General features: G+C 41.2%; 2 protein-coding genes across 2 annotated transcripts; both read right to left on the reverse strand.

Annotated features, from left to right (window-relative positions):
* Positions 1 to 569: 569 nt before the first annotated feature.
* LOC128473636 (ligand-dependent nuclear receptor-interacting factor 1-like) lies at positions 570 to 12,475 on the reverse strand. The gene is made up of 3 exons (XM_053455887.1): positions 12,377 to 12,475; positions 4,854 to 5,274; positions 570 to 797 (listed from the first exon to the last, which is right to left on the reverse strand). Exons 2-3 carry the CDS (start codon positions 5,256 to 5,258, stop codon positions 570 to 572), a joined length of 633 nt encoding a protein of 210 aa, XP_053311862.1. The 5' UTR covers positions 5,259 to 5,274; positions 12,377 to 12,475.
* Positions 12,476 to 25,346: 12,871 nt separating this feature from the next.
* LOC128475057 (cryptochrome-1-like) lies at positions 25,347 to 38,084 on the reverse strand. Its single transcript, XM_053457521.1, has 11 exons — positions 37,968 to 38,084; positions 34,531 to 34,963; positions 34,056 to 34,172; positions 33,214 to 33,364; positions 30,011 to 30,151; positions 29,406 to 29,576; positions 29,014 to 29,154; positions 28,444 to 28,595; positions 27,795 to 27,892; positions 25,985 to 26,095; positions 25,347 to 25,609 (listed from the first exon to the last, which is right to left on the reverse strand). Exons 2-11 carry the CDS (start codon positions 34,941 to 34,943, stop codon positions 25,440 to 25,442), a joined length of 1,665 nt encoding a protein of 554 aa, XP_053313496.1. The 5' UTR covers positions 34,944 to 34,963; positions 37,968 to 38,084; the 3' UTR covers positions 25,347 to 25,439.
* Between the last annotated feature and the right edge of the window lie 34,005 nt (positions 38,085 to 72,089).

A 72,089-nucleotide genomic window follows, 5' to 3' on the forward strand; every position in this document is an offset into this window, starting at 1 on the left:
TATTACATTTAATTTGATTTAGCCAGCAAAGGTCATTTGAGCTTAATGTTTGTCCTGAAGAACAGAACCCAGCTACATAAAGTGTCATTTTGTTAAAAAAAAAAACCTTATGGCTATGTAATTTTCAGTTGCACATCAAAGACATGGGAGGTGGTAACGACACCTACATTTTTGTTATGCACAATAAAGTTAACAGCACTTTAACATAAAATACTTAAAAAATCATCAGAGATCTATAGTACACATTGTGCACATAGACAATTAAATAACCAACCAAGGAAAAGAAAAAAAAACATAACCATAACCATAGATCAAAGTTACAAACTTCCTGCAAGTTCTCACGTTACCCAGTGTAGTCGCTCCCCTTCATAGTCTCAAGAAGTGTACGATGTAATATGCATATTCTCAGAGAATAATAATGCTTCAAATGTAACGGAGACACATTATATCACATATTGAACTTGTGTAAACATTTTGAAAGAACACATATATATATATATGCATTTTACTTTGTAATACAGTATGAACTGTCATTAAAAATCAACATCAAACATGAAATGTATCTACTTTCAAAACTTCCTTCTAATATTTTCAACAGACTCTTCGTGTTCTTTCAGAAGTTGTTTAAGTCTTAATATTTTCTCTTCCCGGATAGTTTCATCTATATCCATCGGATTGATGATAGTTGCAGTACCCCGAATCCAATAGTGAGATTCAACTGAATTTTTCATTCGGATGCAATCTTGTTCAAAAACAATGTTTTCAGGGGTTTCATTCCTTGGATTACCTAAATTGATCTTACCAAAACAAAATTAAGAAACAAGTATTCAACAACACATAATACAATTTATTGTTCAATTTATTGTGCATTAAGGATTAAGCATATTTAATAGATTTCAAAATGAGTTCAGAAAGTGGCTCCATTAAACATTTAACGTTTAAAACGGTTAAAAGAGAACTAGTATCTTCAGCATAACTAAATTAATATATTAAAACTACAGTGCTGTGAAAAAAAGTATTTGCCCCTTCAAGATTTCTTCTAGTTTTTGCTTGTCACATTTAAATATTTCAGATCAACTAATTTAATATAAAACAAAGACATCCCGAAAATGCAGCTTTTAAAATGATCATTTCATTTATTGAAGGAAGAGAGTTGATCAACCCATGTGAAAATTTAATTGCCCGCCTAAATGTAATAACTGGTTGTGCCAGTAGCGTACCTAGCGGGGGGCGGTCCGCACCGGGTGCCGCTCATCAGTGGGGTGCCAACTTGCCGGCACTTGGCACCCCTCCAGAGACGGACAGAGATCGGAGGTCTTCAGCAGACCTCCGGCTCCCTTGAGTGATTTTAAGCCGGTTCAAGGATCTCCCTTGAACCCGGCTTAAAATCACTCAAGGGAGCCGGAGGTCTGTTAAAGACCTCCGATAGCGCTCCCTTGGGATCCGCGCGGCAACAGCTGCTGTGCGCCGGGGTTTGTTGTCAGATCCCGGCGCACAACACTGAAGCCGCGCCCACCGCTGTCCGTGCCCTCTGAGGAGGAAAAGGAGCTGTAAGGAGAAAAGAGGAAAGGTAGGAAAGCATTCCGTGAGAGTGACAGTGGATTGGTATATGTGTGGATTGGTATGTGTGTGAGAGTGATGGGTGTTATGCTGTACCATTTCCAATGTCTTTTTCATGATATAATTATGCTCTAAAAGTACATCATAACTCCCATCACTCTATACTGTTACATACAGTGGCAAAGCTGGGAGACAGAGGCCTTGCACCCCCACCGCAGGACTCCTGAAAGGTAAGTGAACTTCAAAGAGGGAGAGGGTAGATAGTTAGGAGGGGGTAGATAGGGAGAAGGGAGTGAGAAAGGGTAGATAGGGCAGAAGGGAGTGAGAAGGGGTAGATAGGACAATCATACTCCTATCATGCCAAGTCTGCAAGTACATCCTGGAATCTGGGTATGCCTGGGCATGATAGGAATGTGATTGCTGTTATCAATCATATATATATATATATATATATATATATATGTGTGTTATTTAATTGTTTTGTCCTATTTTGGTGTGTTACTTACGTTAAATAAAAGTGTTAGATTTTTTTTATGGTGTGGGGGGGGTCATGTTCGGTTTCGGCCAGGTAAATGCTGCATTTTCGGTTTCAGTCCAGAATTCGTTTCGGTGCATCCCTACTACTAATGAAGTGGTAGGCCTACACCACATCAATGTTTGGCTTAGTATATAGTGATTGGGGTTATGCTGCACTATTGTCAATGTCTGGCTCAATGTATAGTGATAGGGATTACGCTGTACCACCATCAATGTGTGCCTCAGTATATAGTGATGGGTGTTATGCTGTACCACCGTCAATTTCTGCCTCAGTATATAGTGATAAGTGTTATGCTGTACCACCGTCAATGTCTGCCTCAGTATATAATGATAACAGTAATGCTGTACCACCTTCAGTGTCTGCGCCGGTATATAACGGTAGAAGCTATGCAGTTTGTGTGTGGGGAGTGCCACATACAGGATCCGCCCCAGGTGCCAAATACTCTAGGTACGCCCCTGGGTTGTGCATCCATGGCAGCAACAACGACAAACACTGTGGAGGAATTTTAGCCCACTCTTCCTGGCAGAATTTGAAGGTTTTTGATCATGAACAGCCTTTTTAAGGTCACGACACAGCATCTCTGATTCAAGACAGGACTTTGACTAGGCCACTCCAAAACCTTGATTGCGTTAGCCATTCAGAAGTAGACATACTTTGTTTCGGATCTTTGTGCTGCCGCATAACTCAACTCTTTTTTTCAAAGCACAGTGATTTTTTTCTGTTTTCCAATCAACTGACTTGTTTTGGATTTATTTGGTTTATTTTCACCTTGAGGAAAAAACTTGAATAATGGCCTCAAATCTTAAAAGCAGGATATATACACGTAAGATATGTTTTGACTACATATGTACTGCCAATTTTAACCTCTAAATACGGTTACAAAATCTAAACAAACAACCCATTCTCACTAGCCATTGACCAATTTTAAAGGGGCAGGGAGATATACTACATTGTCACCAACCACATAACATAATTAAGATGTCATTTTCTATCCACTATGTATATTCCTAGGAATGCTCTATGTTAAATCAGGTTTTGATTTGTGGTCATAATTTTGTCAAACATTGATATAGTATGGCCAGATTTCTCTATTAACAGGAAATGCTTATAGAAAAACATAGTCAACAAGGCTACACGATTGAAAATTATTTCTAAATTGCATGGTGCATTTTTAATAAATGGCCCTGGTTAAAGTAACCATCTGGTCACCTCAGTGAGAAATGTAAATCCAGCTATGTGCTTAAAAACCTAGTAAATTGTGTCAGTAGAAGAGGAGATATACAAGTAAAAAAAAAAGAAAAGACTGAAATTACTTGGAAGGACAACTGTTGGCCTAAAATGATGCATAACAAAATATTTTCCAACAGTACCCTTCAAGGTTTTTCTGTTCTTTTTTGTGTTTTCAGAAAAAAAAATATAGTTTGCATTGTGGTTTAATAAATGGGTTAATTAACCTCAATTTTTTTTTTAAATGGAACATTTAACCTGTAGGGATTAAAGGAACCTCTATTAGAGGTACTCCGTGAAGTAAAAGTGTGAAAAAATAAATAAATTTAAAAAGATGTCTTGTAAAATCACTGAAGACAAATATGATCTAGTAGGTGGTCAAGGAAATTTTGACAAGGACCTCTACAGGATTTTGTTGGATTATAAAAAAGATGCATGATAGTCAAATATTATAATCCAATATGATAATTTAATATTTTAAAATATTAAATATAATGCATAATACATTGTCTTATGTTGTGCTAATATTTTTAGAGCAATTTAGCTGCTTTAAAAATGTCACATTAACATACCTACATTTCAATTGCTTTTCTTGTGCTCTTACCAGAATTCACTGGACTTCCTCTTCCTGACACTTTTTAAATCCTTAGAATTTGTTTTCTGTAGAAATCATGAAATAGTAGCTGGGTTAGAAGTGCGCCCCAAATGCCAGTAGCACAAAAGCCGGAGCATGGAATTTATCACTATCAACAATTTGTAACTACTAAACTGCTTAAAAATGTTAACACAACATATTTTTAATGCTTCGTTGGTGACATGTTATTGTACCAGGAACCCCCAAAATCCCCAATGAGCATCTTAACCTTTGCCTATACGTTCAGTGTACAACCATACTATGGAAGTAGTGTGAACACACATTTTTAATACAGAAACTGCAAACCATTATGAATAGAAAAATGGACACACTAATTGTGATGTAAATATACATAAGCACAGCTGCAAAGTACAATTAATGGTAAACTACAAAAAAGCCCAATTAATAGAAGTACTCATAGATCCATGAATTATTCATAGATCCATGCTTAGATAATGCAATCCCCATTGAAACAAAAAGCTAAAAACTAGTGTGAGGCGCTATATCCATCTCACTGCAAAAATGCTGATTGCTAACTTCAGTACCTATGGATTACCCCTGTGCTAGACTAAGATGCCCATGTTTTTTCTTGCTGTACTAGTTTCATCAGACAGTTCCTACTACTCTGCTGCTAAAGTCATGAAGAAGGAATACCCCATACAATAAATTACCTGTGCATCATCTCAGAGTCTATCCAAGTCACCTTGATAAAGATATTGGTTTTACTTTAACACGCGGACTGGTTCCTCTATTTATGTTTTTGGGAACTCAAATATTGGAATCGTCACCTTTCTATATATAGCTGTCTATGTAGAGGTCTTGAAATTTTCAATTCAATCCATCTCTTTAAGGCATAACATCAATTAGTATTTATAATTCTTACGATGTAATTACCTTTTTACTCTCTGTATGTTGGCTGTCGCCAGATGGCATATTAATGTCTGTTATTTGTTGACCATTCTTGGAAACATTACCATTTGTTTGAGAATCTGCTAAATAATTCCTGTTATTAAGTTTAATTAGGACCACCTTGATATCTTTACAGATTCCATTTCTCTTTCTTAAAAAAGAATCTTTCTCAACTTCAGCCATGTTTGCACATTTTACATTTACATCCATACTTCCCGCTTCCTGTGTAATTCTCGTTTCTGTTGTCAAGTTTTCCCTTGCAGAGTCTAGTGATCTCTTTTTTGCATCTAGTTTCCAAAGAATTATTTTTGGCTCTTTGTAAATTCCAAATGTCTTCTTCAAATGGATATACCTTGTGCTATCATAGTATTGTTTTCTTTGGAATGCCATGACATTAAGTAACAACCTGTAGAGACAAAAGAAAGTTCTTGGCAAAGGACACAGACTATGCTCACAATAAAACATATCCATTTACACTCACTGGACCCTTATTAAGTACACATTGCTAGTATCGGGATGGACCCCTTTTGCCTTCAGAACTGCCTTTATTCTTTGTGGCATACTTTCTACAAGGTGCTGGAAACATTCCTCAAAGATTTTGTGGCATCACACAGTTGCTGCAGATTTGCCGGCTGCACATCCATGATGCGAATCTCCCGTTTCACCACATCCCAAATGTGCTCTATTGGATTGAGATCTGGTGACTGTGCAGACCATTAGAGTACAGTGAACTCATTGTCATGTTCAAGAAACCAGTTTGAGATGATGTGAGGTTTGTGACATGGTGCATTATCCTGTCATGACTGTGATGGGTACACTGTAGTCATAAAGGGATGGACATGATCAGCAACAATACTCAGGCAGACTGTCGCGTTTAAATGATGCTCAATTTGTACTAAGGGGCCTAACGTGTGCCAAGAAAATGTTCCCTGCACCATTATACCACAACCAGTCCGAACCTTTGCTACAAGGCAGGATGGATCCATGATTTCATGTTGTTTATGCCAAATTGTGACCCTGCCATCTGAATGTCGCAGCTGGAATTGAGACTCATCAGAGCAGGCATCGTTCCAGTCTTCCATTGTCCAATTTTGGTGAGCCTGTGCATATTGTAGCCTCAGTTTCCTGTTCCTAGCTGACAGGAGTGGCACCCGATGTGGTCATCTGCTGTTATAGCCCATCTGCTTCAAGATGGTATTCTGCATATCTTGTGCGTGATGGACGCAGACAACCCCCGCTGCTAACCGCACCTCCTTCCGGTTAGCAGCGGGGGTTGTGTGCGTCCATCGCGCAGACCTTCCCCAGCTGTCAGAGATCAGAGTTCCCCTCACCGGTGAATTCTCTCTGACAGGCGGGGGCGGTCTGTGCGATGGATGCAGACAGCCCCCGCTGATAACCGCACCTCCTTCTGGCTGCAGCGGAAGTTGCCTATGCGAATCGCATAGACGTCTACACACTGCCCGGACAACACACCAGGAATCAGAAGCACCAGTAAGTTTTTTTGGGGGGGGGTGTTAAATGGGGGGCATAAGGCATTTCTGTAGGCAGAGTGCTCTATGATATGCCTTTTAACCCACTTAATGCCACTCTGCCTCCAGAAATGCCTTTTAACCCTCTATACGCCACTCTGCCTCCAGAAATGCCTTATACCTCCCTATATGCCACTCTGCCCCATAATATGCCTTTTAACCCCCTAAATGCCAGAGTGGCATATAGGGGTATAAGGCATTTCTGGAGGCAGAGTGGCACACAGGGGGTCAAAAGGCATATCATGGGGCACAGTGGCATATAGAGGGTTAAAAGGCATATCATGGGGCACAGTGGCATTTAGAGGGTTAAAAGGCATATCATGGGGCACAGTGGCATATAGGGGTGTAACGGGTTCACCAAGAGAGCTGTAGTAACTCCCAGAGATCACCCACATGTATCCTCCTGTTGTCCCTGGAATCACTTCCAGCACCAGCCAGCATGTACACCTTGGAACCCTATGTGTACCCATAAGTAGACACAAATACCTTGAATTGAGTACAGCAGGAATGAACAGTTTATTATTGTAAAACATAGACTTATATATCCACAGAACTGCATTAACATAAATTAACAGATACATGTATTCAACCCAACCTCTAATCCCCTGGCAGCAATCCTATTGATGGGATTAATTAAACAATGGAGTTCCTGCCTGTGCTATGTTTGTTTGACAGCAATGAGCTGTCAAACAACCTGGAGCCATCTCTGAGTACCTTGGGGCCCTGTATGACAGGTCATTCTGTCACATATCTCCCCTTTTAAAAAGAAGACTGAACTGGGGCCAGACCCCAACCGGGTCTGTATCCAGTTCAGTCGGAGAGCACAGCTCCATCGCTCCTAGAGTTGTGGATGCAGGGGGCTGGCAAGAGGCACCTGTCCCACTAACCAGTACTGGGGTGCACTTAGAGACTGAGGAGTTCAGGTCCCAGACGAGGACAACAGTCTCACTCGCCAGAGCAGGGAGACAGGGTCCATAATCTCTGGGTAGTAGGCTTGCTTTCAGTCCTCTCCAGGGGCCCCAATGATGGACAGTTCCGTCACACACTCCATTACATATCTCCTTTTTCTGGGGGAGACTGAGGTCTGATAAGACCCCACATGGTTTGACTCCGAAGTCAGTCTGTATATCTGGACCACCACTGCCAGCCACAAATTGGTGCTCCCCAAAACAATTTAACAAAAGAGCAGTACTCACCCGCCTGACCTCTGCCTCTCCCAAAAAAATATAACTGCCGCTGGAGAGAACTGACAATTGCACCTTCTCTCTGGAGTCTTCTCAGCCGTTGGGGAGATGACAGGGTGGCGGGGGCCCCTTCAATCCAGGGTTGGGGATCCGAGCCAGCTGCCCAGCAATGCGGGAGCATCATGGTCAGACAAGGGGGAGGGGTGGGCAGAGAACAGCAGCACTCTGCCATGTTGCTAGCGCTTCTGCTGGGGAGTGTGGATCTGGGCCAACTGCCCAGCATTCCGGGGACCCAGGTGTGGAGACCGCAGTCCCATCAACTACCACAGTCTCTGGGGCTGCCTGACTGGACCCTACAAGGTTGCTGTGGTCAGGCTCGGGAAACAGGGAAAGGAGCAGGCAGAGGCCAGCGGCACTCTGCCCCGATGACAGCTCTTCTGCTGGGTGGGTGCTTGTGGAGACCGTAGTGCCATCTACTACACCCAGAAAACTTTCTTCCTTTCTCTGGGAAGCGAACTCAATTGCAAGCCCTCCTGGATCAACATCCTCAGATGTAAAATCAAGTAAATCCACAATCTCTAGATCTGGTTGTGGTGTACAGTCACATAATTCCGCTATCGGATCTGGGTTAGCTGTCCAGTATCCCTGTGACTCAAGGGCAGAGACCGCAGTTCTATCCACCCCTCCTGGGTCAACATCCTCAGGTGACCAGTCAGTAAAATCCATGAAATCCATGGTCACTGGGGCATACTGTTGCACATGGTTGAACAACTCTTGATATGCCTGTTCCAGTTCCCATTCTTGTGTGCCCACAGCACAGGCACGTATGGGATATCCTCCACCCCTCGCTCCTGGATGTCTTCCCCCCAACACTCTGATGCACTACCGAAGTCGGGATCCTATTCTATAATTTCCAATAATATTCCCGGGCCGCCGAAGCCATAGCCCTCTGCGGGACCTTTATCCTCAGCCCCAGACACAGCTGTGCTGCGTACCACCGCAGAGCCCGATATCCATCGTCCAACCTCAGCTCTGTCTGCACCAGCACCTGCAGCTCAGCCACCCATTCCTCTTTGTATGGAACAGCAGAAGAACGGTATCCGCAACTTCTGCTGGAGCTAGAACCTTTCCTCAAAGGTTGGGAGACTTTTCCCCTTGTACTTAATTTCCAAGTGGAGAACCTCCCTCCAGAGCTTCAGACAGGTACAATTCCTCTGGATCAGCTCTGCGTAGCTGACTTCCATTCTCTTTCCTGGAGATAGATCCCGGTAGAAAAGAAGTGTCCCTCAGACCAGGAAGCAATACCGCTGCTTGCCACCAATGTAACGGGTTCACCAAGAGCGCTGTAGTAACTCCCAGAGATCACCCACATGTATCCTCCTGTTGTCCCCGGAATCACTTCCAGCACCAGCCAGCATGTACACCTTGGAACCCTGCTATGTGTATCCATAAGCAGACACAACTACCTTGAATTGAGTACAGCATAAATTAACAGTTTATTATTGTAAAACATAAACAGAACTGCATTAACATAAATTAACATGTATTCAACTCAACCTCTAATGCCCTGGCAGCAATCCTATTGATGGGATTAAATAAACAATGGAGTTGTTATGCCTGTGCTATCTTTGTTTGACAGCCAGGCTGGAGCCATCTCTAAGTACCTTGGGCCCCTGTATGACAGGTCATTCTGTCACAAGGGGGTTTAAGGCATTTCTGGGGCAGAGTGACAAGCCTTGGGATAGATGTGCATAACTGGGGGGCAGGTTGGAAAATAAAAGGAATTAAAAACAAAATAGTTTTCTCAATCATATTTTACGGTAGATCCCAAATTAGCACTTCAGCACTTTACAAGGGGTCCTATTGCCCCTGGTATTTTGAATTAGTTCTTTATAGCTCCAGCACCAATCTAAATTGTTTGATGATATAAAATATAGGGACTACCATTGAAGCGGTAGTTGTATGGGCTGGATGTTGCTATTATAATCTGTCGTCTGCCCGGTTTACATATTTGGCCATTGCTGCAGCCCTTTCGTGACATGGCTGCAACTCTCCTGCAGTAAGCTCTAAAAAAACTGGCAGAGTTTCATCTATTTATAAAGTCATTGAACAATTGTGGCCTTTGGAGCCAAGTCACCTTTCTTCTACCCTGAAAGCGTCCCAAAAGACGTTCTGTTTTGTGGAATTCCAGAGCTCTGTCAATATATAGCTTTACACAACATTTTAACTCCAAGAAATCAAGAAATAATCCTAAACAATACATTTTTCAAGTGGGTGTGAGCGGAGATTTTTTCAGTTGATGACCTATCTGTCTTTTATTATTACCTATGCAAACAACACAATGGCTTGGGTCAAATGGTCTATCAAGTCTTGGGACAATGTCCAGAAACAGTATTGTTCAGAGGTATTCTGTAAAGGGCACCAAAGGTAAACAACCTTGGGGCTGTTGCCAGGCCAAAGAGTAAGGTCAATATGGAAAAGTGGCCAGTTGATTTTCACAAGTGTAGGGCAAATTATTGATACCTCCGATGTCTGGGGTGCATGAGGACTTGGATATGTGATCATTTCAGGTTCATGAACACCACAGAAGAGAAAACTGATTCTTTCTTGAAACTTTTATTAAGGTATGCCATGTTATTTTGGAACCAGGAAAAGCCTTCCCTTATTTGGTCTAGGGGTATATACATTTCAGTACCACTATCTGTACGTGAAAATTGCTTTTGTTTTATGGAATGTCTGTATTCTCTGTTAGAAATAGTCAGTATAAATAATATTTTCTGTAAAGAAAATATGGCATCAGAGCATTCTTCTAGATCAGGATGCCTTCCCCATACCCATGGGGTCTCTGGGACTTTGACAAAGAAGGGAAGTCTTTACTATACCAGATTCCAATCATTGTTCAAAAAAAGTATTGCCTCTAGAGGTGCCTCAGAGTTGATTCAGGTTTTTTTCTGATGGACAAAATGTTACATCAGCTTTCCATGCTTTAAGCAAGGAAGCTCTCCTTGTCACTGTTGACAATTCCAAAGATCTGGAATTTAATTGTAAGCTTCTCATGTCACAGCAGTCACAAATTCACTTGCAAACTTTGGGGTGATTCATTTTTTCTAATTCTGATTGTAGTTGAAACATAGTCTGAAAATATTTGGAATGATCAGGCTTCTTTTCAGAAAACCTCTATTTGTATTCTCTCAAGCTTTGAAATACTGGATGAACCAGAAAACGCATCATCTTTTTTCAAGTCTACTTGTCTGCCACTTGTTTAACTACTTTAATCAGCTTATAAATGTTTACCAACATCACTACAGTCTGAAGTGGGGTAATGTCTATCACATAAGCCTGAAGGTCATTCAGATGACCCAGATCCAAAAGTAAAGATAGGGTTCCTTGGTAAACTTCCAGCTTTGCCAGAAGGTGATATATGTGGTTTCCTCCTCCATTATGGGAAATGTTTTCCCAACTACCCTTGACTCTTATAAGCCCTCCTGGTTCTGCTGGGAAGAAGGGTGGACGACTCCTTGTAGGTAGAGGGCACATCCATATCTTGACGGCTCCTGTCCTACATAAAAAGTAAGGCTGGGACTACCCATGGCAGGCTCCCACATCGATTAAAGGGAAATTTATAATAGTTCACTGTTGCCAATAATTTTAATTCTGTGTACACAGGAATCTTGACACATGGCATATATAAACTACCGGTAACTTGTTCTCATTTCACCATTCACTTTATACAGTTTCTACAATTCATCTTGATAATGGTCGTAACAGTTGGCAAAAAATTTCCCTGATTACCACTGAGGTAACACACTGTAAGAGCGCTAAGCTTTTAATACCTTACCTCTGTTCTCATAATACATGTATTTAAATCTTTATGGTATTACAAAAGTCAAGTACAGAAATTTAACATCTAGTTACTGTAAAAGTCATTGAACGGAAATGTTAGTGTGTTATTAATAAACTTGTGGTTTTGTATTCATCAATCTTGATGCATAACATATACAAATAACTTGTTTTTTTACTTGGGGTTAATCAAGTTGCTGCTCTGAATTGATATTCTTGGGCTACTTATGTGTGTTTTACTTGCAATTCCACATATAGCCACCAGGTGTCTACACTAACAAGGGCTTTAGACAGCATATGTACACTGACTGGATCCTAATGGGTTTTCTATTGGCTTCAATGATTTTATTTTGCACAGGGCAGCATAGAGAATGTGTTGTCTACCAAATGTATTTTCAACTGATCAGTATGGCTAAGAAGAAGTACATCATATATCAAGATGCGTTTTAATACATATATATTATAATTCAATGAATTAATTTAATGCTTAAGTTCCACTTCTGTGTTGCAATAGTGAGTGGCCAGTTAAAAACACGTAAAAACCATCAGATATTTTGAGGATTTGGGTAAACAAAAACAAAAAAAATCCCACGAAACCCAGCGTATCCCATCAGGGCCAGGATCCCAGCACACGTAATTTTTAGGAGGCAAGCTTACCTTACTTATGAAGTGTATCTGAGGTAATTTTCAAGTCATCTACCATGAGATTAGGTTGCAAATACAATATAGGCGCAAATACCAAGGAAAAAAAAATATCTAGCACACGGAACAGGTTTTTCGTTACTTTTTTTTAAACCGATTTATAGCGACGCTGCATTCAGATCGTCGATTTGACCGTTGATCGCCTGACCCCTAATGGCCGCTAAAACAACTGCACTTTAGTTGCGACCAGCGCGAGCCAGGGAATAAGAATTGATCGCCGTTTACTCGTTTATTCGGCTCGTGCCGTTCTCACCTGTTCCCTGCGCGGTCCCGAATACCGTCTCCGCGCGTCCTATCCCCAGGTTCATAGAGAGTACATTGGGCGGAGGCGAGGGCTTCGATGTACCGCCTCCCTCCATTACGCGTGCGCAAACCAGTGTTTGCAGTGCTGAGGCGTGTGCTCTCAATGTACTCTTCACCCTTCTGGCAAGATGGCTGCTACCCTCTACTTGATATAAGTCAGAGATCATTTTAGTCTTTGAGGGCACAGATGTAGACTTTTTGTAGAGGAAATCGTCCTTAATCCTTCCTTGGCTAAGGGTTAACAAAAAGATCTGAAATGGCACCCTCCATAGGTTTATGTATAAAATGTGACTCTGGTGCAAAGTTTGAAAAGCAGTAGAGAATGTGAGTGGAACGGCAGTTGCTGATTGGAGCAGTTTAATGGTTGCTATAGTGATTAGACCACTGTGTACCAGAATCATTTTTTTTGTTCAAACATCTCAAAGGCCATATAGAATGTAAAAACTGCGCTTGGATGTAATCGACAGTTATTCGTATAAAATGGATTATGGCTCAATGTTTGGAAATAGTCCTTTTTTACCATGCCGGCCGATGAAATATTGCTTTTGATTGGACAGTTCATCTGGTAGCTTTGCATCAAAATCACTTTTTTTAATGCTTAACTCCAATTCTTAAATTATACAGATTTATATCTCTTTCTTCCCTCAGGGGGTAGCCCAAATAAGCTAATATACTCTGTTCAGCAAGCAGGAAAAATAATTTGTTTTAAAATTATCATCAAAAAATATAATAGACGGACTTAGCATGGCGTGTTGAGGCTAAAGTTACTACAATTTCCACAACCATTAATAGTGAAGAACACGCTTAGGCTAACCAACCCGATGCGTATTTCATCATATTAAACAGATTCAAGAAGAGACGTTAGACATAGAAGTCTTTTGGATCCTAGTTTGGCAGAGTTAGACTTATCTCAGATCATAATAAAGGTAGGGCTGCGACAACTAATCGATAATAACCGATAATGAAAATTGTTGCCAACGAATTTCATTATCGATTAGTTGAATCGGTTCTATCGATTATAAGATGAGGGTTTTTTCAGAGCAAATGCTCTGAAAAATACCCCTAGTTTTATAATCCGACCTCAAATAGAGGTTGGATAATAACACTAAGATCCAGATCCCACACAGCGCTGCAGGGGACCCAGATCCTCCTCTCTGACAGCCGATGAGGCTGCAATACGTGCAGACAACCTCCGCTGATGTCCTCCACTTCCCCCGGGGCTTCTATGATGGAGCACCAGCGTGGCGTGACCTTCCGGTGCTCCACCATAGAAGCCCCGGCGGAAGGATCAGCCAGCACAGCGGAAGTGGTCTGCGCACATTGCGCAACGTTCTGGCAGCTGGTGGGCATCTGAGCGATGTGCGCAGACAACCTCTGCTACTGCCGGCACTTTTGCTGGGGCTTCTATGATGGAGCACTGGCGTCACATGACCTTCCGGTGCTCAGTCATAGAAGCTCCTTCAAAAGTGCCGGCCAGAAGCACGTCTACGCACATCGTGCAGATGCTCACCGGCTGCCCCTACTAGACACCAAGGAGTTTGGAGCACAGGGGTAAGTCTGGGAGGGCATATCAAGGGAACAGTGGTATATAGGGGTTATAAGGCATATTTGGGGGTACAGTGGCATATAGGGGGTATAAGGCATATCAGTGGGGCAGAGTGACATATCAGAGGGTTACAGTGGCAAATTTGGGGGGCAGAGGGGCATATCGGGGTATAAGGCATATCTGGGGGCAGAGTGGCATATAGGGGGTTATAATGCATATCAGGGGGGGCACAGTGGCATATAAGGGGTATAAGGCGTATTCAGGGGCAGAGTGGCATATCTGGGGTATAAGGTATATGGGGGTATAAGGCATATCTGGGGGGGCACAGTGGCATATAAGGGGGTATAAGGCATTTGGCGATATAAGGCATATCTGGGGAGGACGGAGTGGCATATCTGGGGGTATAAGGCATACTGGGGTATAAGGCATATGTGGGGAGGGCGGAGTGGTATATGTGGGGGTATAAGGCATATGTGGTAATTGTAACCTCTTACGAACACCCTAGTTGCAGGATCTGACCTTTACTACTACCCTTACTACTACTTTATTACTCTAAATCTTATTGCGAGACCTGAATTATGTTATGGATTTGTGAAACATGATGGTGGATGTTGGTTTTGAGAGTGTTCAATTCAAAACAATGTATTCCTTTCAAATTTAGTTTGATGGACAAAGTGCCTAATAGTAATACATACCGTATTTGCTCGATTATAAGACGAGGTTTTTTCCAGAGCAAATGCTCTGAAAAATACCCCTCGTCTTATAATCAGGGTCGTCTTATAATCAGACCTCAAATAGGTCTGATTATGAGACTAAGATCCAGATCCCCCGCATCCTCCTGCATCCTCCTGTGTTATGCCCCCTCCAACTTACCGGTGCTTCTGAGTCCCCGGTGCTTAGTCCGGGCAGCGTGTAGAGCTCTACGCGATTCGCGTGGAGCTCTACATGCTGCCCGGACTAAGCACCTGGGGCTCAGATGCAGGGGTCCTGTGTTATGCGCCCCCTCCAACTCAGAAGCACCGGTAAGTTTGGAGGAGGGAGGGGGAGTGTTAAATGGGGGGTGTAAGGCGTTTCTGGAGGCAGAGTGCTCTGTGAAATGCCTTTTAACCCCTTTAATGCCACTCTGCCTCCTGAAATGCCTTAAACCTCCCTATATGCCACTCTTCCCCATAATATGCCTTTTAACCCTCTAAGTGCCAGAGTGGCATATAGGGTTAAAAGGCATATCATGGGGCACAGTGGCATATAGGGTTAAAAGGCATATCATGGGGCACTGTGGCATTTAGAGGGTTAAAAGGCATATCATGGGGCACAGTGGCATATAGGGGGTATAAGGCACTTCTGGGGCAGATGTGCATAACTGGGGGGCAGGTTGGAAAATAGAAGGAAATAAAACCAAAATATTTTTCTCAAGCATACCTTTTATTAAAAAAAGTGTTTAAATGAATTAACATTTACTGGTAAAACTTTTTTCCTACAGGGTCGTCTTATATTCAGGCTTTTTCTTTTTTTCCTAAATTAATATTAAGATTTGGGGGGGTCGTCTTATAATCAGGGTCGTCTTATAATCGAGCAAATACGGTATTTGACAGACCAGTTGAGAACTGGCCGTGGTAACCTTAGTCATGGTCTAAAAATGTATTGATCTTTTTAGTAATACAGTAACAAATATAGTGAAAAAATATGTTTATCAAATATCAAATTATTATTTATTTATTCTATTAAATGTAGGGTGTTAACAAGTCAAAAAACACACATAAAGTTAATTCCAGTGGCGTCGGCAGAGGGGGCCATGGCCCCCCTACATCATGCTGTGCCACCATATGCCCCCCAATTGAAACGCCGTAATTATTTTTTTTTGCAGCCGTGAGGGAGGAGAGAGAGGGGCGCCAAGCGGTCGCTCAGGAATAAGTTTTCAGCAATCGCTTGGCGCCCCTCACTCTCCTCCGCGAGTCCTCTGCTTTAGTCGCAGTGCCGGCATTTCATGCTGACCGCTGGAATATGACGTCATATCCGGTGCTCAGCAGTGCGCAGAGCGCCAGAGGCCTCGCGCCACAGGACTTCTGTAAGGTAAGTGAACTACAAAGGGTAGATAGTGAGAAAAGAGGGGAGAGGGGGTAGATAATGAGAATAGAGGTAGATAGTGAGAAAAGGGGGTAGTAAGAATATTTAAATAAATAAAGAGTGAGAATGAGTATGGATTAATGTGTGTATGAATTGTGTGAATGAGGGAGAGTATAAATTAATGTGTGTATGAATTGTCTGAATGAGTCAGAGTATAAATTAATATGTGGATGATTTGTCTGAATGAGTCAGAGTATACATTAATGTGTGGATGAATTGTCTGAATGAGTGAGAGTATAAATTAATGTGTGAATGAATTGTCTGAATGAGTGAGGGTATAAATTAATATGTGGATGAATTGTCTGAATGAGTGAGCGTATGAATGAATGTGTGGATGAATTGTATGAATGGGTGAGATAATCAATGAATTTGTGAGAATGCATTAATGAATATGTGTAAATGATTTGTGTGAAAGAGTGAGAGTAATAATAAATTATTGTGTGAATTAATTATGTGAATGAAAGTGTGAATTAGTAAGTGACTGAAAAAGTGGCACAAGCAGGGTGTTTAAGCCTTGGGGACCAAGATGGCACAGGCAGGGTGTTTATGGGACAAAGATGGCACAGGTAGCGTGTTTATGAGACAAAGATGTCGTACGCTGGGCTGCTTGGGGACAAAGTTGACTCATGCTGGGCTGTTTGGAGACAAAGATGGCACATTCTTTGCACTTCTTGGTTTTTATTATTATTATTATTATTATTTGTTTCTAAAGCGCCGACAGATTCCGCAGCGCTGTGTACAAGGTAAAAAGGTTACAGATAATGACAGGTACAATACAACAATTGACATACAGATACAAGACGAATGAGGGGCCCTGTTCCCTCAGGAACTTACAATCTAGGTGGATAAGGGGTAAGAAACAGGAGGTGAGGACTGCATGGCAGTGAATTACGTTAATGTGGGGCGAGATAAGGGTTGTAAGTGGGTGAGAGGGAAGTTTTGATGATTACCTCAGTGGTAGGCTTCCCTGAAGAGAAAAGCTTTTAGTGAGCGTTTGAAGGAGGGTAGAGTTGGTGACAGTCGGACAGCACTGGGTTTGTGTGTTCTGTGCTGTGTTTCCCCTATGGACGTACCGGTACATCCATAAAACACATCTAAAGAAACCCTTATGGACGTACAGGTAGGTCCTGACCTTCTTGCAGCGGCAGGGAGATCAAACAACAAAAAATGAAATACATCCCCTTGCCCTAGCACAACATCTAAAAGGTATAACCCCCCCCGCCCCAGTTTACAACCCCCAAACCCGTTAATTTATATTAACGGGTTAATTAATATTTATATGTAAGGGATGGATATTGTTATGCTGGCACAGGCAACGCAGGTTTGGACCCACTAAGCAGGAATGGTGACGTACTGGCAAGGTAGTTTTGCAGCAGGTAGGCAGATCGGGGCCAGAGGCAGAGAAGCGTAAACGGAGATAAGTCGAGGTCGGGGTAGGCAGCGCAGGTGTAGAGTCAGGATACAAAGCCGAGGTCAGGTCAGGCAGCACAGGATCAAGGTCAGTAAGCAAGCCGAGGTCTGGTACACGTAAATCAAGCAAAACTGGAGACAGGGACACTGTAGGAACACTCAGAGTACTACTATAGTGACTCGTAGAACGGGACAGGGAAGTTTAAATAGCAATCAAAGGCGGGAGACCAGGGAACGGACCAATGACAGGTCACGCAAAATAGTGTCGCCGCAATGGCGGCCATAACACTAACGAACTCTGTCTGTGTTACCTCCGCGAGAAACGCGGAGGGACCACACAGGCAGAGGAGGTAGCGTTCGGGCGCCGCAAGTGTGTCGTGGCGGCAGGGTCAGTGTTGCCCAATTGCTGCTGACACGCCACGGCAGCTCGAACAGAGCTGTCACTGTGCGGTAGGTGTGCCCCTCCAGTGCGCACGCCGCTCAGTGCACGTCAGTACATGGAGAGGACGTGCGAGGGGACTGCCCACCAGCGGCAGGACGATGCAGGACTCCGGCGGACACGGTAGGCATGACAGATATGGCCCACTAGAGAAAAGAAAACTAAGGATGTAGGGTATCTCCGTAATCAGGAGATGGAGCTAAACAATTTTGGCTGGGTTTCTCTGCCGTAACACACGCCCTGTGCAATAAAATCTAAGCAACACAGAAGTGTTGGTGAAAAAAAGCACAGGAAATGGGGCCACCTTTGACAGTGATTGGTGGCCAAAAGCTGCATGATGAGTGCCCCTGAGAGGATAGTCTGGGTTGTCTGCTTTACAGAAATATATACTTTTGTGGGTATTTTTGGTTTATTTGTTTAAAATTAGAGTTGCAATCCCATCATTGTAAGGGGCTTGCATTCTCTAAGTGACTTGCTTTCTGTAAGTGACCAGTTTGTGCACCACAGCAGTTGGTGCAACACAAGAGTGTAAGAGAAATGAGGGTAAGGGCCATAAAGTAATTGTTTAAATTCTGTGCTCACGTCCCTTCATAAAGTATAAGCAAGCTTGGAGATCTCACTCAGTGCACATCATGCCAGATGTATGCATGCTTGGAACAGCAGTTCCTGGGTCCATATTGCTGTGGCAAGTGTGAACAATTGGTCTCTCTGGAAGCTGAGGTTGGTGCTCTGAAGAGGCACATTGAAACACTGAGAGAGATTGACAATCTTGAGAGGAGTCTCTTGCTCACTGAGCAGAGTTTAGCAATGAGGGATGAGATCAGTCAGAAGGGAGTCAGGCACATAGCTGGGTAACAGTAAGATGTGGTTGCAGTGGGGGAGGGAAGAGGAAGAGGGAAGCCAGCCCAGAGTTTCTCCATCCCAACAAATTTGCCCATTCAACTGAGCATGTTGGGGAGGCAGACTCAGAGGTAGGCTTTCCGGAAAAAGCTGTTCTCTCTAACAGCCAGGAGAGCAGCTCATCTAGTGTGCAGGGGATCCGAAAGGAAGGAAAGCCCAGACAGGTTGTGGTGGTAGGGGATTCAATAATTAGGAAAACAGACAGGGTAATCTGTAGCTCTGATCACAGCAACCAAAAGGTTTGCCCTCTCCCGGGTGCCCGGGTTCGGCATGTTGCGGACAGAGTGGATAGATTATTGGGAGGGGCTGGTGAGGATCCAGCTGTCTTGGTGCACATTGGCACCAATGACATAGTAAGAGGAAGATGGAATGTCCTAAAAGGTAATTTTAGGGATTTAGGGAGTAAGATTAAAAAAAAGCACCTCCAAAGTAGTATTCTCAGAGATACTACCTGTGCCATGTGCTACACCAGAAAGGCAGCGGGAGATTAGGCAGCTAAATGCATGGCTGAAGTCTTGGTGTAAGAAGGAGGCCTTTGGGTTTTTAGAGCACTGGGCTGATTTTGCTTTGGTATACAATCTCTATAGTCATGATGGATTGCATCTAAATGCAAGAGGGTCCAATGTGCTTGGGGAGAGAATGGCTAGACGGTTGGAGATTTTAAACTAGGAATGGGGGGGGGATAAATACCGGGCTAGACAGTATAGAAAGGGAAGGCGATTTACTTAGTAACCAGGTGGGTGGATCTGGGGGCTTGGTCTATACAGATAATAGGGAGAAGCATATATTTTGCCCCCAAAACAAAGACAGAAAGCGATTGCAGCATCAGTGTTAAATGACAAGCTAAAGGTCATGTCTACAAATGCTCGCAGTTTAGGGAATAAGATCCATGAACTTGTAACAGTTGTGGCAACTGAGAATGTTGATATAGTGGCTGTTACTGAGACATGGTATAATGAGAAAAATGACTGGGACATATCAATACTGGGGTACTCTTTATGTACAAAAGACAGAAAGGGGGAGGGGTGGCCCTATATGTGAAAAATAACATAAAACCTAACTTAATAAAAGTTGGTAAGGAGAACATAGAGTCGGTCTGGGTTACAGTACAATTTGGCAAAAGTAAAGTAACTCGGGTAGGTGTGATTTATAGACCCCCAGGACAAATAATCTACTAGCGGAGGAAATAGCTAAAATTACAGTGAAGGGGGATGTTATAATCATGGGTGACTTTAATCTCCCTGATGTGAACTGGAAAATGAAAGTAGCAGGTTGTACCCGGAGTGCGGATATTCTAAACTCCCTACTGGGATTATCTTTAAAACAACTAGTTGAGGAACCAACTCGTAAGGATGCCATATTGGATTTAGTGTTCACAAATGGAGATTTGTTAACAGATATTTCTGTAGGTGAAAGTTCGGGATCTAGTGATCATCAGTCTGTGTGGTTTAATATACGAAAAGTGACTCAGTCACACCACACAAAAACAAAAGTTTTAGATTTTAGAAAAGCTGACTTTTCTAAAATGAGAATATGTGTAGAGGAGTCATTATCAGACTGGGACAATTTAAATGGAGTCCATGAGAAATGGGATTATGTAAAAGCTGTATTATTAAAGATAACAGAAAATTGTATTAGGCTGGTCAGTAAGAGTAAAAAATTAAAGAAACGACTGTGGTACTCTGCAGAAGCCAAAATCGTAAAAGACAAGAAGTTAGCCTTTCATAGATACAAAAATTGAGGAAGATAGACAGATCTATAAAATTAGGCAGAAAGAGGCAAAAGAAAGTTTTAAGATCTGCTAAATCACATGCAGAAGAGTGAATTCTCCTGTCAGTAAAAAATGGAGATAAAACATTTTTTAGATATATAAATGATAAAAGGAAAGTAAAACAAGGATCAGTTAGATTAAAAACAAAAGGAATGTATGTAGAAGAGGATAAAGGTTTAGCTGACTGCCTCAATTAATATTTCTGTTCAGTTTTTACAAATGAAAATGAGGGAATGGGACCTCAGTTGGGAAAAAAGACTGAATCATTTGAAAAACGTGAGTTTATCGGGGCGGAGGTTCTACTTCAGTTGTCTAAGGTAAATGGGTCAATGGGGCCTGATGAGATCCACCCTGATGAGATCCACCCAAAGCTATTAAAAGAGCTTGGGGGTGTACTAGCAAAACCGTTAACTAATATATTTAACGAATCTTTGGTAACGGGAGTTATTGGATATTGGAAAGTAACGAATGTTGTGCCCATTCACAAAAAAGGCAGCAGGGAGGAGTTGGGCAACTACAGGCCAGTTAGTCTTACATCTGTAGTGGGGAAATTAATGGAAACTATGTTAAAGGAAAGGATTGTTGAACATCTGAAGTCACATGGGTTTCAAGATCAAAAACAACATGGGTTTTCCTCAGGAAGATCATGCCAAACGAATCTTATTGATTTTTTTGATTGGGTGACTAAAGTAATCGATCAAGGTGGTGCAGTAGACATTGAGTATCTGGATTTCAGTAAGGCCTTTGACACTGTGCCACATAGAAGACTTATAAATAAACTGCAATCTCTGGGTTTAGATCCCAATGTTGTTGAATGGCTGAGTGGCAGACAACCGAGGGTTGTAGTCTTTGGCGTATATTCAGAACAAGGTCTTGTTACCAGTGGGATACCTCAGGGATCTGTACTTGGACCCATTCTCTTTAATATTTTTATTAGTGATATTGCATGGAAAGGTATGCCTATTTGCTGATGAAACAACAATTTGCAACAGGGTTGATGTTCCTGGAGGAAGAAGCCAAATGGCAAATGATTTAGGTAAACTGGAAAAATGGTCAGAGCTGTGGCAACTGGCATTTAATGTGGATAAATGCAAAGTAATGCACCTGGGGCATAAAAACCCAAGGGCAGAGTATAGAATATTTGATACTGTCCTAACCTCAACGTGTGAGGTAAAAGGTAGGCAGACAATGCAGTAGAGCAGCAGGTAATGCTAGCAGAATGCTTGGTTGTATAGCGAGTGGTATTAGCAGTAGAAAGAGGGAAGTGCTCATGCCGTTGTACAGATCACTGGTGAGACCTCACTTGGAGTATTGTGTACAGTACCGGAGACCGTATCTACAGAAGGATATAGAAATGTTGGAGAAAGTTCAGAGAAGGGCTACTGAAATGGTTTATGGATTACAGGATAAACCTTACCAGGACAGGTTAAAGGATCTTAACCTATATAGCCTGGAAGAAAGACGTGACAGGGGTTTATGACAGAAACATTTAAATACTTAAAGGGAATCAACAAGATAAAGGAAGAGAGTTTATTTAAAAGGAGAAATACTACCACAACAAGAGGGCATAGGCATAAGCTAGAGGGGCAAAGGTTTAATGGTAACATCAGAAAATACTACTTTACAGAAAGGGTAGTGGACACCTAGAATGTATAGTATGTAGTGTAGTATGTTCTCTATAAGTGCTGGGGAAGTATGGAAATTCTATATAAATGAATCTCAATCATAGGTTTTATTAAATATGAAAAAATAGCTTACATGAATTAATATTTACTAGTAAAACTTTTTCCTTATAGGGTCATCTTATATTCAGGCTTTTTCTTTTTTTCCTAAATTAATATTCAGATTTTGGGGGGTCGTCTTATAATCGAGGAAATATGGTATTTGGGTGTCTGTGGCAGAGCCTTTCCTGGTGTGTATTTGGGTGTTTGTGTGGCAGAGCCTGTCCTGGTGTGTGTGTATTTGGGTGTCGGTGTGGAAGAGCCTGTCCTGGTGTGTGTGTTTTGGTGTCGGTGTGGTAGAGCCTGTCCTGGTGTGTGTGTGTGCCTGGGTGTCGGTGTGGCAGAGCCTTTCCTGGTATGTTTGGATGTGTCAGTGTGGTAGAGCCTGTCCTGGTGGGTGTGTATTTGTGTCGTTGTGGCAGAGCCTGCCCTGGTGTGCTTTGGGGTGTGTCGGTGTGGTAGAGCCTGTCCTGGTGTGTGCTTGGATGTCAGTGTGGCAGAGCCTTTCCTGGTGTGTACTTGGGTGTCTGTGTGGCAGAGCTTCTCCTGGTGTGTATTTGGATGTCTGTGTGGCAGAGCCTATCCTGGTGTGTGTGTTTTGGTGTCGGTGTGGTAGAGCCTTTCCTGGGGTGCGTATAGGTGTCAGTGTGGCAGAGCCTGTCCTGGTGTGTGTGTCTGGGTGTTGGTGTGACAGATGGTGTCTTGGTGTGTGTGTGTGTGTCTGGGTGTCGGTGTGCACTGTACTTACTGTAGTAATACATTGATTTATTTAATGTTTACTTATCCAGAGATAAAACGCCCTCCTAAATTTGTAGGACAAAACTTTCTAGGCCCAGAAATCAGGGAGAGGAAAAGTAAAGGTATTGTGTTATTTACTCTTATTTCAATCTGCATATCTTATCACAAAGGATTCATCGCAGAAAGTTGAATGATGGTTGGGATCTTCAGAGTGAAACCCAATTTAGTTGTAAGAACGGATTTCATTATTCCCGTTGGTTTCACAGTCCTTCTCCCTTAAGAGAGGACCTTTTACATAAACATACTGGCAGACCACTTTGCACCATGAACTGTGTGACTTAAAAAAAAAAAATAATAATAATGATGTATCTGGGATGAGGTATTCATTGGATGATGCAGTGCTAGAACAGCTGTGGTGGTATTAATAGCCAAAAGTTTCTTACAAGAATATTGTGAAAAATAATGTGATCACTGTTTTGTTCCACTAAATAAAACGGAACTTTTTCATCTAAAAATGTTTGCAGTAGCAAATGTTTTGATTCCATTATGTCTAATATATTTAATTTAGTAGGGCCTTTTAACAGTTTCAGTTGCGGTCTATGGACCAAATGCACACTGGGCAGAGCTTCTTCTCCTTCATGATTGGAGGTCAGCTCTCGCGTGAGCTTCCCGTAGAGCGCGGTGACATCAGGTGATGTTGGCACTCACTCCGAGTGAGTGTGTGTGTGTGTGTGTGTGGGGGGGGGGGGTTAGCATTTCACACTTTGCCCCAGGCAGCACAATGACTTGGGCCAGCCCTGCCTTTCACCCATAATACCATATTTGCTCGATTCTAAGACGAGGTTTTTTCAGATCAAACGCTCTGAAAAATACCCCTTGTCTTATAATCGGGGTCGTCTTATAATCAGACCTCAAATAGGTCTGACTATGAGACGACAATGATCCAGATCCCCCGCAGTTGCAGGGGACCTGGATCCTCCTGTCTCCCCCCCCGCCCCACTTACCAGTACTTCTGAGTCCCCGGTGTGTAGCTGGGACAGCGTGTAGATGTCTACGCGATTCGCGTAGACAACTTCCGCTGCAGCCGGAAGGAGGTGTGGCTAGCAGTGGGGGTTGTCTGCATCCATCGCACAGACCGCCCTCGGCTGTCAGAGATCAGAGTTCCCCGCACCTCCTTCCGGCTGCAGCGTAAGTGCGTGGGATCTACACGCTGCCCCGGCTACATGACAGGGAAGTCAGAAGCACTGGTAAGTTGGGGGGGGGGGGCGGGGGAGTGTTAAATGGGGGACATAAGGCATTTCTGGAGGCAGAGTGCTCTGTGAAATGCCTATTAACCCCTTTAATGCCACTCTGCCTCCAGAAATGCCTTTTTAACCCTCTATACGCTACTCTGCCTCCTGAATGCCATCTTCCTGAAAACCTCCCTATATGCCACTCTTCCCCATAATATGCCTTTTAACCCTCTAAATGCCAGAGTGGCATATAGGGGTATAAGGCATTTCTGGAGGCACAGTGGCATATAGGGGGTATAAGGCATTTCTGGGGCAGATGTGCATAACTGGGGGGCAAGTTGGAAAATAGAAGGAAATAAAACCAAAATATTTTTCTCAATCATAGCTTTTATTAAAAAAAAAAAAAAAGATAGTTTAGATGAATTAACATTTACTGGTAAAACGTTTTTCCTATAGGGTCGTCTTATATTCAGGCTTTTTCTTTTTTCCTAAATTAATATTCAGATTTGGGGGGTTGTCTTATAATCAGGGTCGTCTTATAATCGAGCAAATACGGTATATCAGTCAAAATATATACACTTGAGGAATGACCTAATCATGAATATCATACTAAACTTTAAAGGCATAAGGCCAACTTTTTATATTTAGCTTTTTCATAAAAACATTAACTTGTGGAAGTCATATCTGCCTACACAGCTGGAAACAAAATAATCAGTAAAGCTACTGTGGTACAGAAAGCCATAAACTGAGATCACTCTGCAGTATATACATATTTTTGGGATCTTTATCTTTGCTAACAAAGAACAGCATATGGGCATCTTTTTTGCAAAACCTATTCTAATCTGACACAACATTAACAAATACATATTGCTATGTCTGTATAAAATTTTCTGGTTAAGCAAGTGTCATTGCCATGTGTACATCCATACCGGTCTGATGTTATGAGGAAGTAATAATATTTTAATGTCACATTGGGGTTCCCCCCAGCATTTGTTGGAAGCCTGTACATAGTACATGGTCCAATTTTTAATATTTTCTTTTAGAACAAAGTATTGTTTGCCTTTAAAGGTGAACTACATAAAAATAATATGAACCGTAAATGGCAACATCATATATTCCACTGTTGAGTGCTTCAGTATACATTCAGTTCACAAGGCTCCACAATTTGTTCATCATTTTGTATGTGTTCCATCCAAACGTCTTCAGGACATCGCAGCTTTTTGGTATTGTTTTCAGAGGTGCAGGATTTGTCATCTTCAATATGGTGTTTTACATTGATTTCCACAGGGTCATCTACAAGATCTACAAATGGTACACACAATATATGTATAACAAAAACAAAATGCTACAGTTTACACCAGGGTTTGCATGTTAACCCTAAATATATACTAAACATAGCCTGAGAATTCAAAAATTCAGCATCAATAATTGCAGACTGTTTTGACATGCCAGTTAGGAGGAACCACAGAGTAACTTTATAAAGCAGTAGACTTTGGTAAAACGCTACCAAAAAGTGACAGATATCATGATAACAGGAAAATTTTTGTTTAACTGATCTATAAATAACAATTTGTCAGAACATCTAACATCTAAAATAACGTTTGGTTGTTTCACTGAACCAAATAAGTAATCTACAAAAGGTTGCTACTCAGCATAAGTGCCACTAGGTGTCCTCACCTCGAGTAAGCTGGGCTGTCTTATGTTGTTGTTCTCTGATTTGTTTCATTAGCTTCAAGTTGTGTTCACTGACTGTTTTGTGATTCACCATGGGTAAAGGATAGTCCCTACCTATTTTAAACAAAAGCACACACAGATAAATTAATTTAACGGGAATGTTTACCTTATTAAAAAAAAAAAACATCAACTCACGCATTAACATGTTAAGTTAGGCTGGTCAAGTTTATTGAAAGTTACCCAACTGATTAACCAATGCATAATGTAGGGCAACAGTTAGCTCTTGTTGAAAAAGAAGCAGTTAGCCTTTTACAGTTTGTCAAGGAGTTGAATCGTTCAGCTCACCTGCAAAGTTGAACTTCGGTGAATAAACAGCTTCGATTCTAATTCATGCATGTGCAACCACATGTATTGTAAGCATTGTGAACATAAACTGAAGTCAATCTTTAGACTTTAAAATATACCAATGTGGATACATCAAAATGGACAGAATGTGCTTAATTCACAAACTCTACTAGTTTCAGCTACAATAGGTTGATTTTGAAAATGTGACCGATCATGAAAAAAAAGTATTTTATTTAAGGCTACTGATTATCACGTTGTTTGGCTCCTTTTTAAATCATAATGAGAACAGATATCACCCAAATGGCTCTGATCAAAAGTTTACATTCCCTTGAATGTTTGGCCTTGTTACAGACACACAGGTTAAAATGGCAATTAAAGATTCATTTGCAATTAGTGTCTGTGTATAAATAGTCAATGAGTTTGTTAGCTCTCACGTGGATGCACTAAGCAGGCTAGATACTGAGCCATGGGAGCAAAAAATAAATGTCAAAAGACCTGTGTAACAAGATAATGGAACTTTATAAAAGTGGAAAAGGCTTGAAAATACTGTTCAATCACTTAAGAAGTAGGGGGGATCTTTTGATACCAAGCCAAGGTCAGGTAAACCAAGTAAGATTTCAGCCACAACTGCCTGAAGAATTGTACGGAATACAAAGAAAAACCCACAGGTAACCTCAGGAGAGGGTGTGGTTGTTTCAAGGATCACAATACGACAATACTTGAACAAAAATGAGCTGCATGGTCAAGTTGGTAGAAAGAAGCCTTTACTGTGCCAATGCCACAAAAAAGCCTGGTTACAATATGTCCAACAACACCTTGAGATGCCTTCATCTTCTGGCTGTAACTGGGAGTGACAAGACCATAATAGAGCTTCATGGTCACAACCATAATTGCTATGTTTGGAGAGGGGTCAACAAGGCCTATAGCAAAAAGAATACCATCCCCACTGGGACGCATGGTGGTGGCTCACTGATGTTTCGGGGGGGGGGGGGGGGAGAGCTCTAAAGGCACAGGGAATCTTGTGAAAATTGATGGCAAGGTGAATGCAGCATGTTACCAGAAACTACTGGAAACAGTAGTGTTAAGAACTGAGGGTACGCAGGCTCTTGAACAGGAGTCATTTCATTTTTTCGCTTTGTTGCCATGTTTTGTTTTAGGATTGTGCCATTCTGCTATAACCTACAGTTGAATATGAATCCCATAAGAAATTAAGGAAATGTGTTTTGCCTGCTCACTCATGGTTTCTTTAATAATGGTACATATATAACCAATTCTCCAAGGGTATGCAAACTTTTGAGTACAAAAAAATATATATTCTGAGAAATATTCTGAGCAATATACTAGCATTGCTACCATTTTTAAATAGCAATGTCAATATAAATCTTGGGATAAAAAAAAAAAAAAGAATACTTAAATCTAATAGGCACTAACAGTAAGTGTATAACCCTTAAAAATAAATTTGCGTTACCAATCAGACACCCAGCCTGTTTTTGGATATCTTCTGGAGCTGTCCATGGATTGTAGATGTACTTTGCAGGAAAATTGCGCAGCACTGGTAAATATTTTCTGTTGGAGTTAAATAAAACCAATACACTTTTTAATGAGTATGTATGTGTGTCTAACATGGTTTCAAATATGCTTTATATATAATCAATCACTATTTACTTGTCAATTTTGTTAATTCGTACAAAACAAAGAGCTCCAAATATTTGTTTGCATTTGGTTGCTTTTTCACCCTCACTTATGCTCTCTCACACTGTCTCTCTCCTTTCTCTAATTGGGGAGAGGGTGTGGACGGAGGCTCTTCCCTTTAGCGGAAGTGCTCCGGGAGGCCAGGTTAACATAGCTGTAGAACAAGAAGAGGCAAGACAGGAAGCAAAGCTGCGCAAAAAGGAGAGAATGACACAAAAGTAGTCGATGGAGACGGTAGGTGACACAGAGAAAGCGTGAATGAGAACAAGCGAGAGTGACAATGAATTTTCTTTCCGGAATTAAAAAGAGGATAGGAGACAAAATTCATTGCCCAAAAAACGAAACATTTGTCTGAATTGTTTTTGATCCATTTGCACAAGTCTACTATAATACTAAAAACCAGACTGACAATTATACACACACACCTTATATAGTTACCCTCTGGGTCAGTCCGCCTTCCAAAACTTATAGGACAAAATATCCTTTTGTAATGGTGGAAAAAAGCACTAGCTGAAAGCCACATCCAATTTCCTGCATTAATACTATAGTCTGCATCCAACAGCAGCTCCTCAAAGACCTGTGATGAGAGGAATATTTCTTACCGACACACCGATGATTTTTTTTTGTGTAGAAAGCAAAAACAAATATACATGAACACACACACACACACGTATATATGTGAATGTGCATCCCTTGAGGGCACAAGAGCGTAAGAGCATTGCGTATATCAAGCAGGCTACTGCCCTAAAAGTGCCAGAGCCATCCCTGTTAGCAGCAAAATCATGAGACAGTACTGCATCGGGGCCTATCTATGCTGACATTAAACAGCACCAAGCATGTAGTCTGTTTATTTTCCATGCAGTATGTCAAGAGTAAAATGTTGCCGGAAGGCATCATACCCAGCACGCAATACAAATTCCATTCGGCAAGACGCTTATTTTTAATCATGGGTTTAGTGTCATTGCAGGCCATCTTCTACCTAGAGAGATGCCAACCTTCATTCCTTCTTCCCAGCTAATCCATAAGTCTCCTCTAGTTAAAAAACAAGCTACGGCATGTCGCGCAAGATGATGGATCCACCCTTCTTCACGTAATTGCGTCATAATGGCATCAATCCATGGGAATCCAGTCTGGCCCTGAAACATAAAATCAATATGTACCCGTTTCTCAAATTATAAATATAAATGAATGAAATTAGCAACAAGAATGTTTTCCTTTGCACTCTAAACAAGACAAACCTAATATTTTTTAATATAGTCTGTGGTACTAGTAGGTATTGGGAACCCCCAGGGATGTAGAAAGAGACCATCTTACGTTTAGGGCATCACATTGTCCACCTCATGAATGGTTAAGATATCAATTTAAAATTATTTTAGGAGACACTAACCGATTTCCACTTAGCAAGCTTTTCTTGGTCTTCAGACCAGTTTATCTGGAGGCAAATTGGATTTCCTTTGATCCTTTTAAAGTTTGGGGTCGAAGATGCAACAGTATAGAAAAATTCTCTCCAGAGCAGCTGTCCTTGAAGAGATACCGGTGGAAGGGAGTGATTCTTTGACTAGGAAGAGAAGAAAGGTGTAAAATCCCTGGCAAAAAGGAAAATGAATGTATAACTTGAACTTCTTATTTGCCACTTGGTTCTCTGCTGTATCACTGTGTATCTGTCACATTCCGAACCTGCTTTCCCTAAGGACCCCACATTACTATATAGTGTTGTTACAGCTGAGGATTCTGGGGGGAAAAAACTGTTTTACCTGGTAAAATATATACATTTAAATAACATTACAGAAAATTAAAACTTGTACCATACCGAAATAATAGTTAAACTAGGACCCCCTTTTTTTTTTTTTTTTTTTTTTTTTTTTAGAGCTTTACTATAATTGCCTTTTATTATCTAATTTATTAAAATAGCAGCATACAGCATAAATAGTACACTAGGCTATCTGGGACACCAAAATAGTTCCAGTTATTTTTAATGCGATGATGATTTACCTGAGCATATATGTTAGATAGTCTGTAATAAAATAGTCTGGCAGACAGACATCCCAAGCTGAAGTAGGCGCTCAAGCCAGTTGTGCTTGGCAGAAAGGAATTTGGGATTGTTTGAGGTTTGGAAAACTGAGTTACCCATCCCTGAAAACAAGAGGAAACGTAGGCACTTTAGGTCGGATGTACGTATGAAAGACCAAAATAATAATAATAATAATAATAATAATTAAAAAAAATATATATATATTATATAATGCTAATTGCTATCTTATTTTGAATCATAATTCACTTCCCTCTCATTTAGAGTATAGCCAAGAACGATATATTATTTTTGACAACATACACATGCAGGGCCAGCCAAAGACTTAACGCCGCCTGGGGCGAGGTTTAAAACGCGGCATTTTAAACTTCGCCGACGCCATAATCTACGATCCCCCCAGGTACTTACCTTTAAACAGTCCTGCGGCGAGTCTCCCTGCTCTGCCACGGTGCCGGCTTGTAATGCTGAGCGCCGGAAATTGACGTCACTTCCGGCGCTCTGCATTACAAGCCGGCACCGAGACCGAACAGGGAGACTCGCCGCAGAGAAGAGAGAGAGAGAGGGGCGCCGAGCGGGTAAGCGAAAACCACTCGGTGCCCCTCTCTCTCTCCTCCGCTTCAAAAAAAAAAAAAAAAAAAAAAGCGCTTGGGGCTTTAAAGTGCCGCCTGGGGCAATTGCCCCAGTCTGCCCCATTATAGGGCCGGCCCTGTACACATGTATATTAACCATAAGTTCTTATTAAGCAAACCTATGAATAAAATGCCCCATTTTCAGCGTTTCACCTATAAAAACTATATATAGCCAGTGCACAAGAAAAAAAAAATTGTTATTTGTCCTGATTTTGGAAACACCTTATATGATTGCTATTTCCATTATTTATTTTCATTTATTTTGGTAGGGATAAGGGTGAATGATGTGCATTACCGTTTGCAAATTAGATTTTTTTTTTTAAATGTGATATGCTGGGAACTGGGCCTAATAATGGCTAGAATAAGGAAAACTGGTGAACAAAAGTATAGATTTTTTAACACTTTTTATTGAGCTATTTTAGTGGCAATCTGTGCCAAACACTGCAGTAAAATGTATTTTTTCCACGACCAGGAAGAAATACCACATAACATTAACCTCTAACTTCCGCTGAGCACATAGACATTACAGTTGTGTGGCATGTCATCATTACAAAGTCACAAGAGACCCCCAAAATTATGCAATACAAAGCAGTTTACTTCATGATTTTGGGGGTAAAGCTGCCCCTAAACATCTAAATAGACTGCATTCAAATATGTTTTCTCTGAAAGCACATCAAAGACTTCCCTTTCTAGGTGGACCACCACAACCATGCATGTAATGGGAACACAGGAAATTGAGGTCTTTTTTCTTCCACACTTACATTTTTGCACGTAACAAGTTAAATGCTACACATTGGAGTCTTTTTTTTTGTCCTCCATACATGGCATGTAAGTTCCTTCCCAGGGTTTGGGGGCATCTTTTCTAATGGTTTTTGGTGTCACTCCTTCACTGGCTTTGCGGTCATTTTCTGTGTGCATGTTAGATGCACATTACTGTGTATTGTTGGCGACATGGATGACACGATTAGGTCACCTAAAGTGTCAATCAGTGATCATGTAGCATCTAATTTGCTTAAACTGTTAATATTTCAATATTGTAACATTTGAAAACCAAAATATAATTGCTATCAGATCGCTTGTATGTGAAAAGTTGAGGTGACTTAAACATTCAGATTCACTGATCAATGTTGTCTTTTATGTTATGCGGCATTGCATCTTATGAAGCGACTGTACACCAGGGGAGAGTTGGGAATGGTCCCCACCAAAGCAACCATCACTGAAGTCTCTGAAGCTGCCTACGTTGGCTGGGAAAACCAGCAATCCAAACAGTTAAGTCTATATGACTGCTCCTGTAGGATTAACTTCCAGACAGCAGTACCACCACCGCCACTACCCCAATCACGGTTGTTCGCAGCTATCATTGAAGGTAGCAGAGGACAAAGTCCTGGCTGACCAGCAGCAAAGTTTACACCTCCGACTGCAGTGGAAATTGGCTGCAATCATTGAAAGTATTGTGGCAGCAAAGAGCATTGCTGATGGAGTGGCGGGAAGTATTTTTGAAGATTGCAGAGGACCCCCTATGGGCACGGAAGCCAAGCAACCAAAAGTGGCAGGAACTCTAACTGTGGAGAGGGTAGTGTGCCACCTCTTACCCTAAAATAAAGTACCGTATTGGCTCGGATATAGGCCGTCCCCGTATATAGGCCGCAGCCTAAAAGTTTGGTGCTTTTTTAAAGAAAAAGTTTTTTTAATAGACATGCTGCCACTCTGTCCCCCCCCCGAGATATGCTGCCACTCTGTAACCCCCCCCCCGAGATATGCTGCCACTGTGCCCCCCCAGAGATATGCTGCCACTGTCCTCCTCCCCCCCCCCCCGAGATATGCTGCCACTCTGAACCCCCCCGCCCCCCGACTTACCAGAGCAGACTCCCGGGAGTTGTATCCGCGTATTGCGTAGATGTCCCCCGCCGGCCCCGCAAGACACTCGGGAGTCTGCTCTGGTAAGTCTTGGGGGCAGAGGTAAAATGCATCGTGCGGACGTTCACCGGCTGTGGCGATGCGCGTAAACAGCCTCCGCTGCCGGCACGTCTGCACGATGTGCTTTAACAATCTCCCTTGCCGGGACTCCCCCGTGGGAATTCCCAGCAAGGGAGATTGTTAAAGCAGATCGTGCAGACGTGCCGGCAGCGGGAGCTGTTTACGGGCATCGCCACAGCCGGTGAACATCTGCACGATGCGCTCAGACAACCTCCCGTGCCGGCACTCTCCCCGTGGGAAGTACTGGCAGTTGAGGCTGTCTGAGCGTATCAGAGAGTAGGATGCAGGTCCCCCTGCACTGCTGCGGGGGATCTGTATCCTAACCCTGCTGCCTGCCCGGCGCCCGGAACTGCATGTCCCGGGCGTCGGGCGCTAGACCCCGAATATAGGCCGCACCCCCACTTTAAGGAAAAAAGTGCGGCCTATATTCGAGCCAATACGGTATATACATTCTTTGTACATGTAAAGAATGTATATGTAAATACTTACAAATTACTTCAACATGCATTTTTAGTTGGTGAGGCTGCATGGGACAGTGGAATGGCCCTTAAATACGTCACCTGTTTTTCTAAATGATGTTCAAATCTAGCCAGTCCCTGAGATTCCCCACCGATCCAAATGCTTGTTGAATCTCTAGGTAAGCCCAGATCCTCTGGAAATGGTACGCTGTATTTTTCATCTAGGAAAACCTCAGGGGGGGTTGGACATTTTCTGAAATTTCAAACAAGACACTGTTGCAGCTTTAAGTATATTAACTGAAACTACCTAAAGCTTGTGCCTTTTCTTTACATTATGCCATTGAAGCACATATCTAATGATCTAATTCAGGGTTAATGAATAGATGGCCAATCAATGGGTTTTTCCTCTGTTAAAAAGGGTCCCAGTCTAAACTACACAAACCAGTCACACTGTGAAAGAGCCCTTCTATGGGAGACAGGTCACAGAACTGCATGCAAGCAAGGTCAACTCTACTGGAAGCTTGTGTAGATCTGTAAACACAGTTACATGGGCTGATTTTTTTTGTACATAAAAATAAAATGTACAATTCGGTAAAAAACGACGTTTACCACTTAAAGGCACAGCAATAGATAAATAATTAAACATACTCTACCAGAGACACTACTCCACTCAAAAAAAATGTACTAGTTCAATGTAGCTAAATTTAGAGAAAAACACTGTGCAAGTTATTCACAGCATATATCGATATGCTTGCCACAGGCATGTTCAATGGTAGAACTTAGTTGGAGAGCACAACCTTCAGCACGGTTAGTTAAAACTGAAAATGGTGTCTTCCTGGTAATCTGAAAATAAACTAAAATGAACACTTATCCCTTAGCTAAAATACCCATAGTATTTTATATACCTAGGACTGTGCAAACAGTAAGATAATTGATATACGTACACAAAGTCGTCTATGGTGATTGTGCGTGCTGGTTTTTCGGGTTCACCAAGAACTGACAGGACACGTAGAAACTGTTTATATGTCAGAGGAGGAGTTCCACCATTCTGAGCTTGAATCCTTTAAAATAAATAAAATATCAAGGCATGATAGCATTGACAAATACAAGGGATCAAAGGACTAAGTGGCTAATGTTCAACTTTTCATAATAAAGCAAGCACTTAAAGAGCTAACAATTAGCAGGGTATTCCTACACTCATGCATGGTCAGTATATAACAAATGTCTTGAGTGTATTAAGCACATACAAAACTTCTGTATATGAACAGAAACAAAAAGATAGCAATGCCCTCATTTCAGTGAAGCAAATGATCCCCTTGAACCAGGTGCAGACCTTATGAATGCATTCATGGGCAAAAACAAAAGATATACAGCACAGGATTGCCTAGCTAGGTTTTAGTTTCTTTATATGATACATACCTATTGACATCATAAAGGGTATGAACAACCAGAGACATTACTTGAAAACCTAGCTCTTGGCCCATTGCTTTTATCTTCTCATCCATCTCTTTGAAGTAAGGTTCAACCTCAAGGTCAAAAGTGACTTGTGTAATTTTCCATTTATCAACATGGTCCCTCAAGACCTGTTGATATTCCCCTTGGATCACCAAGAGACAAGAGTTTAATTTCCGGAGATTACAATTTAGATCTTCCAAGGACTGTAGGATAAAATTCCAGCGTTTTGATCCAATGTTTATAGATGACGTCAAAAAGCACTTATCTAAAATGTACACCGGATATATGACCTCAGAAGACTCCAGTGCTGATAACAGCGTAGGGTTGTCATGAAGTCTGAGTCCTTTACGAAAAATATGTATTGTCCTGTGAGGCATTGCAGAAGAAGACTTCAGAACTGCAAAATGAGAGAAAAGATGATCATTTAAGAGTTCTAACCAAGCACCAACACATCACAATTGTCCACATGCAATATGCTACACAGACAAGGTATAACAACACTTCGTACATAAAGAAATAACCAAAAACAACATATGGCCAGGAGTTAAAATATTGCAGTCCTAGAAAGAAGAAGAAAAGAAAGCCATTGGTACTGGTCTGGCAAATTATTTCTAAGTGGCGGTGTTATTACTTAGCCCCTTCTTTATGAACTTTTTAGTGTACCCAAAAACTTAGAGCTTTTTCCATGGTTTTTATGATATGTTTGTTCAACCACAAATTTCCTTTTTTTATTTTTACTGTGCCCATATGTGTCCCTGCCAAGGCAAGAAGGTCAGGACGTACCGGTACGTCCATAGGGGAGAGAAAGGTTTAAATAACAAAATCTGTATACTCCAATCACCCTCACCATCAGCCTGGCTGGTCATTGTTTTTTTATTAGCGGATCTAACTATAGATAGCAATTCTATGGATGGCATGATAGTAGGCAGCCATCCAACGATTGCGTCCCTAAGACAGCAATTAGGCAGCCTCTGACTGATCAGCAGCACTAACTCCCTGCGAATAGAGCCTTGTGTGTTGTTTAAACCAGAGGCTTCCATATATATAGAACTCCCGTTTACAAATGAGCAAGACTTCCAGCGTGGGGAGGGTCAGTGACATTTCCGAGAACACCCTAACACAAAATGTATAATTCAGTGCTATCCTGTTCACTTTGTTGTCAGACATCCACACCAGTCCCGCCTCTTCGACACAAAAGCTTTTTACACTCAGCCTCCAGCCTCTGCAAAAATGTAGCCATAATTTCATTTTTCTAAATTTATTTCAAAAATGATGCTTAGCATTTTTTGAGCAGATTATGTTCAACTGCAGAGACCAGACACAAGGGTCCTCTGCAGCATTACTCACTATAGCATTCTTACTCTGGAAGCAACATTAGCACAAGTGTATGAAACCGGTTTTATCTCACCTATGTAAGGCACACTGCCGCTGGAGCAGTAGGAACGTGTTCTATGGAGCGATGAATCATGCTTTACTTTCTAGAAGTCTGATGGCTGAATCTGGGTTTGGCAGATGCCAACAACACCTACCAGAATGCACAGTGCCTACTGTAAACTTTGGTGGAGGAAGGACAACAGTCTAGGGCTGTTTTTCCAGGGTTTATGCTAGGCCCCCTAGTTCCAATGAAGGGTAATGTTAGTGTTACAGCAGACAAAGGCAATTCTATGACAACTTTGTGGCACCACATTGGGGAAAGTGGCTTCCTGGTCGCCACGATTGTGCCTCATGGTTTGAAGGAACACAAGGGGCCTGCAAACACCCATGGCCTTAACCCCACTGAACATCTTTGGGATGAACTGTGACAACAATTACCAGTCCAATACCAGTGCCTAGACCTCACAAACACTTGTCTAAATGGGCAAAAATTCCTACAGACACACTCCGAAGTATTGCGGAAAGCCTTCCCAGAAGAGTGGAGGATGTTATAGTCACAAGGGGGGGGGCACAACTTCATATTAATGCCAATGGTTTTGGAATGGGATGTCCAACAAGCTCACATATCTTGGTTCTTACTGTATTAAATGGATTTAATTTCATACCAGCATGACGCACCCTCTCACCAACTCCTGTTCTGTTTGTCATCTGCATTATATATATATATATATATATATATATATATATATATATATATATATATATATATATATATATATATATATATACACACACACACACACTATCCTAATGCCTAGTATTAAAAGCATTCTCATGGAATGTTTCTGGGGGTGGGCACAATCCATTGGTTGTTATGGGAATACTTTGTACCAGAATCCCGTTTTATACATAAACCATGTAGTTCCTTCTAGTAATTTCAGCGTCAGTTGAAGCAGCTGATGGGCCAGCTTCAAAGCATGTGATTTGAAAAGACTTTAAGACGCAGCATGATAGTATAACAGCATAGAAACATTACAGCTTTCCCTCTGTTGATTAGTGTCCTAACACATAAGATGTAACAGGCCTTTCTTCCGAAACTGTGTGTGCATTTGTGATATATCTTTAGGTGTCTACAGACATATAAGCACAACATTTACTATAGTTAGTATAAAACATTACTATAGGGATCAATACAATTTTTACTGAGCTGCTAGGCCAGGTTGCAATAGTATCTGAACTAGTAGAGCTTAAAAGGGACATTTTACGGTCCTCGACGGCCCCGAAGAATAAAGTACTTACCTGGGTAAGAATCTACAAGGCTGCTGCCTTCCTCCGCTGTGGTCTGATGATTCTTGTCACTGATTGGCTGCTTGGAGCAGCTAATCAGCGTCAGGAAAATGCTCCCACTGAAATCAATAGGAGCGGTTCTGAAAAAGACCCCTACCCACTGCATTCACTGAGCCAGCACTGGAGCCTGCATGGAAAAGAGCTAGGGGACGGGGAGATAGGCAAATGTATAGAGGTGGTTCAAAATACCCCCATGCATTTGCAAGGGAGATAACACCAAACGCACAGGAAAGCACGGCTGTCATATGCATATGATGGCTGAAGTGTCTCTTTAACTTAGGCAACAGATACCAAGTGCAGATGGGCCCCAAAACGAGTGAGGATTCCATGCACCGTGTAAACCATCTCTTCAATGAGACAGGTGTCAAGGTAAGAAAGAGCTAGGATTACTCATGTAATCATGTACATTAATAAGTGGCAATGTTGCAATACAATAAAGACAAACAAAAATAATACCTGTTACATACAGGTGCTGTACTGTAATTATTAACAGCTCAAGAATGTATTAACAAAATGCTAGATAATCGACATTTAGTAAATAAAGCCCATAGCACTCATCAGGAAACCTGCAATACAAAGTCCCCATACACAACTGCCCTTTGAATTATCAAATGGAAGTTATTTACTTTTTTTTTTTTAAATGCATATAGAAAATTGTAACATCAATGACCATAACTCACCACAATCCCAGAAGACCTGTGCTTGTTAGATGTAATTTTCCGTCATGCCATAAAGGAAGCACTTTCTTAAAGCAAATGTAATGCCTGGCCACGCACAGAGGAATGCTCAGCCCTCCCTTTCACTAGAGCTGGACATATGGGGAGGGGGAGGAGGGAGAAACCCCTCCCACTCCCTCCGAAACCCCTCCCACTCCCTATAGCCGTGTACTTCTTAGTGAGCAGCAGCTGCAGTAGAGAGAGTATCATTAGACGCATATAAAATGATTATTCATTTAAGGTAGTTTAAAACCAACAGGAAGACATTTGATCTTTTATCCAATGCATGGATTCGTTTCTTGACATGCAATTTTAATTCATGCCTGTAATTATTGAATGCTTATTCCATTCTCAATAATAATAATAATATTTTCCCCCATAAGAAATACATTTCTGTCTGCGCATGCGTGGAATGGAAAATTAACAGTTAAAATATAGCTTTTGCATCTAGTACGCATTGGGGATATTTTTCTGATGTGATTTAATTGTATAAGTGTGTGTTTGTTAATGAATATCCACCCAGTAATCAGGCTGTTGTGCATAAAGATGTCTTTAAGGACACTTAAAATACATCATGCATGGCATCAATCCAGTAATTTGCGCTTAAAGATAAATTCCCTTCTCCTGCGCAGAACATAAGGTACAAGTACATGCTGACATTTTGGGCAATCGTGCTGGTAAATAAACTTAAAGTTAGGTAGACAATGCAGTAGAGCCAGCAGGAAATGCTAACAGAATGCTTGGTTGTATAGCGAGAGGTATTAGTAGAAAGAGGGAAGTGCTCATGCCGTTGTACAGAGCACCGGTGAGACCTCACTTGGAGTATTGTGTACAGTACTGTAATCGCTTCTCGGCCTTTTTGCTAAGATCAAGTATAGTACACCTATGGGAAGAGGGGGGAAACACTGATCCTCTGGCCTTAGGGCCGGGAAAGCATGGAGCCCGAGGTGTTAAATTGCCCTGGCAGAAATGCCGGAGTCACCGTGGGCAGTATTACACGCCGCTGCACACAGTGAGCGCACGTTTTGCACTGGCGGCCTTCCTGCACTCTTCTCCTCGCACCATACGGGCTTGGAGTTAAGAATTTATTTTTGAATCTGGCTAGGCCTGAAACGGCCTGCCCTTATTTATTTAATTTATATAATCACTATGTGTGCCTATTAATTTGGTTTTTGGATTCTCACGTTTTTTTGACCCACTTGCGAGGCCATGGCCACCATTTTGATTTTCGTTTTGGTAACCACGTTTTTGGATCACTGGTTTTTTTGAGGCAGTGAAGCCTAAAGGGGCTACTCCCTTGCGGGAGTGCCCTGAAGGCAAAAGGGGTCTCACCCTTCGGGGTGAGACTCGAAGATCCGGCCCCCCATGGGGGGGGATTTGTCTGGGTTCCCCTTGAGGGAACCCAGTATCGTATTCTGGGCTCCTGTCGCCTCTTGGGCACAGAACAGCACCCAAGGAGCACGCAAAAAAAAAATTGTGTACAGTACTGGAGACCGTATCTCCAGAAGGATATAGATATGTTGGAGAATTAAAAAATAGAAATACTACCAAAACAAGAGGCCATGCTCTTAAGCTAAATGGTTTTAAAGTATTATCAGGAAATATGACTTTACTGAAAGGGTAATGGATGCATGGAATAGCCTTCCAGCAGAAGTAGTAGAGATTAATACTGCAAAGGGGTTTAAGCAAGCAAGGGATAGGCATAAGGCTAATCTAGGTATAACACAAGGCCAGGGACTAAGGAAAGTATTCAGAGATGGGGCAGGCTAGATAGGCAGAATGGTTCTTATCTGCTGTCGTTTTACCTTGCTGTTCCTGCTGCTGGGCCCTATCTCTATCTATCTATCTATCTATCTATCAGTTGAAAATATGTTACTATGTTTTTTTCATTGCTCCAGATTTTACTATTTACTGAATTCAGGGTTTGTCTGACAAATAATTTTTTACAGAATATGCATATATACATATATATGCATTTGTTGCTTGTTACCTATAGTTTATTTGCTTTCTTCTAGACGACATTTTGGCGACATTTTGTGTACTGCATGCAGTTGGGATTTCCCACCATTCCGTATATGCTTTACTTCCATTGCAATATTGAGGTATATTGACCAGTTCTCTCTACCACGCTCTTGGATTTTCAGGCTATGTTGTCAAGCACCCCACATTCCAAAGGCAATATCCTTCTGTTATAGAGCATTGATGAACTTCACCAAACTACCATTTATGATATTAGGAGCGAGAATTAGTGGTCCCATTTGAGAAAGAGTCATGGTTCCGAGCCCTGATGCAGATGGAGGAAGTATCCAAAAGCTCCACACACTTCGAAGCCAACTGGAAAGTGATCTGCAGATACCTCGTCGGCATGTTGGAGGTGATGTAGTAACATAGGTATACTTACACGCATATGGTGGAGCTGTCCTAAATTTACCTTTACCTTTATGATACCCATATTGATTTTGCTGACCTCAAATTACACAGAGAACATATTTGCGTGATACTATAAAGACTGAGAGAAAATCACCTTTATGCCAAATTTAGTGTATTTTGAAGCTGCCAAGGTGTACTTCCTAGGATCTGTGTTTTCTGTTGCTGGATTTTAAACGGATCCGTCCTAAGTTTCCATCATAATTGGGTGGCATCAACCAGCGGGGCTCAAATTTCTTCAGAGATTTCTCCGCTTTGCCAGTTACTACCAAAGGTTTATAAGGACATTATTAAATTGTGGCTCCCCTCAAGTCTCTTACAAAGAAGGGATCCAACTGGAACCCAGAAGGTTCTTAAGGGCTCATGGAAAATATCTATGGTATGTTATTTGCATGTACATATTTTTGGCACATTAACATATTGGGCATAATGTGCATTTAGGAGTTAAAGGGTGATAGTGTACATAAGAAAGGCAGGTTGTTTTATCACTATTCTGATATTAGTTGAGGTGGTTTCATCAGCACTAGGTCCTTACTGTTTGTGTCAGATTCCACTGTGACTATGGTGTAATCAGACATGCACATGTGTGCACTGTGGTAAGAGTCTCTAGGTCTGACAACAGCATGGGATGTTGCGGTACAGGGTACTTATAAAGGAGGCAATACTAGCTATGATGCTAGTGTGGAGCTTCCCATGGGTAGTGTCCATGGGCAGTTTTCCTGGCATTGCCTGTCATGCAAGAGATGTCAGCATGTTTCAATGCTTGGAAGAAGTCTGGATATTTACTATGCAGTCATGCATGTGGTTTGTGGCCTCTCAGGGCTGTCTACATTATGAGAATTAGCTATCTGAGGCTAAGTATTTTTGTTTTATATTTAATAAATTGTGAATGTGGCAAGCAATATATTGGTAAGACCATATGGAAGTTTAGGAGGACGGTGCTGATTTAGTACATCAGAAATTAAGTAATTTACAAATAAACAACTGGACCACAGACATCTACTAACTTTGCCCCGATAGATTAGAAGCTCACCCGATAAAAGTTCACTCTCCAAGGCAATACTAGACCCTCAAAGCAAAATAGCAGCAAATGCTATGCATAACTTTTTATTTAAAAATGCCCTATTCGACAAATTCATAAAGAAAAACATCCCTTTTCTACATTCTTATTGCTCTTATTCTAGAATTTACTGGCAGAATCATTAAAAATTTTTTTGATAACTAACTCTTTTGTAGGCCCAATTACGTGGTTGGATCATGCTCCAATTTTGATTGAATTCAAGAAAAATTCCATTGATAAAACTAAGTCAAAATGGAGATTGAATGAATCACTATTAATAAATGAGAAAAATCAAAAAGGAACTGTTAAGACATGCAACTAGTGGATGATAGTGGAGAGGTATCTGACCTCATTCTATGGAACGTCTTCCAATGTATTATGCAAGACGTACTTATAAAACTGGGTGCAAAAATTAAGGAAGAAGGGACTAAACCTACTGTAGATGATCATACCTAGACGTAAATAAGTAATATCCCAATACTATTTTAATAGCAGAGATAAACACAATTGTGGATAATCTACAGGAAAATGTTAATAAGGCACTACTGACTCTTAAACAAAAAGTTTTATGGAAACAATAGAGTTAGCAAATATTTAACTAACAAACTGAAATATAATAGAAAAAAAAAACATTTAAAAGATTGATACCTGCAAAGAGACCTTAATATTGCCTCCCCAAATAAATTTAGCTTTTAAACAATATAATTTCCCATATAATCTGCAAAACACCTGCAAATCAAAAATAGGAAATTAGGGCATTTTTACAGAACCTAAATGTTGCCCTGTCAGATGTAACTGGGTACCACCGGTGGCCATAGAGGGGGAGGTTGCATCGTATTCCAAGGGCATGGCTGGGGGGGATGCAGAGGCTGAGGGTGATAGCTAGGGTAGTCGGCACGGCAGACTGCTTACATCTCTTTTGCGGGGCTTCTTGGTGTTCACCTAAAGTCAGAGGTGAGAAGATATGGAGGGGGAGTACATGGAGTTGTTTTCCTAGCTTCCACTGCTGCTACTGTGGCTAAACCGCTACGGTAGAAAGGATGATGGGGCCTTTTTGGGCGCCGGGTTTGGACAGGGATTTCGGATACCATTTGTGCCAAGGGGGAACGTTTATCCCGTGTAACCTGAAGTCGGTAGCTGTGTATCCGGAGGTGGTGCAGGAAGTTTCATAAGGACATCTGTTTAAGGCGTTTGAGGCACCGCTGGCAGGGTTTTGGGTTTATCCGTTAGGGGTGATCCCCAAGCAGGAGGTAGTTTATATATATATATATATGTGGATATATAGGCTATCCACAATTGTGATTTTATCTGCTAATTTGATGATCAACAGGGCTGCCATGTAAGCCACTTTACTGTTTCACTGACAATCTGGAAGTAATCATGTGGGATATTGGGTTATTTAAGGACTGTAGCAGGGAAATCCATCACGCATCTAAAGAAGCATTGTTGCGAAACGCATAGGGCATGTTAACATCATTCAGGGAACAGTAGAAACGCCACTGGCAGGACTTTACTGCTTCCTTGTATTGGACTCAGAACCTACATGCAAGATTTGATATTTTTATGTATATTAAAGCAATCATTTTTTTTCAGATCCCTGCTTCTGCTCTTGCTCTTGCTTTGTAACGGATGAATCAGAAGACCCCCTCAATCCACCACTAGAGGGTATCCTGTGCCAACAAAACAGAGCAGAGTCTGCTTTGTAGAATATAAGAATCTCTCTCATCACTATTCATTGTCAGTTATTTTCTGAATATACTACACTATAAGTGTTGCTCTGGTTGCTCTGTTTTTTTTTTTTCATTATGTTTTTTAGGTAGAACATTGAGACCTACCCTGGTATTTTTCAATTTTGTGTTACACATATGTGGAGTCTGTCTTTTTGGATATCGCAGCACTCACATTTATTCAGTGGGTTTCTGATATTATCCCACACACTTGTTTGACCTTTTAGTTTCTTTAGATCATTTTTTGTACCCTTCTAATATAGGAGGGTAACTGTACAACTAATAGGGATATTTAATTTACATAAGGACTCAAAGTAGCTGTTAGAGATTGGTAGGCTCTGTCCCCATCTACACTTCTACCCTCAATATCTTAGAGACTTCACACCTAAGATGATTGATACCGAGTCCGAAGCAACACTGACAAAATACACTTGTCAGGATCAGTGGCGTATATATAGGGGGGGCAGTGGTGAGGCGCAGAAAGCAAGGGGGCATGGCCACCAAAGCCAGGGTAGTGCCAAGGCGGGTACACAGGTTGCATGGCACCCAGGCAGAGGAGTAAGAAAAAAAAGTGAAAAAGTTTTCAGCAACCGCTCAGCGCCCTTCTGTTTCCTGTGACAAAGATGGCATAGGGGAAGGCTGTTTGGGGAAAATATGTCTTATGCCGGGCTGTTTGAGGACAAAGACGGCAAATCATATGTGTGTAATCTGGGCAGTGGTGGCTGGTGGGTTCCAATGGGTGTTCGCTCCTTTCATTGCTAGCCCTGCCTCCCCACTCAAGTTAGTCACTCGGGAGGGCGTGGAGACTCCGGGCTGGGCGGTGAGTGTTTTGGCTGGGAGCTGATGGCCTTTACTGTTCTGTTCGGCCGCAGTGCTGTGTGTCTCCACGTTTGTTGTGCCTAACACTGCCTATTAGGCAAACATTTTTTTGGCCTAAATTGAGATCCAGACCAGTGACACCTATTAAGCCAAAATAGCCTAAATCTAGATACAATATATATATATATAATATAAAATATTTAGAAACAATTAGGCAGCTACAGCCTAGTAGCCCAACTGTTTGATTAGGGACTGTACAACCAAACTGTCCATCTTAGCAAAATTTAAACATATCCTTCGCTCAGCTCATTTGCCTGAGGATTCTCATTCCTTTCAGTGAGCTAACGCTGATTGTCACGAACGCACGCTACTCCAAGCGTGCGCGTGACTTGGTTCTGGTGGTAAAAGGGTTAAAATTCACTATCTGTCTGCACAAGACCGGAAATAGTGATAAAAATACAAATATCCACCCTTAATACCACCCGCAATTAACTATAATGATATAACAAATATCAAAATAACGCTGCCACCACCAAGACAATTTAGAAATGGGGTGCCTTGGTACCCCAAGCGAACCAGACTAAAAACCCACACAATATATTTTAACACAATAATTATGTGATTTCCAATTACCGATTAAATGGTCTAATCAGGTGACGTGAGTCTTTACCAGACAAAGGCAGAACTTAATAAAGGAATATTTATTATGAACAAAAAAATCACAGTGCATACACAAAAAGATGATAAACGGATTTACACCAACAGATAAAAATAAAAAGGAGAAAATTACAGAAAACCTAACTACTCACTCGAATGGTCAAGTAACAGTTTTTCTGTCCGTAGGGCTCCGGCAAGGAAAGATGGCGACTTACTCAAAATTAGATCTTGGCCCCTAGTAAGCACACTGACCAATCTTCTCTCATTAATTTTATACCCTTTCCCAGTTCATCTCGAGTTTCCAAGCCGGCCCAGAGGTGGTATAAGCGGAGGGAAGGTGTACCATAAGTGACCTCCCCCTTGTGTGGTGGAAACATATCAGTCCAAATAACTTATTTTTTATTTTACCGTCCCTCCTGTGCTTGCCACAGCCATAATTCATGCATTTATGAATTTCCTGTAAATTGTGAAGTCCATAGATATGCTACTTATGACTAAACATCATAGACTGCACAATTCCTTCCAAACTGGTTAAGTGGCGCCGCCATGTTTGTACTCTTTTTGTAGGGTGCGCTTTCCCCGTTCTAGGTATGCACACAAGGGGGTATGATAATGAATATATGAGTTATTATTGATATGGGTTGGATATGACCTGGATATGAAATGGTTTTCCTGACTCCTAGTGGTCACTTAGCATATCAAATAATCCAGGGTCTATGAGGGGATACAGGCATATGGTGAATGACTCAGCTAGCAGACTTAAAGGCACCGCCTCCCTGTGAAATTTCACACCTTGCAGAGGGCCATGGTTGGAGTCCCAGCTTCAAAAGACCAATTTATCTTAAAAGACCTTTTGGCACCACATGCCTATACAATTGAATTAACCCCTCACATACTGAAATTGGCTGTGCCATCTCTACCGGGTAGCCAGTCCATATACGTACTACACCAGTTGGTGTGACACTGATCACTTTTTTGCTATTTAGTGTTAGGCAGGGCTGATTCAAGGCTCTTGATTATAAAATTCAAAACAAAATTTATTAAAAATATCTGAGGATGGCTGCTGGACGTGCGGCCATCTTCTAATTCCACTACCGCGGACCGCGGCGGGTGATTAGAAGCGCAGAGGGGCCCCCCCAAAAAATATATATAATACATTCTCACATACACCTTGAGTCCCATATACTATTATATATTAATTATTAGGAAGCCTTGGAATATTTTAATTTTAATAATATACCGCATTTGCTCGATTATAAGACGACCCCCCAAATCTGAATATTAATTTAGGAAAAAAAGAAAAAGCCTGAATATAAGACGACCCTATAGAAAAAAAGTTTTACCAGTAAATGTTAATTCATCTAATGCAGACCCCCCCACCGGCTGACAGAGAATCATCCTCTCTGACAGCCGGTGAGGGTCTGCATCGCACAGACAGACTCCGTTACTGCCCTTCACTTACACCGTGGCTTCTATGAAGCTGCAATGAAAGTGCCTTCAGTAACGGAGCCGGGTAGAGAGGCAGAGCGGTGTATGGGAGGCGGGAGGAGTCAGAGGGGTGTATGGGAGCCAGGGGAGGAGCCAGAGTGGTGTATGGCAGGGGGAGGAGCCAGAGTGGTGTATGGGTGAGTTATAGTGGTGTATGGGGGGTATTATGAATTTTTAGGGCATATAGGGGGTATAAGGCATTTGGATATTAGGCATATCAGGGGGGCATAAACATATCTGGGGGTAAAAGGTATATCAGGGGGCTCAGTTGCATATCACTGGCATATAAGGAGTATAAGACATATCAGGGGGCACAGTGGCATATCAGGGGGCACAGTGGAATCTGGCATATAAGAGGTATAAGGCATATATGGGGGCAGAGTGGCAAGCTGGGGGTCAGATGTGCATAACTGGGGGCAGTTTGGTAAATAAAAAAATTTAAACAAGGCTTTTTTCACAGTTTTTATTAAATATGAAAAATGGTTAACATATGAATTAATATTTACTAATAACTTTGTATTAAAACCTAGTTTGAGAAACACTGTGTTTGGGTTCTTGTAGCTTTTATTATGTCAGTAAAATAAGAAGGTGAATAGAGAGAGGCCATTGCAATAAAGAGATGAAAGTGTAAATTGTACGTTTTTTATTGCAATTTTTCTTCAATTTAAAATAATGTATTTTTTTATCCGATTAATCGACAAAATAATCGGCCAACTAATCGATTATTAAAATAATCGTTAGTTGCAGCCCTACAAGAATACTACATGCCAAGTTGGGGACCGTGACATAACTACAACATACTCCTCACATTCATAACATCACTGAATTTGAATATGAGCAAGGACAGCCTTACAGAAAATTATAACAGAGAATGGTGGTGGGCACCATACACCCAATAAATCTCACAATATAATTTACAACGCATAGGTGGTGCAACAACAAATTAACATTAACAAATAATAATAAAAATGGAATATGAATTGTCACAGATGGCAATATTTTTAAAGCCTAGCACGATCGAGCAGTGAAGAAGCTATACAGAGTAGGGTGCAGCTGAGCCTTGGAACACAGTGTGCAGCATACCCACACGCAGGAAATAATTGCTCTGTCCAAGAGTCGGCACCTTACATGTGCAAATTGCTGCCCCAAGACATGTTCTTTCCGGATAGATCTGTGGAGAATTATCTGGTCTTCTTGTGCACTTCTGCAAAAAGGTGGCACCACAGGGACAGCCTCTCCTCTGTTCCTCAAGTAAGGGAAGAGAGTCTGCCGGAAGCTGTGTCCTTATGCGTAAGGCATACTGGGTGTGTATGTGTAAATGTGTGTGAACATGGAGGTGTATGTATGAGGGTGTATGTGTAAGTGTCTGTGTGGCAGCATGAATGTGTATGTGCGAGTATGGATGTGTATGTGTGTGAGAGGGAGTATGTGCATGAGTGTGTAAGTCATATGTGAGCATGTGTGTAAAATGTGTGCCAGTGTGAGTTTGTGTGTAAGCATGGATGTGCACACAAAGAAAAAAGCACACCAATGATTTACTTAGTTTACTTCAGGTGTACTTTAAATTTTACAAATTTTCAGAAAGCATATACCTTTTCAGCACGTCTACCTTTATTTTTTTTCACTTTATACGATGCCATAAGAGAATAATGTGCACCCTGTTTCTTGATCAACATCACGTCTAAAGTAATCACAACTAGTGCATTAAACTCTTTTTTTGTTTACTGTTTTGTTCCACAGTAAACACATTGTGAAAAATAAATAATTACAGTAAGAATGCTTATTTAATACTGTTTGTATACTGCCTTGTGATCATCACATGTCTGTTAATGTAAAACAATGCAAAATCATCACATGTCTGTTAACGTAGTAAGTTGTAAGGCAATGATGTTAAATGAAGGTTCTAAACATTATATGACAAATGTGAATGTATTTTTAGTGTTGCATTTTCTAGTCTCTGACCATGAACTAAATTCTTTCATTCATTGTGCTGTAGGGTAGTTGATGAGGCTATGAGCCTATTGTGTAAAACTCTGAGTCTTAAAAGCAAGCACTCAAAGGGTCAAAAACCTGTAGGAAAAGAGGTTGTCACTTGCCAATCAAGTGATGATCCACTAAGCCATCAATACTCATGCACCGGCGCAGAGATCTTGTTCCAGCTAGCTGCAGTTTGACTGCTCATAGCAGGTCTCCCCTATGTGGCAGGCAGGAAACAAAATTTGTCCAAATAGTTTTTTTACTAATTAGTTGTCATGTAGTCACATTCAATTAAGACCATATCAGCCCTAGTTCCACTGTTTCAAAGCTTGGTAAAACGTGTTAAGATCAGTGTTTCTTATCATTTTTATTCACATTGTTCCACATACAGTATAATCACTAAAGCCTACTCACAGATTTCCATCCATTCTGGGAGACATCTGTCAGGTGGTATTTGTCCAACATCAGACATGAATATATAAATGTTCTTGGCCTGCTATGCTTTGTTATTTATATATTACTACAATAATGTGCATGTTAAAGGGATCAAAAATATCAGGTACCATAATTAATGATTCTGGGGAAGCCAATTAAATTTGCACAGTGGGAGTACAAAATGTAAAACATTTTCAGTGACTTGTTAGGCTTCAACAGGAGGCAATCGTTGCCAATTTCACCATAAAATTATAAAAATGTGAGGATATACTGTATTTAAAAGTATAAATGTGAAGCATCATTTTATCCATTATTTGCTATACCGTTTTACCTCCCAGCCATGGGTATGAATTGAACAGATTATAAATATTATATATATATATATATATATATATATATATACACACACTCACTGGCCACTTTATTAGGTACACCTTGCTAGTACCGTGTTGGACCCCCTTTTGCCTTCAGAACTGCCTTCATTCTTCATGGCATACTTTCTACAAGGTGCTGGAAACATTCCTCAGAGAATGGTCCATATGGACCGTCACGGAAGCCTCAGTACCATGGGCTCCTGGAGGGGTCTGAGTGCCAGCCTCCTTCCTACAGACTATGGTCCCTGGAAGGTGTTCTGTTTTTGGGGAGGTGGGTAAAGGGGGGTCCATTAGGACTACTTCTCTCCAGTACAGAGTGCCACGTTTTCCAAAGTACAAGAGACTGTAAAGACTGTGGAGCTTGGAAAGAGATTTGCGGCACTTGTGCTTTGGGAGGGGGTTTATGTGTGGTGTTACTCTCCATTCGGTCAGGACTTACAGGACAGAGAGCTCCATGGCCAGTATTTGCACCTGGATCTGATATCCAGCAGGTTTCAGCTAGAAGTCAGGGAAACACCTGTGTTTACCATCCTCCCCACAGACTACAATAGCGACCCACTAATGGACTGAGGTGGGCTGAGTGCAAATACTGAGCCGTGTGCGAGTTATGGCTAGAGGTAATGCCTCAATCCACTTTAACTTAGTTTCTTCACATAGTTTGGTCAAAGTCCGTTTGCGAGTTTGATTCATTCACTCCACTAACCATTCGTAGATGGTAGTTCTGTATAGGCTATTTGTAAGTGCTCAAAGGGTGCATAGGTCCATTGGCATGCACCTGGGATGAGTGTTTTTCTGAGTTTTGGATTGGATTTTATACAAATTTCACATGACTGAGCAACCTGCTTACTTTTCACATGTAGTCCTGGTCCCAAGGCTACGATCAACAGAGTGTTAGCCCTGGCATCGCTCCCATGCAAGTCTTTTAAGCAGTCTATGATTATACTTTGGGGGAGAAACACTTAATCGTCTGAAGTAACCCACTACTTTTGTTTTTATCTGTTTGTGTCTCTGCACAATCGGCTTCTTTTTCAGTATAAGTGGGGATATATGTAGAAAAATCAATTACATTGTTTGCAATTAATGTACTCTGCATCGAGAGAGAAGCAATAGCGTTGGCTTTGGATGCTTCGTCTGCCCAGCATTTTCCCCTGATTGCCGAATCTCCCTCTTGGTGTGTGCGGCAATGCATTACTGACACCTGCCGGGGCAGTGGTATAGCATCTATTAATTCTTTTACCTCCTTCTCATTCAAAATCTTAGATCCGGCAGCCGTTATAAATCCTCTCTTTTTCCACAATATAGCAAATGCCTGTACCACTTCAAATACATATTTTGAATCCGTATAGATTTTACTTTCACCATATTTGACTTCAGTCAAAGTTACAAGTTCAACTCCTTGTGCAAATATACAAATATATGAACATTTTCTTCATAGAAAATTTATTTTATATGTCAATCTTGGTAATATCAGTTCATGTATTTATAGACATTAATACATGAACGGATGACTATTGGTATACATATAAAATGCCGGAATCTCTTTAACGAACACTCACAATAACATCCCCTTTTTCTTGAGGGTTTTACATAATGCTTCACACACTGAGGCTTGTAACCACAAGTTGCTATAAGTAAAGTCATCTTCCAATTTTTCCTAAGTCCAATACTATCTCAATTGTTTTAAAGGCGTTCTAATGGACTTTTAACTTCCTTACTTAGACCAGTACCCGTAGTACAATAAGTACAGACAACCAGGAGTAAAGAAGAAACAAAAGTGTTATAATAACTAGACTTGTGCATTCGTATTCGGGCGAATATGAAAACGAACAAGAGGGGCGCATTTTCGTTGTTCAGCCCGAATACCGAACATGGTGAGAAACATGGTTTCTCGCTCTCCTCCCTGCGAAACCCCTGCACAGATCACACTGTGATCTCTATGCAAGTCCCCACAGACTTGCATAGAGATCACAGTGCCTGTGCCTCATCGGAGCGAAGGGATATCCTGTCCTCCGATGACCTTCCGGGTGACGTCAGCAGTGACGCGACCAGGAAGGGAATGCGTTAAAAAAAGTAACAGTTTTCCGGCGTTTGTGCCGGAAGCTGTTACATCAGATCGGGCAGCAGAAAGCGGGTGATGCTGGCTTCTGCTGTCAGAGGGGGAGTCCAGGCTGTCCCTGTCGCTGCAAAAAGGGCAGGACGTACCAGTACGTCCATAGGGGATTCTTGGGATGCCTTTTCTGGACGTACTGTTACTTCCATAGGGGATGGAAGGGGTTAAAATACCCTGGGGTATCTTGTTTTCAAAAATATATGGTTTGATGGGGTAAATTGCATTGGTCAGCTTTAAAGATACCAGAAATAGAACATGGGGCAGAATGACCAGATTTAAAAAAAAATGGTTTTGAAATAGCAAAATGCAAAAAAGCAAAAAAAACATAAAAACATTGGATATTTCTAAACTCAGGACACATAGTAGAATCTATTTAGCAGTTTTTTTCATTACCTTTTTTAGATGAGCAAAAGATTTTTCAAATAGAAGTTTTCAAATTTTCATCATATTTTATTATTTTTTTGTATAGGAAATTAGATGATATGATAAAAAATAGTATCTGAAGAAAGTTTTTTTTATCCTGAAAAAACAATATATAACTTGTGTGGCTACACTAAATGGGTGAGGAGAAAATTACCACTAAACACAAGCTCAGCAAAAGTGTTAAAACAGCCTTGGTCACAAAGGGTACAAAAAATAAAAAAAAGCTTGGTTCTTAAGGGGTTAAGTAAGCGTTTAGAATAAGAACGGTAGTTGCAGGGGTCATAGGGACCCCTAAAGAGATGGGCCCTGTCACAGTTGTGCCAGTGGCCCCACCAGACCCCAACTTTAATTCCTGTCATTAAATTTGTTGTACTTGTTTGCAAAAATACCTGACTCCTCTTTCCGTAATAAAGCAACAGACGATGAGTGAACTTTTGGTAAAACAGTAAGAAATGTATTCGCAAAGAGAACATACAGGTTACATAGCAGTAACATGCAAGCATCTTGGGGCTAGTTTCAAGCATCTTGGAGCAGTTTTGTTCACTCTAAAGATTGCAGGGACCTTTTAGACTTCCACAATAAACAGCATCGTTATCTCCATTTAGAGAAGACAGAGCCTTAATCTAGGCCTCATTAGTCTGTGTCATCCGAAGCATCAGCAGTTTTAGTTTCGTCTAGAACATTGTGGTATCCTCAGGAAGAGGCCCACTTTTAAGAAGTGAAGTTAACCCATGTCTCCTACATTATTAACCTAACAGGGTTGTGACTGTGGACCTTAGGGTCTGGGGTGAAGTTATGCCCTGGGCTGGTATCACGTTTCCAAGTGTGGGCCATTTCTTGCCCCATGGATTTTACAGCCGTGCAACCAATATGTGAAGCGTCTGGAATACACTGAGTCATATTAACCATGTTTACGGACTTTGAGTTACAAACAAAACAAGATCTTTAAATCAATATATTATTTCCTGAAGCTCAGAATCGGCATTAAAAAAAAAACTGTATTCCTTTCAATTAAATGTGATGGAAAACAAATAGCGTGAGAGAAATAAACATGAACTGTAATATTAAGAATCACATGATTCTAACTGCCAAATGCATTATCTGTATAAAACATCCCTCAGATTAGAGAGAACTGTACCTGTGAAAAAGAATTTACCTGTTTTCAGTATCTACTATCGTCTCATTGAATCTGTAAGTAGTTACTTAGCAAATTTGGTAAAGATAATGCCTTTTTTGGCTAACTGAAGTACAGCAGATAGGAAGCTTTCAAAACTATCTAGGGCTCTTCTTTTGGCTTTATTATACTTTAATTATATTATAATAAATAGCTATCTAAATATACCTTTAAATATTATTTTTAGTTAGTTTATTTAAACTTTTGGCACGTAGATAAGTCAGAATGTATATGAATCAAAGATAATTGTTGTATACTATGATTATACTACTTGCTAAATTATTTTTTATTTTCAATTTGTTACAAATAACCTTTCCTTGTCAATATATGTCTAGCAGAAGCATAACAATGACCCTTTTGAGAAAATGTTTGCTGTTATTTCTTCTCTTTGGAATGACTAACCTCATAAATTACAGTGAGTCTGCAAAAAATGATATGTAAGTATATAAATCATCTGTCTGTCTATCAATCTATTTATCTATCTTTAATACAATACAACCATTTTTGAAGTACTGTAATTCTACAACTTAACTTATGAAATCAACATGTACATTAGCTGATGCGAGCTATAACTGGGTTCACATAAAGCAGTGGCATCATAACCTGCAGGCAGGGATCTGCTGCAAAACAGTAGCTTTGGGAAAAAGGAAAGGAGAATGTGTTTGTGATTACTTAAAATCTTTAATGCTTTAATGTTGACATTCTGAGGCATTGTGCCAGATTACAATTTCATATATTCATATTAGGCTGGTCAGTAAGAGTAAAACATGACTCTAAATGTTTCAGTTGTCCATATTAGGATATTTGGTGTGGCAGGTGTGGCCCCAGAAATCGTCAGGTTGTCACAAAAGGGGCATATGGGAGCTACAGTGAAGCACTAGCAAGCTAGCCAATCCTATGTAGTTAACTCGTCATAGGGACAGGGACGGCGCAGTAGTTAACCTGTCATAAGGACGCAAAGGAGTTAAAGAAAAGAGTAAGGAAATACCATAACGGTGCATCTAAAACCAGGGCCAACTCTAGGGTCACTGACACCTGGGTCAGTTAGATCAGTGGTTCTCAACCCGTGTATCCTCAGGACCCACATTTGTCTTTGGTCATTAAGTCGCGACCCAAAAATAATTTAATTTCCGAAACATTATATGTTCCATTATATATTCCATAAAACAACTTGCGCAGTATTCCATATATATATATATATATATATATATATATATATATATGTATACACTTTTAATAATGCAGTAATCACAGAGATAGTGAAAATTAATTACTCTTTCCCACTTTCAAGAGACTGGATCTAGGCTGTAAAACACACAAAAAAATATTTTCCTCAGTTCTTTATTTATCTAGCTCTGACGATGATCAACTTTTAGGTGTTGACACTACAGTGTGCTGTAAGTCTGTATCTTACACAGCACAGTGCAGTTGTAATAATAATACTAATTCTAATACTTATTTATGTCATTTTCATTTATTTGAAGTTTTCTAATTTTTTTAAACTCTATCCAACCCTGAACGTAACCCTATCTAAATCCTATCTTATTAACACCAACCATACATACTATAACATTTACATTAAAAAGTATATATAGGGTCAGGATAAAAAAAAATACTAATATTTTAAAGTTGGGTCTTGGGACTCATTGAATGAATGACTAAGTGAATGAGTGAGTGAATGTTATAAGTGTTTAGAGGCAGAAAAGGGAACAGTCAGGCTGTTAGGGGAGCAGAGGTGGCACAGGTATACTACTCAAGGGGCAGGGGTGGCACAGGCAGACTACTTAAGGGGCAGGAGTGGGACAGCTAGGCTACTTAAGGGGCAGAGTTGGGACAGGCAAACTACTTAAGGGGCAGGGGTGGCACAGGGAGGCTACTTAAGGGGCGCAGTAAAAAGCTCAGTAAAAAAAAATTCCTGCAGCTTTGTGAGATGTGCTACTAGTGTTTTCAGTTTATTTCTGCCTGTGGAGTCCAGATGTGTAAGCTCATGACTAGCATTGGGGAACATATGAAATCTCTCTTTGGAAACATGACTTGTCCACAATACCATTTTCTTTTTGTCACCACTGTGACAGCATCTTTCAAAGTTTTGTGAAGCGCTTGTACCATATCCTTGGCTGGTAATGCCTCCCTGAGCAAAAAACAATGGTCCCAAACCGCATTTGGGGCCACCACAGAGTGTTTTGGATGGTGGATAGGGGCTGTGGTTGGGGTAACTGGGGCTGTGATGGGGGTAGTGGGGGACAGAGGCAATAGGGACAGCAAAGCAGAATATTTATATATATATATATATATATAATTAGTACACTAAAAAAATTATACTTACCTCAGAAAAGATGAGGGAGTGGAAAGGCTGTCTGCGGGCTGCAGCAGGAAGAGGGGAGGAGCAATCAGAGAAAAACTTTATTCAGCTCCCACTAGGAGCATACAGCGACCGCAAACCAATCAAGCAACTTGCTTTACGGTCGGGGAGTAATACTAAAGTACATGCCGGACCGGAGGCTGCCTGATGGCCCTGATTGTTGCGGCCGCGGTCCTGACAACCTGCGGCTCGTGGATTGCCGCTAGAATGTGTAAGGCAGCCCCAGGAAAGTGAAATTTTCCCGGTATGTCTCCATTCCAGCCATGACCCTCCGCGACCCACTGAAGATAGGGTCGCGACCCATGAGTTGAGAACCACTGAGTTAGATAATACATTAATGCCAAAGCATTAGTAGCCGTATAAAGTAAATGTATACAGTTATATGATACATTAATGCCAGAAAATTATTACCGTTAGACACTAAATATATAGTAGACGTGCAAATGGGTCAAAAACGATTTGGACACATTTTTTGGTTTATTTTTGGCCCATTCATTTTCGGGCAACAAATAATGTTTGCTGCTTATTCGGTTCGGACGACAATCGGGGGGCATTTTTAATTCAGGAAAGAAATTTATTGCCATGTGCCCACATTTGCTTGCATTCACTCTCTCTTGCATACACTCCCATTCTTGATCACTATCTCTTACGCATTCTAAATGTTTCCCTACCTTTTCTGCCGACCACTTCCACTTTTGTTTCTATTTCTGCCTCTGCATCTTCTTGTTCTTCATCTTCTCTCTTTCATCTTTTCTCTTCTATCTTTGTCCACATCTCCACGGTCATAATCTGGGGTGGACTTCCACTAAAATCTTCTATCTTTTATCTTCTCTCTTCTTTCTGTGTCTGCATCTCTGCAGACATAACCTGGTGTCAAAATCATGGTGCTTTCAGTGAGGCCCTCTCCCCCTGATTGAAGGATTTTGCCTTAAGGTGAACTTCCTCCACAATGATTTGGCTTCCAGTGACCTCCTCAATCAGGGGAGAGGAAGTCACTGAAAGTGCCATGATTTTGGCACCAGGTTATGTTATCTGACAGTGCAGACGTAGATAGAAGAGAGAGGACAAAAGACAGAAGATTAAAAAGAGAATGTAGTGGATGTGGTGGGTGAACAACAATAAGATGCAGTAGCGGGAGTGGTTGGCAGACAAGGTAGGGAAATATTTACAGAGAGAGAGTGAATGAGAATGTGAGAAAGCGAGAGTGAGTGTGAGAGAAAGGGGACGCGAACATCAATTGAAAATTCAGAGTTTTTTAGGTTTACAGCCACTTTGTGGGAGGTCTGGCCTTGATTTCGTGGACACATACGAATGCAAACATCTAATGTATGCAGTTAATGTAATACATTAATGTCAAAGCTTTACTAGCTGTATACACTCAACATATACATATGTAATGAGTGTCTACGGCTAGGAACGCTTTGTCATTAATGTAATTAAAGCTGCCTTGTCTTATCGCAAACTTACTCCCAAAGAAGAGGGAGATCTTCAGGCAGCCTACTCTCTTAGTGATAATATGATTTAGACTGTGACCTCCAAAAAAACACTTCATTGAAATTGATAGAAAACAAAATGTATTAAGTGATTAACTGGGGTGTACCAAGTAAATGAAGATTACAAACTACAGACTAAGCACAGCTAGGGGTTGTAATTAATTTCTTTCTGTGAAATATATGCAAGATATCCTAAAAGCCCACATTGAGACTGGTGACTGGAGTTGTTAAATGTTTTGTAAACAAACAAAAAATGCTTCCCTTATATTATATTCTAATGATATTTTAACACCGAAACATTTTAGCATACCTTACTTTTATTTAGCATATTCATTATACAGAGTGTACAATTTTTCAAATCTGTTAAATCCCTTTTTGGTCATATTTTTTCCTAGTGAAGAAAATGAGGAAAATGAAAGTGCTGAAAACAGAGAAGCTAGAGGTGTGCTGGATTTGGTAACTGGTACGGTTCATGATTTAGCAAAGAACGTTGGTCTAAGAGAAACTGATAGGTAAGTACTCAGCAGAATCAGCCCCTAAATGAATTTGCCCTTTTCCCAGCTAACCCCAGCCATTTGTTCTGGAGGGTAACGTATTCTGCAGTTTTAAATACATAATGTGTGATTGTCAGCGTGTTTGCATCATGGTGCCTGAGTAGAGAGTGGTCATAATGCATAATGTAATTATATCTCCATCAGTGTGAGTAGTTTATGGTTTTATAATGGTGATATAAACATAAAAAACATGGCACATAGGACCCACAAATATGTGCTACTCAATAATGGCACTATGAAATTTAGATCTATTGTTCAATAATTTCCAGCAATAATTTTATAACTAATATTCCAAGCCAAAACTGGACTGTTGAGTGTGGTGGACAGTTCCAGGGTACAATAATGGTTGAAATAAAACAAGAAGCTTAACTTTGTCTACGCTCTAGTCAATGTTAACATTAGTGTTCTCTGATCTAAGCCTACTAGGCCTAGAGTTCTAGGGTGATTGGCCCTCTACTGCATAACAAGCAGCTAATCGCCCTCTTGAGCAATCAGGGTCCCTATAGCACCACTGTTGGATGGACAGGTTGAAAGGGAGATTGTTGATCTCTGCAACTGGACAGTTTATATTATGGATGACTGTAATATATAGGCACACCTTCCATAGTTGATTTGCCCAGAGCCTACGTCAGTGCCAAAGGGCAATATATCACTGACTGTTAGTGATAAACTGACTTATGAAAGACATCTAGATGAAATATAAGGTCTCATTCATGTAGTATGGATACTAGTTATTCCGGAAATATCTGGAGCTAGCTCCACCCTTCTCTGTGGCTAGCTGACTCACCACCCATTGATAGCAGTGCCCGTTTGAGTATCTGGGTCCGTCTTTGGGTAGCTGCCTTGTCTTATCGCAAACTCACTCCCAAAGAAGAGGGAGATCTTCAGGCAGCCTACTCTCTTAATGATAATATGATTCAGACTGTGACCTCCAAAAAAAAACTCTTCATTGAAGTTGATAGAAAACAAAATGTATTAAGTGATTAACTGGGATGTACCAAGTAAAGGAAGATTACAAACTACAGACTAAGCACAGCTAGGGATTGTAATTAATTTCTTTCTGTGAAATATATGCAAGATATCGTAAAAGCCCACATTGAGACTGGGGACTGGAGTTGTTAAATGTTTTGTAAAAAATGCTTCCCTTATATTATATTCTAATGATATTTTAACACCGAAACATTTTAGCATACCTTACTTTTATTTAGCATATTCATTATACAGCGTGTACAATTTTTCAAATCTGTTAAATCCCTTTTGGTCATATTTTTTCCTAGTGAAGAAAATGAGGAAAATGAAAGTGCTGAAAACAGAGAAGCTAGAGGTTTGCTGGATTTGGCAACTGGTACGGTTGATAATGTAGCAAAGAGCGTTGGTCTAAGAGAAACTGCTAGGTAAGTAGTCAGCAGAATCAGCCCCAGTAGCGTACCTAGCGGAGGGGGGCGGTTCGCCCCGGGTGCCGCTCACCAGGGTGGTGCCACGGGCAAGGATGACCCAGTAGCATACCTAGTGGGGGGTGGGGGGGCGGTCCGCCCGGGTGCCGCTCGCCAGGGGGGTGCCACGGGCTCGGATGACCACATTTCCCGGATCCCCGGCAGCCTCGTCACTTTTTATTTTTTTTTTTACACGGAGGGGAGAGAGAGGGGCGCCTAGCAACCCCTCAGTCTCCTTCGCGAGGCCTCTAACTCCGTCGCGATGCCGGCATGTCATGTTGAGTGCCGAAATATGACGTCATATTTCGGCGCTCAGCAGTGAATCAGCGCAGCGGCAGAGCAGGAAGATGGAGGCGTCGTGCTCCCACCGCAGGACTTCTCTATGGTAAGTCCAAAGCCTTTAACTACAAAGGGGGAGAGGGTAGATAGTGAGGAGGGAGGGGTAGATAGTGAGGAGGGAAGGAGGGGGCTAGATAGTGAGGGGGGAGATAGGAGAGAGGGGGTAGATAGTGAGAAGAGAGGGGGGTAGATAGTGACAAGGGAGGGAGAGGGGATAGATAGTGAGAAGGGGTAGAAAAGGGGGAAAGGTAGATAGTGAGAATGAGTGAGAGAATGAATGAATGTGTGGATGAATTGTCTGAATGAGGGAGAAAATTAATGAGTTTGCGAGAATGCATTAATGAATGTATAAATTTGTGTGAATGAGAGAGAATAAATGATTGTGTGAATTAATTATGTGAATGAAAGTGTGAATTAGTGAGTGACTGTTAAAGTGTTTGTGTGTATGATAGATGTATAATTGATTTTTGGAAAGGCAAAGATGGCACAAGCAGGATGTTTGAGCCTTGGGGACCAAGATGACACAGGGAGGGAGTTTATGGGACAAAGATGGCACAGGCCGGGCTGTTTGGGGACAAAGTTGACTCATGCTGGGCTGTTTGGGGACAAAGATGGTAAATCATATATGTGTAATCTGGGTGCTGGTTAGGTTCTATGTGGGCAGTATGGACGCCAGAGCTGGCTTTGGGTTGTGCAACCTATCATCTATGCCTGTAGTTTTATCTCTTGCTATGTTTTAATACATTATTATTGTATACCTGCAAATACGGGATTTGTATGTCTGATTCTATGCCTCCAGTGCTGAGTTCACATGTGAACAATAATAATAACGATATATATATATATATATATATATATATACATATATATATATATATATGTATATATATATATGATTCCTAACAGCAATCACACTCCTATCATGCCAAGTCAGCTAGTACATGCTGGAATGTATATATAATATATAATATAATGTAATATATTAATATTGTTATTGGATTTTTTTGTCCTATTTTGCTGTGTTACTTACTTTAAATAAAAGTGTGAGATTTTTTTTTTATGGTGGGGGGTCATATTTGGTTTCAGAAAGGTAAATGCTGGATTTTCGGTTTAAGTCCAGAATTTTCGTTTCGGTGCATCCGTAAGCCAGACAATGAAGTGGTAGGCCTACACCACATCAATGTTTGGGTTAGTATATAGTGATAGGAGTTATGCAGCACTATTATCAGTGTCTGGCTCAATGTATAGTGATAGGTGTTATGCTCTACCCCCCTCAATGTCAGCCTCAGTATATAGTGATATGTGATATGCTGTACCCCCATCAATGTCTGCCTCAGTATATAGTGATAGGTGTAATGCTGTACCACCGTCAATGTCTGCCTCAGTATATAGTGGTAGGTGTTATGCTGTACCACCGTCAATGTCTGCCTCAGTATATAATGATAACAGTAATGCTGTACCACCTTCAATGTCTGCGCCAGTATATAACGATAGAAGCTGTGCAGTTTTAAAGTGTTTGTGTAGGGGGGTGCCACATACAGGATCCACCCCAGGTACCAAATACTCTAGGTATGCCCCTGATCAGCCCCCATATGCATTTGCCCTTTTCCCAGCTAACCCCAGCCATTTGTTCTGCAGGGTAACGTGTTCTGCAGTTTTAACTTGCCAATTTTATTATAAATGGCTAACCACACAATGTGTGATTGCACCATGGCGCCTGAGTAGAGAGTGGTCATAATGTATAATGTATAATGTAATTATATCTCCATCAGTAGTTTATGGTTTTATAATGGTGAAATAAATATAGAAAAACATGGCACATAGGACCCACAAATATGTGCTACTCAATAATGGCACTATGAAATTTAGATCTATTGTTCAATAATTTCCAGCAATAATTTTATAACTAATATTCCAAGCCAAAACCAGACTGTTGAGTGTGGTAGACAGTTTCAGGGTATAATAGTGGTTGAAATAAAACAAGAAGCTTAACTTTGTCTACGCTCTAGTCAATGTTAACATTGGTGCACTCTGAACAAAGCCTACTAGGCCTAGAGGTCTAGTGTGGTTGGCCCTCTACTGCATAACAGGCAGCTAATCACCCTCTTGAGCAATCAGGGTCCCTATAGCACCACTGTTGGATGGACAGGTTGAAAGGGAGATTGTTGATCTCTGCAACTGGACAGTTTATATTATGGATGACTGTAATATATAGGCACACCTTCCATAGTTGATTTGCCCAGAGCCTACGTCAGTGCCAAAGGGCAATATATCACTGACTGTTAGTGATAAACTGACTTATGAAAGACATCTAGATGAAATATAAGGTCTCATTCATGTAGTATGGATACTAGTTATTCCGGAAATATCTGGAGCTAGCTCCACCCTTCTCTGTGGCTAGCTGACTCACCACCCATTGATAGCAGTGCCCGTTTGAGTATCTGGGTCCGTCTTTGGGTAGCTGCCTTGTCTTATCGCAAACTCACTCCCAAAGAAGAGGGAGATCTTCAGGCAGCCTACTCTCTTAATGATAATATGATTCAGACTGTGACCTCCAAAAAAAAACTCTTCATTGAAGTTGATAGAAAACAAAATGTATTAAGTGATTAACTGGGATGTACCAAGTAAAGGAAGATTACAAACTACAGACTAAGCACAGCTAGGGATTGTAATTAATTTCTTTCTGTGAAATATATGCAAGATATCGTAAAAGCCCACATTGAGACTGGGGACTGGAGTTGTTAAATGTTTTGTAAAAAATGCTTCCCTTATATTATATTCTAATGATATTTTAACACCGAAACATTTTAGCATACCTTACTTTTATTTAGCATATTCATTATACAGCGTGTACAATTTTTCAAATCTGTTAAATCCCTTTTGGTCATATTTTTTCCTAGTGAAGAAAATGAGGAAAATGAAAGTGCTGAAAACAGAGAAGCTAGAGGTTTGCTGGATTTGGCAACTGGTACGGTTGATAATGTAGCAAAGAGCGTTGGTCTAAGAGAAACTGCTAGGTAAGTAGTCAGCAGAATCAGCCCCAGTAGCGTACCTAGCGGAGGGGGGCGGTTCGCCCCGGGTGCCGCTCACCAGGGTGGTGCCACGGGCAAGGATGACCCAGTAGCATACCTAGTGGGGGGTGGGGGGGCGGTCCGCCCGGGTGCCGCTCGCCAGGGGGGTGCCACGGGCTCGGATGACCACATTTCCCGGATCCCCGGCAGCCTCGTCACTTTTTATTTTTTTTTTTACACGGAGGGGAGAGAGAGGGGCGCCTAGCAACCCCTCAGTCTCCTTCGCGAGGCCTCTAACTCCGTCGCGATGCCGGCATGTCATGTTGAGTGCCGAAATATGACGTCATATTTCGGCGCTCAGCAGTGAATCAGCGCAGCGGCAGAGCAGGAAGATGGAGGCGTCGTGCTCCCACCGCAGGACTTCTCTATGGTAAGTCCAAAGCCTTTAACTACAAAGGGGGAGAGGGTAGATAGTGAGGAGGGAGGGGTAGATAGTGAGGAGGGAAGGAGGGGGCTAGATAGTGAGGGGGGAGATAGGAGAGAGGGGGTAGATAGTGAGAAGAGAGGGGGGTAGATAGTGACAAGGGAGGGAGAGGGGATAGATAGTGAGAAGGGGTAGAAAAGGGGGAAAGGTAGATAGTGAGAATGAGTGAGAGAATGAATGAATGTGTGGATGAATTGTCTGAATGAGGGAGAAAATTAATGAGTTTGCGAGAATGCATTAATGAATGTATAAATTTGTGTGAATGAGAGAGAATAAATGATTGTGTGAATTAATTATGTGAATGAAAGTGTGAATTAGTGAGTGACTGTTAAAGTGTTTGTGTGTATGATAGATGTATAATTGATTTTTGGAAAGGCAAAGATGGCACAAGCAGGATGTTTGAGCCTTGGGGACCAAGATGACACAGGGAGGGTGTTTATGGGACAAAGATGGCACAGGCCGGGCTGTTTGGGGACAAAGTTGACTCATGCTGGGCTGTTTGGGGACAAAGATGGTAAATCATATATGTGTAATCTGGGTGCTGGTTAGGTTCTATGTGGGCAGTATGGACGCCAGAGCTGGCTTTGGGTTGTGCAACCTATCATCTATGCCTGTAGTTTTATCTCTTGCTATGTTTTAATACATTATTATTGTATACCTGCAAATACGGGATTTGTATGTCTGATTCTATGCCTCCAGTGCTGAGTTCACATGTGAACAATAATAATAACGATATATATATATATATATATATATATATATATATATATATACATATATATATATATATATGTATATATATATATGATTCCTAACAGCAATCACACTCCTATCATGCCAAGTCAGCTAGTACATGCTGGAATGTATATATAATATATAATATAATGTAATATATTAATATTGTTATTGGATTTTTTTGTCCTATTTTGCTGTGTTACTTACTTTAAATAAAAGTGTGAGATTTTTTTTTTATGGTGGGGGGTCATATTTGGTTTCAGAAAGGTAAATGCTGGATTTTCGGTTTAAGTCCAGAATTTTCGTTTCGGTGCATCCGTAAGCCAGACAATGAAGTGGTAGGCCTACACCACATCAATGTTTGGGTTAGTATATAGTGATAGGAGTTATGCAGCACTATTATCAGTGTCTGGCTCAATGTATAGTGATAGGTGTTATGCTCTACCCCCCTCAATGTCAGCCTCAGTATATAGTGATATGTGATATGCTGTACCCCCATCAATGTCTGCCTCAGTATATAGTGATAGGTGTAATGCTGTACCACCGTCAATGTCTGCCTCAGTATATAGTGGTAGGTGTTATGCTGTACCACCGTCAATGTCTGCCTCAGTATATAATGATAACAGTAATGCTGTACCACCTTCAATGTCTGCGCCAGTATATAACGATAGAAGCTGTGCAGTTTTAAAGTGTTTGTGTAGGGGGGTGCCACATACAGGATCCACCCCAGGTACCAAATACTCTAGGTATGCCCCTGATCAGCCCCCATATGCATTTGCCCTTTTCCCAGCTAACCCCAGCCATTTGTTCTGCAGGGTAACGTGTTCTGCAGTTTTAACTTGCCAATTTTATTATAAATGGCTAACCACACAATGTGTGATTGCACCATGGCGCCTGAGTAGAGAGTGGTCATAATGTATAATGTATAATGTAATTATATCTCCATCAGTAGTTTATGGTTTTATAATGGTGATATAAATATAGAAAAACATGGCACATAGGACCCACAAATATGTGCTACTCAATAATGGCACTATGAAATTTAGATCTATTGTTCAATAATTTCCAGCAATAATTTTATAACTAATATTCCAAGCCAAAACCAGACTGTTGAGTGTGGTAGACAGTTTCAGGGTATAATAGTGGTTGAAATAAAACAAGAAGCTTAACTTTGTCTACGCTCTAGTCAATGTTAACATTGGTGCACTCTGAACAAAGCCTACTAGGCCTAGAGGTCTAGTGTGGTTGGCCCTCTACTGCATAACAGGCAGCTAATCACCCTCTTGAGCAATCAGGCTCCCTATAGCACCACTGTTCGATGGGCTGGTTGAAAGGGAGATTGCTGATCTCTGCAACTGGACTATTTATACTGTGGATGACTGTGATATATAGGCACACCTTCCATAGTTGATTTGCCCAGAGCTTAGGTCAGTGCCAAAGGGCAATATACCACTGACTGTTAGTGATAAACTGACTTATGAAAGACATCTAGATGAAATATAAGGTCTCATTCATGTAGTATGAATACTAGTTATTCCGGAAATATCTGGAGCTAGCTCCTCCCTTCTCCGTGGCTAGCTGACTCACCACCCATTGATAGCGGTGCCCGTTTGAGTATCTGGGTCTGTCTTTGGGTAGCTGCCTTGTCTTATCGCAAACTCACTCCCAAAGAAGAGGGAGATCTTCAGGCAGCCTACTCTCTTAATGATAATATGATTCAGACTGTGACCTCCAAAAAAACCTCTTCATTGAAGTTGATAGAAAACAAAATGTATTAAGTGATTAACTGGGGTGTACCAAGTAAATGAAGATTACAAACTACAGACTAAGCACAGCTAGGGATTGTAATTAATTTATTTCTCTGAAATATATGCAAGATATCCTAAAAGCCCACATTGAGACTGGTGACTGGAGTTGTTAAATGTTTTGTAAACAAACAAAAAATGATTCCCTTATATTATATTCTAATGATATTTTAACACCGAAACATTTTAGCATACCCTACTTTTCTTTAGCATATTCATTATACAGCGTGTACAATATTTCAAATCTGTTAAATCCGTTTTTGGTCATATTTTTTCCTAGTGAAGAAAATGAGGAAAATGAAAGTGCTGAAAACAGAGAAGCTAGAGGTTTGCTGGATTTGGCAACTGGTACGGTTGATAATGTAGCAAAGAGCGTTGGTCTAAGAGAAACTGACAGGTAAGTACTCAGCAGAATCAGCCCCCATATGCATTTGCCCTTTTCCCAGCTAATCCCAGCCATTTGTTCTGGAGGGTAACGTATTCTGCAGTTCTAACTACATAATGTGTTATTGTCAGCGTGTTTGCATCATGGTGCCTGAGTAGAGAGTGGTCATAATGCATAATGCAATTGTATCTCCATCAGTGTGAGTAGTTTATGGTTTTATAATGGTGATATAAGCATAAAAAACATGGCACATAGGACCCACAAATATGTGCCACTCAATAATGGCACTATGAAATTTAGATCTATTGTTCAATACTTTCCAGCAATAATTTTATAACTAATAGTCCAAGCCAAAGCCGGACTGTTGAGTGTGGTGGACAGTTCCAGGGTATAATAGTGGGTGAAATAAAACAAGACGCTTAACTTTGTCTACACTCTAGTCAATGTTAACATTGGTGTTCTCTGACCTAAGCCTACTAGGCCTAGAGTTCTAGGGTGGTTGGCCTTCTACTGCATAACAGGCAGCTAATCGCCCTCTTGAACAATCAGGTTCCTTATAGCACCATTGTTGGATGGGCTGGTTAAAAGGGAGATTGCTGATCTCTGCAACTGGCCTATTTATACTATGGATGACTGTTATATATAGGCATACCTTCCATAGTTGATTTGCCCAGAGCCTAGGTCAGTGCCAAAGAGCGATATACCACTGACTGTTAGTGATAAACTGACTTATGAAAGACATCTAGATGAAATATAAGGTCTCATTCATGTAGTATGGATACCAGTTATTCCGGAAATATCTGGAGCTAGCTCCACCCTTCTCTGTGGCTAGCTGACTCACCACCCATTGATAGCGGTGCCTGTTTGAGTATCTGGGTCCGTCTTTGGGTAGCTGCCTTGTCTTATCGCAAACTCACTCCCAAAGAAGAGGGAGATCTTCAGGCAGCATACTCTCTTAGTGATAATATGATTCAGACTGTGACCTCCAAAAAACCTCTTCATTGAAGTTAATAGAAAACAAAATGTATTAAGTGATTAACTGGGGTGTACCAAGTAAATGAAGATTACAAACTACAGACTAAGCACAGCTAGGGGTTGTAATTAATATCTTTCTGTGAAATATATGCAAGATATCCTAAAAGCCCACATTGAGACTGGTGACTGGAGTTGTTAAATGTTTTGTAAACAAACAAAAAATGCTTCCCTTATATTATATTCTAATGATATTTTAACACCGAAACATTTTAGCATACCCTACTTTTATTTAGCATATTCATTATACAGCGTGTACAATTTTTCAAATCTGTTAAATCCATTTTTGGTCATATTTTTTCCTAGTGAAGAAAATGAGGAAAATGAAAGTGCTGAAAACAGAGAAGCTAGAGGTTTGCTGGATTTGGCAACTGGTACGGTTGATAATGTAGCAAAGAGCATTGGTCTAAGAGAAACTGAAAGGTAAGTACTCAGCAGAATCAGCCCCCATATGCATTTGCCCTTTTCCCAGCTAATCTCATCCATTTGTTCTGCAGGGTAACGTGTTCTGCAGTTTTAACTTGCCAATTTTATTGTAAATGGCTAACCACACAATGTGTGATTGTCAGTGTGTTTGCACCATGGTGCCTGAGTAGAGAGTGGTCATAATGTAATAATATCTCCATCAGTCTGAGTCGTTTATGGTTTTATAATGGTGATATAAACATAAAAAACATGGCACATAGGACCCACAAATATGTGCTACTCAATAATGGCACTATGAAATTTAGATCTATTGTTCAATAATTTCCAGCAATAATATTATAACTAATGGTCCAAGCCAAAAGCGGACTGTTGAGTGTGGTGGACAGTTCCAGGGTATAATAGTGGGTGAAATAAAACAAGAAGCTTAACTTTGCCTACACTCTAGTCAATGTTAACATTGGTGCACTCTGAACTAAGCCTACTAGGCCTAGAGTTCTAGGGTGGTTGGCCCTCTACTGATTAACAAGGAGCCAATCGCCCTCTTGAGCAATCAGGCTCCCTATAGCACCACTGTTCGATGGGCTGGTTGAAAGGGAGATTGCTGATCTCTGCAACTGGCCTATTTATACTATGGATGACTGTTATATATAGGCACACCTTCCATAGTTGATTTGCCCAGAGCCTAGGTCAGTGCCAAAGAGCAATATACCACTGACTGTTAGTGATAAACTGACTTATGAAAGACATCTAGATGCAATATAAGGTCTCATTCATGTAGTATGAATACCAGTTATTCCGGAAATATCTGGAGCTAGCTCCACCCTTCTCTGTGGCTAGCTGACTCACCACCCATTGATAGCGGTGCCTGTTTGAGTATCTGGGTCCGTCTTTGGGTAGCTGCCTTGTGTTATCGCAAACTCACTCCCAAAGAAGAGGGAGATCTTCAGGCAGCATACTCTCTTAGTGATAATATGATTCAGACTGTGACCTCCAAAAAAACCTCTTCATTGAAGTTGATAGAAAACAAAATGTATTAAGTGATTAACTGGGGTGTACCAAGTAAATGAAGATTACAAACTACAGACTAAGCACAGCTAGGGGTTGTAATTAATATCTTTCTGTGAAATATATGCAAGATATCCTAAAAGCCCACATTGAAACTGGTGACTGGAGTTGTTAAATGTTTTGTAAACAAACAAAAAATGCTTCCCTTATATTATATTCTAATGATATTTTAACACCGAAACATTTTAGCATACCCTACTTTTATTTAGCATATTCATTATACAGAGTGTACAATTTTTCAAATCTGTTAAATCCATTTTTGTTCATATTTTTTCCTAGTGAAGAAAATGAGGAAAATGAAAGTGCTGAAAACAGAGAAGCTAGAGGTTTGCTGGATTTGGCAACTGGTACGGTTGATAATGTAGCAAAGAGCGTTGGCCTAAGAGAAACTGATAGGTAAGTACTCAGCAGAATCAGCCCCCATATGCATTTGCCCTTTTCCCGGCTAATCTCAGCCATTTGTTCTGCAGGGTAACGTGTTCTGCAGTTTTAACATGCCAATTTTATTATAAATGGCTAACCACACAATGTGTGATTGTCAGTGTGTTTGCACCATGGTGCCTGAGTAGAGAGTGGTCATAATGTAATAATATCTCCATCAGTCTGAGTCGTTTATGGTTTTATAATGGTGATATAAACATAAAAAACATGGCACATAGGACCCACAAATATGTGCTACTCAATTATGGCACTATGAAATTTAGATCTATTGTTCAATAATTTCCAGCAATAATTTTATAACTAATGGTCCAAGCCAAAGCCGGACTGTTGAGTGTGGTGGACAGTTCCAGGGTATAATAGTGGGTGAAATAAAACAAGAAGCTTAACTTTGCCTACACTCTAGTCAATGTTAACATGGTGCACTCTGAACTAAGCCTACTAGGCCTAGAGTTCTAGGGTGGTTGGCCCTCTACTGATTAACAAGGAGCCAATCGCCCTCTTGAGCAATCAGGCTCCCTATAGCACCACTGTTCGATGGGCTGGTTGAAAGGGAGATTGCTGATCTCTGCAACTGGCCTATTTATACTATGGATGACTGTTATATATAGGCATACCTTCCATAGTTGATTTGCCCAGAGCCTAGGTCAGTGCCAAAGGGCAATATACCACTGACTGTTAGTGATAAACTGACTCATGAAAGACATCTAGATGAAATATAAGGTCCCATTCAGTATCAGTATGGATACTGATTATTCTGGAAATATCCAGAGCTAGCCCCACCATAGTCTGTGACTGTGAGGGAGGGCTCGAGGTAGCCTACTCTCTTATGTTCCCAGGTATGTCAATAAGTAAAGATGGTTTAATAAAGAGAGATCAGGTCATGAAGATGAGGCAGGTAATGGGAAAAGAGATGGTGACATATGAATTGTAAACCAAAACAATGGGGTGTATAGCTCAAGTGACTTTTATTTTGTGGTCCATCTTTACCCATGAAAGAGATAGTGAGTGCTAGGTAGTTAAATACACTTGAGCAAAACAATAGTAAGATGCATAATTCTCTTAAATGGCACACCAGGAAAATGTGAAAAAGCAGTAACTGTTTATTGGGGAAAACCAAAAGGCAAAGGTGACTCAAACAGAAACAACACAAATTGTTTAATATGTTATCTATGGCCAGTAGCATAAAACTTGCAGCACTAGCAGATTCCAGTTTGACAAATGTCAGAGAGTTTGCGCATGATACATCATTTTCTGAGATGAAAAATCTAGTGTAACTCCAAGAGGTTTGTAAATAGTTGGAAGAGAGTTATTCACTATGAATTGTAATTGATTCTGTTTCAGTCAAGTACAGTTGTGATCAAAAGTTTGCATACCCTTGGAGAATGGTTAATATCTGCATCATTTTTAAAGAAAACATGAGTGAGCAGGCAAAACACATTTCTTTATTTTCTTACGGGATTCATATTCAACTGTAGGTTACAACAGAATGGCAAATGGTAAACTTTTGATCAGGGCCATTTAGGTGATATCTGTTATCATTATGATTTAAAAAGGAGCCTAACAACTATTTGATATTAAATGGCTTCATATGATCACTAGCCTTAAATAAAATACTTTTTTTGCATGATCAGTCATACTTTTAAAATCAATGCCAACATTTCACAATTTCTGCCAGGAGCACGCATGTATATATGTATATATATGAGCACAGATGCGTAATTGTGTGTGTTGGCATGGAAGTGTAATTGTGTGTGTGAGAGCATGAATTTGTTATTGGGTATGTTTGTGAGCATGGATGTGTAATTTTGTGTTTGTGTGTGAGCATGGATGTGTGATGGAGTGTGTGTTAGAATTAATGTGTGTGTTAGTGTTACGTTCTGCCCAGGCTGCGGAGCTGCATATCTGTCCTGCTTTAGTTTCTCTGCTTTGCTTTGATCCATTCCTGGATTTCCTTTTGCTTTGTTCTATTTTCCATTCCTTGCTTCTGCTCCGGCTCTTTGCTTCAGCTCTGCTTCCTTTATTAGGTGTGCCCCACCTGTGTTCTGTTTGTCTCAGTCTGCAGTCTAAGGTATGTCTCTGTGCTGTGTTTGGTTTACATGTGTGGTTTGTTTTGTATCTTGTCTGCAGGGATTAGCGTTAGGACCCACCGTCATTGGAGTACTTTGGCGTAGTGGTGGGCTAAGCATACTATGGCCATATCATGTGACGAAATCTCCAATAGTTATCTTGTAGTCCTAGGCTAGTTTCTGTATTCATGTTTGTGTGTCTTTTATGTACCTTTGCCCTTCTTCCTTGAATCATCTGAGGATTCCGGTTCCTCTCTCCTCTCCCCATGTCCCTGTTAAGATTTCCTATCCTTGCTTAAAGGAAGAAGCGTCCGAGGGTTCCGGCTCCTCACTCCTTCCCCTGTGTTCCTTGCCTTCTTCCCTGTCCTTTGTTGTGCCCAGTACCATGTATGTCTTGTCAGGTTATGTTTATTCCTTGTCTGGTGCCTGTTTATCTTTACGCTACTCATGTCATGTTTCTAGCCACTTCTCATGTATATCCTATATCATGTTTCTTGCCTGGTCTCCCTTTCCCTTGCTGTGTTTTTGTGTCTGCTACATTAACCCTTTGCTTAGTCTTCATTCTCCCAGCCTGCAGCATCCTGCTCGTGATCTATGTGCTATGCTTCATGCCTGCTCCAGGGTGCCTGCAGGATTCGCTTTGTTCTGGACTCCATCTGCTGCCATATCAGGGCGCTGGTGTTTGGCTGCACTTCCTAGGTGCTCAACGCCTGGGCGAGTGTGGTCACCCTGCAACCAGGCCCTGCCCCAGACTCCACTGCTGCATCGTGACTCCTGCAAACAACCATCGGGCGCGCTGGGTCCTTCCAGCCATCAGCTTGGACCCAGTCCGTGACAGTTAGTGAGTATGAGTGTGTGTAATTGGTGTAAGTGTGTTCACATATGTGTGACAGAGTGTTTGTTGGAAGGGGCAAACAAGGACAGACAAGATGTTTGGGGGCAATCATGGCACATGCCAGGTGTTTGGGGAAAATATGGCACAGACAGTCTGTATGGGATAGGAGTCTGTAGGACAAAGGCACTCAAGCTGTTTAAGGCAAAGATGGTGGTCACAAGCTGTTTAGGGCAAAGTTGGTACTGTGGAACATGTTGCTTGGTGAAGTTTAAGGGTGGTTTGGTTTCTAGTTACACTCCTAACTCAAGCAACGCCACCTTTACCTATAAGGCGCCCGAAGAGATGTTTATAGGGAAATACTCTGCAGTAGGGCTCCAATAACTAATCGATAAAATCGATAATGAAAATTGTTGTCAACGATTAATTGAATCGATTTTATCGAATACAAGATGAAGGTTTTTTCATGGTCTCAAATAGTGGTCGGACTATAAGACTAAGATCCAGAACTCACGCAACGCTGCAGGGGACCTGGATCCTCCTCTCTGGCAGCCGGTGGATATCTATGCGATGCGCGCAGACAACCTCCACTACTGCCCTCCACTTCTGCCGGGGCTTCTATGACGGAGTGCTGGCGTGACATAACCTTCCGATGCTCCACCATAGAAGCTCCAGCGGAAGTTCCTGCCAGCAGCAGAGGAGGTTGTCTGAGATGTTCACCGCCTGCCAGAGAGGAAGATCCCTCGCAGCACTGCAGGAGACCTATATTTGCTACTTTTTCAATGGGATCGCTTTTTTGCTACTTATTGGTGGAACAAAATGTCAGACCACGGAACTGTGTTGTACTGCAGTAGCTGCAGTAGCTACAGCAGGTATGAATTATGAGTTAAAGTAAGAGACAGTGGTGGATCAGATCTGCAGATACCCAATCATGGTTTTGTTCCAGGGAATG

Source organism: Spea bombifrons, chromosome 2 (assembly GCF_027358695.1).
Source record: "Spea bombifrons isolate aSpeBom1 chromosome 2, aSpeBom1.2.pri, whole genome shotgun sequence".
NCBI classification, from domain to species: Eukaryota; Metazoa; Chordata; class Amphibia; order Anura; family Pelobatidae; genus Spea; species Spea bombifrons.

Bases quoted from the DNA above. Each gene is read 5' to 3' on its own strand.
- LOC128473636 (XM_053455887.1), bottom strand. From the start codon at position 5,258: ATGGCATTCCAAAGAAAACAATACTATGATAGCACAAGGTATATCCAT. The intron at 798-4,853 runs GTAATTACATCG...TGTTTTGGTAAG, and splicing joins AACATACAGAGAGTAAAAAG to ATCAATTTAGGTAATCCAAG.
- LOC128475057 (XM_053457521.1), bottom strand. From the start codon at position 34,943: ATGCCTCACAGGACAATACATATTTTTCGTAAAGGACTCAGACTTCAT. The intron at 29,577-30,010 runs GTAAATCATCAT...TTCTCTTCCTAG, and splicing joins TATCTAACATATATGCTCAG to TCAAAGAATCACTCCCTTCC. The intron at 28,596-29,013 runs GTTGGCATCTCT...CTCTCATCACAG, and splicing joins GCTGGGAAGAAGGAATGAAG to GTCTTTGAGGAGCTGCTGTT.